At 39.0% G+C, this 66,146-nt stretch overlaps 1 protein-coding gene across 2 annotated transcripts; it reads left to right on the top strand.

Moving 5' to 3' along the window:
• The first annotated feature begins 28,896 nt into the window (after positions 1 to 28,896).
• EGFL6 (EGF like domain multiple 6) lies at positions 28,897 to 60,685 on the top strand. 2 transcript variants are annotated; one of them, XM_038139059.1, is made up of 12 exons: positions 28,897 to 29,056; positions 32,886 to 32,995; positions 35,150 to 35,242; positions 38,013 to 38,132; positions 38,954 to 39,073; positions 39,760 to 39,894; positions 41,622 to 41,744; positions 48,420 to 48,746; positions 54,964 to 55,044; positions 56,193 to 56,279; positions 57,646 to 57,911; positions 59,126 to 60,685. In XM_038139059.1, exons 1-12 carry the CDS (start codon positions 28,989 to 28,991, stop codon positions 59,219 to 59,221), a joined length of 1,626 nt encoding a protein of 541 aa, XP_037994987.1. In that variant the 5' UTR covers positions 28,897 to 28,988; the 3' UTR covers positions 59,222 to 60,685. The 2 variants fall into 2 exon arrangements, with proteins under 2 accessions (XP_037994987.1, XP_037994996.1); XM_038139068.1 differs by lacking the exon at positions 54,964 to 55,044 and having other exon boundaries at positions 59,126 to 60,682.
• Positions 60,686 to 66,146: the final 5,461 nt, after the last annotated feature.

Below are 66,146 nucleotides of genomic sequence, written 5' to 3' on the forward strand. Positions count from 1 at the left end.
GGAAAGGGGCAAAAGAGAAAGTTACAACTAATGCAAGACAGAGAAATTGCCCTGGCTCTCAGCACTGAGCAGCATTGGCACCAGGCACAGAAATGTGCATGCTGTTATGTCCTATGGCATCTCCTGTGTTTGTGGGGAAAGGGGAATAGCTCTGCAAATAATCAGAAAGGTTCAGTACAGCTTAGGCAAGTTAAGTTATGGCAGAGGCTTTCAATGTGTGGTCTGTGAACTCAGGAAATAGCTCTGCAAACGTATCTGAGGAGAGTGAACTTAATAATGTTAGGAGGCTGCAGCTGATCCTCAGGTCTGAACTTCCACTGGGCAGTCTGCAAAGCAGCACTCCGTGGCTGGGGAGAGGTTCTTACAGGGCACCTGTGTCGTAATACGACACGAAAAGACGACACGGACACTGCTGCTCTCCAGGTGAACAAAAAAGAGGGACCTTTATTTTCTGACTCCAATATTTATAGTTTTCCAGAAGTGACAGTGGATTGGAGGGTGACAGTGCCACCTCTCCAATGACACTGGACAGACCAAGAGTTCATCAATTCTCTCCTCCTCCATGAAAGAATGCAAAACATAAGTTATTTACAGAACTGTGTGTGAGAAAGTTTGTCAGAAGAATGCAAACATCAGAAGGCTTAGCAAAGTCTTAGAAAATCAGGGTGACACACCTGGACACTTCAGCAACTGCCCAAGAGTAACACGTGAAATACCGTCAGTAGGGCCTGCATGAATATGGTTAGCAAAGAAAAGCAGCTCTGTGTTTGCTGTGTGGGGTCAAGAACACAGACAGCAGCTGGTGCTTTACATACAACTTCTCTCTCGTCCATTCATACCTCAACTTGCTCTCAGCTTACATCTGCCCCTTGCAGCTTCCTCTGCCTCTAGAGTTGCACCATTGCAATAAAAATGGTACAGTTGTAAAACTGCTGATTTTGCAAACTGTGCAAGATGCCTCTGACCAGGCAGTTCTGTGTCAATGGATAAATGGACTCACAGCACACATGCAGACTTCAAAAAAAGCTTCAAAAGGTTTCTAGGTAAGGGGGAAAAAGCAAACTAGGAAAACCTGAATATACGATACTTCTATTCATACATCAATTTCAATTTGCCATATCAGATTATGTTGCACCTGGATGTCTGATGTTGTCAAGGATGATTTAAATTAAAGGACAGCTTATCTGTTAGCACAAACACTCACATTCCCTCAGACTCTTCAGTGCAAAGATCATATCTTTGACTCTCATGAAGTGCCTGAAAAAGAGCCCTAAAAAGCAATTATCTTTGGAAACAGTGATGTGATGTATGAAGTGAAATAACATTGAATATATAAGGGAAAATTCTATATATTTGAGGACAAGATAATAAAAGCAAATAAAAACCAGGATAATTCCATTTTTCTCCACAATTTCAACCCATACACTGAAGCTATATTTCATCTAAGCTGATGTCATGTTCAAACCATAGGCAAAAATTTTCAGTGTCAGAAATGAAACTGCAATTTTTAGACATTAGATTAAAAAACTGATACTGTAGCAAAAACTGATACTGTAGCTGATTAATCTATGATGAAAGTTTTTGCTTGCTGTAAAAAAAAAATCTCTGCTTTAATCTGGTGATTCTAAATATTAAAAACTCTGCTTTAGTGTGCTTAAGTCATGTTAAGTCTGTGGAGACTTCTCCTAGTCTGTGGAGACTAGGAGAAAAATCACACTAAATATTAATTACTCTTTACAACTGTCATGTTTCAGAGCTCTGAAAGCTTAATCCTCGCATTAAAAAACCTAATCTATCCCAAAATTCTCATCCTCGAGGCCAAAAACCAGAAATAATATAAGAACTCATGGAACATGATATGAACATATTTTTTTAGATATTTAAAATGTAAAAACTTTATCAGATGACCATAGCAGAAGCCATCAAAAGCAGAGCAGAACAAGCTGTGTGTAGTAGTAATTGAACAAACACTTCCCTATCTGAAAGCAGTTGTGATTCATAGAAAATCTGTAACAGCTTTGGAACAGGCTAATTGTACTGCTAGTCCAGATCCCATTCCTACTGTATCCTCATGCTGTTATTTTAAAGTATTTAAAACAATGAATTCTCAGCAGCCCCTTCAGAACCTGCTGGACCTTTACAAGGAAACACAAGGAATGTTGATGGAGCTTCTCAAAGAAAGAATTCCACCACAAGTGTCCCAGACTCCTCTTGGTGCTCAAAAATGCTACTGACATCCCAAAAGGCAGCTTCTTACACCAACAAGGAAAAGACAGACATGAAGGAGGATAGTAGTGTATCAGGAGGAATGCTTTTTGACTTTTCATGTTTAATGGGAAACTGAATTGTATAAATATGTTATGCAACGCATCAAAAATTGAATCGCAGAATATTACATTATGGGAAAGATTTTAAGTTAAGGATATTTTCCTTAAGATCATGGCCACAATATCACATTCCAAAAGGTATTCAGGTAGTCTGTAGGGTGAAAGTACGTAAAGTGAGAGGAATGCATTTTGCTACCCTAGTAATGAATTAAATATGTCTCATGGGTACTTGAACAGACTCATGCAACTTTTGGTGAAATCAGGAGCAGAAAGGAAACAGAGACCACCCAACCACTCCTGCAAACTTCCTCGTTTTCTTGATTTTTGGTCTCTTTTTTCTTTTTTAATATGAGTGAAATTTGCATCTTTAGGAGAGGCCATGGAAAGAACATGAAAGCATCAAGTGTTCTGATGATCCACACTAATCAGGGACTCTGTCTTGTGGCCACCTCAAAGATGAGGGCTGAGGACAGCAGCCAAGTCACATGAGAGGTCACCATGCACTCACATGATATCCCTAAAATCTTCTCTAAAGGTGAATTCTTCTTTTCCCACAATTCTGATAGGAGTGCAGCACTAGGCTTGACTTGTAAAAATTGAGGCTGAACTCAAGAGGATTTAGGATTTACCACCCGTGATTCTTGGTGTAACTTTTCCTGAGGCATTCATGAATTCTGGAATCTCAAGCAATAGTAGCCTTCTAGCCAGGAGAATAATTTTCTGGGAGAAATATCTAAGGTGTTTTTCACTTCCTACAGTTTCCTACCAAGCAAATGACTGCTTCCACTAAAAGCTTGTCATAACACAAGAGCCCCGCTCAGCTGCTCCATTGAGGGATTGAAATTTACACAGGGAAGAAGCAAAGGGCAAATCATATGTGCTGCTCCTGCCTCTGCACAGGAATCCTGGGGGGCACAGACTGACCACAGGACCCCTGGCAGGGGGAATGTGGTGGGTTCAGGAGTGGAGGAAGAAAATTGAGCTTCTCACAAAACTGTCTGCTCTTAGCAAAAGGAGAATAGGGAAGATCAGGCAATGAGGAAGATCAGAGACAGGGGACAGATCCAGTGTCTGACACTCAGAGCATCACCCTTTACTTGGAGACAGTGGGATGCTGCCAGGGAGCTCATGCAGTGGGAGGCTGAAGGTATGCACAGAGTGAGGATATGCACAGAGTGAAGATATACACAGAGTGAAGATTTGCACAGAGTGAAGATTTGCACAGAGTGAGGATTTGCCCAAAGTGAAGATATGGACAGAGTGAAGGTATGCACAGAGTGAGGATTTGCACAGAGTGAAGGTATGCACAAAACAGGTTCTTAGTAAGCCAAGAAGTGTGAATGCATTTTGCTTTATGTCAGCATGAGGCTGTAGCTGAGGTTGTGTTGCCATGGAAGCACAAAAAACAGAGCAAAGCAGCTCTCCTATGAGATTGGCTGTTCTTTAATTTGAGGTGCTGGCCAGCAGACATTGCTCTCTGGTTGCTTCCACAGCAGTGCAGCTGCTAGCACTGCATTTCAGGAATACCCAGAACTCCATAAGGACCTCCTGGGTCCTTCTCAGTCCAGTTTACACTACTCTGAAGTGTGGGAGATTTTGTGGTTTTGGATCTTATTATTTAGCTAACATCTGGAAATTAATTTATTGACTTACTGTGCCTATTTAAAGCAATTGTGGCAATTGAATGCACTTTGAGAACTCTTGAGAGTTCTCACTTTTGAAAAGCCGCATACAAAGCTCCTCACTGGAAGAAAGTCACATTTTGGCAGAGTTATCAAGTGGTTAGTGGCTTTGTTTCATCATAGAAAATGGGGCCAGAGACCTGAGATATAAAGGAAGTCTTTTAATAGCAAAGCAAAAAGAAACCTGGGAATTGCTTTGACCCACTAGTGTGAGGACTGCAATTTTTTTACCGTATAATCAAACACAGCAAGTTCTATGCTTCTATTCCTTACTATGCTTTCTTTAGTCACTGTATTTTCAGTTACTTCAAGGCCCATTAGTTTATTTTCCTCTCAGATTAATTTGTTTCAGCTCTATGTCTTTCTTAGCTAGACACAGGGTATTTTTAAACATCACTTTTGGGAACTCCTAATCTTTACATTGCTGTGGATGAACCCCTTTAAAGATGGACAAACAAACTGCTACCACTCGATGAATCCTCTAAACACGTTTCCACTTGTGCTATTTCTTTCACTTTCATACATATCTATGGCCATTACTGCTCCTGACAAGGGAAATGCATCCACTACCACACCAAAAGGGTACAGAATGCATATCTGTAGATTATTACTTTCTTTTCTTATATAAAAAAGGCAATTACTGGAGTTACTGGCTATAGTGGAGTTAACTGTATATTCCTTTATTCATAATTTTAATATGCATGATAAATAACTCGGCTATCATGAGGTGTGTATCTGATTGACAAATAGCCATCTTTGAATGCAATAATGCACAAATTTCCCAGATAAGGCAGAGCTAGAGATAAGCATTTCACTTTTGAGTACAGAGTGACCAGAATGAAGAGACTAAACAGCTCAGCTTCATTAGCTTGCCTTTCATAGACCTTTTAAATCATTATTATGCTTTTATCAGTATCAAATTTCAGCAAATCGCCATTTCATTTAAACTGAAAAGAGCTGTACAAATAAAAGAAAGAAAAATGACTTTTCTGAAAGCTGAATTGCACATCCTTGCAGATGACAAGTGCTAACACTCAGGATCTTCTTCTCTCCTTCCCATTCTTTTTGATTCTTGTACAATTTTCCTCTTAAAATTGCCTCTGACATAAGCTTAACTCACTGTAATAGTCGTTGTGGTTTATGCTTTGACAAGATGCAAGATTAAGATAAATAACTTTTTTAGATCTTGTTTTCTAATTTCCAGATTACTGGTCTTAAGATAAATTCTGAAGTCTGTGAAGAGCAACCAAAAATTAAGAAAAAGGTAAACTAAACAAGTGATAGAATAAGAGTATTCTTTCACATAGCACTAACAAAAATGGATACAGCAGAAATTAAACTGACATAAGATAAGAGACTTTTTTCAGGACCCTAAGGGAGTCTAATTAACTTATTTCCAGAAATAGGATAGAAGCATCATACTGATTTTACTGTCAGATATTTGGCTAGAAAACAAGAGCTTCAAAAGACATTAATGGGCAAAAAGGTAACATCTGACAATATAGCAGACAGGCTCATATGAACTTTGGGCTCCTTAATTTAAGAATTCCTGAGGACATACTGAGAGCAGACAAATTATGGCCTGCAAAAAGGAATCTGAAGGAAGTGCCAAAGATTAATCATACAAAAAATAGATTATCAGCAATTTCCTTTCCATGTAGTAAGAGCTACAAGCAGTCTGAAAAATGAGCAAAAAGGCTGAGAAAATAGGTTGCAGGGTTTGCTCTGACCTGCTGTGGCTGCTGTAGGATTCAAGCTGTCAGCATATCAGCATTGCATGTAGGTACATGAAATCATTCCTGCATAGAGGCACACAGACTCCTCATTTCCATTTATTACTTTTTCTGCCAAGGCCATGAAAAAGTACCTGATGAATGTGCAATATTCCAGATGATGTTACAACTGACAGAGCAGGCCACATGCAAGACTTCATTTATTATTGCTAACAGACTGATGCTCTTTTCAGGGGTGAATTTGGGTTGGTGTTAATTTCTATGATAATCTATTTTTGATTAGCAATGGTGTTGCCAGTGGTGTCTCTTACAGCAAAAAAAATGGTCCATCATCTTCAGGAATTTACCATAGGTAAGCCAGAAAACTTAAACCATGTTCTTTCTCTTTCCCACAAAAATATATCAGAAGGGGAGAAGGTTGTTAATGGAACAATGTGCAGTTCTTCTGAGACAAAAAGCTTTCTAAAGAAATTATATTTATAAATAAAATCTACTGTACTGTGCTAAGTAGATCTGGTAAAGTACAGACCCTTTCCAAACATGTATCTAAATTCTCTAAGGAGAGTAGGCTTCGGGGTAGAAATTCCAAACCCAAGATATAGAACTATGATAGAGATTCTGTGGATTTCAACAATACTCTACAAAGAAGCATGGAACAAGGACCACTGAATATTTTTGGTTTCAACAGATGTAACTCTAGTTTTAACGCATATAATTTCTAAATAGTCCTGTTGTTTCAGCTATAGCTGCTGTGATTCCAACTCTCTGTTTTTAGCCCTTTGAGCAATGGAATATAGAAATTATGTAAAAGAGGATCCCTTGAGACCTACAAAGTCACCATGACTGCAAAAGCAAAATTCATGACTGCAAAAACAAAGACACCATTTTGCAAAGCAAAATTCAGAATGATACTCAAGGAGAGAACTTAATGCAAATGACCATTGTAAATGTCAGAACACTTCAGTAAGTTATCTCTACAAATTGATGTAATGACTCTAAGAGAAGAATAGGAATGAGCACCCTCAGATAAAATCACTTTGAATGTAGTTTCTGTTTCAGAAAAATGAGATTAAAAAATACAAATAAGTATCACTACTGTCTTCTTTAAAGAATGAAGAAAAAGGGATAAATACCCAATGACTCTTACTTCATTTATTCCACAGCATTGCTTCTGGGCCAAGATGGTATGCAAGATAATTGCAAGGAAACTGGCTGACTACTGAGAAAAAATAAATCCTCTAACATCATCTGAGTGTTATGAATGTGTAATTCCTCTCAGTCTGATTCTTCAGCGCACCTACAGCATTTTTGGCACTCTGGAACTACAGACCAGCTGAGGAAACAGCCTTGAGCAGTGCCAGTCATAACATTCTTATAAACTGTGAAAAATTTTCAATCCTATCCAGGTCTAGTACTGAGTGAAGCCATACAAATCCACTGTGTGACTTTCCTTCTCTTTCTCATCCTGTACACAGGACACAGGTTCCCAGTGACATATCCAGAGTCACAGCACATCTTTCAGCAGAGTAAGAACCAAAGGCAACTTCTTCTCAACTTCCTTAAACAATGGCCAGTTCTTTTTTTCCAAGGCAACAAAACTGCAGTTTCAAAAGCACTTAGCCTTGAGCATCCCTGGACACACTGCTCTGCACCTGGAGCTGGAAGGTCTTTGCTGTTCCAAAATGCATTCTTTCCGGGCTTTAAATTTCAAGATGTTGTGAACAGTGATAAAAGATAAGAATGCATCTGTGATAACTGACAACTGCTAACCTTACACCTGCAAGAGATACATGAACACGCATACATGAACACAGAGTTGAAATATATGCCATATATTCCCACATGTGAAATATTTCCCAGTCCATTCTCACCCCACTCCAGGATCCAGACATGGTTAGGCAACAGTGTAAAGGAAAGATGAGACATTCACAGATTGCTGTGGGGAAATTAAATTATATTACATTTTCCTAGCTAAACTATCAATTATCTTTCTAGTTAAATGCACAATTCTGGGACCATTTTTAGATTTAGTTTGTCCACTTTATGCCAGGAATTCTTCTCTGGATTCCAGTGATAATGTCATAGCATCTCACGGGGTTATTGGTATCCTTGCCTCTGAGCACGGCTCTGAATGAGCAGACTGCCAAGGTATCTGACAAGAATAACTAAGCAGGAGATGGTTTGAGTGTCACAGAGGTCACAGTTTGGTAGTTCCTAAACTGCCACATCTGTGTCTTCCAGTCCCATGACCTGTAAGCTGCTTTCTGCAGTGCTGAAAGCCAAAGAGGAGCAGTGTGGAGGTGGCTGGGAGAAGACATTCACTGAAGAAGACATTCACATTCTTCATGTGTGCAGTTCTCTACTCAAAGCATGCACAGCAAAGCTACAGTTTCATAAATTTGAATCAAAATCAACAAAATTTACAAAGGAGTCATTCCTCTGGCTTTAAGGATCTTTGTGTTAGGAACAATCCTTAAAAAAGTATAAAATTCATCTTTCCAGATCTGATGAAGTCAGCTGGTCCAATAAACAAGAAACTCCAAGTATTCAGTTTTATATGTTTGCGCAGTATTCAGTCCCCATCTTGATGGGCACCACCATAATAAGAAATATTCTAATAAACTCTCACTCAGCCCAGTTACTTCACAATATGTCTTCTTTTTTACAGTTACACAGTAAGAGGATACATGTTGTAAAGTGCAGTTATCTCCAACAGTTTTTTGGGTGCCTATAGCTGTAAAAGAGAAAAGCTGTTTGGTTTTACCAGGTCATTTGAGTGACCTGTCTGAAATCAGACTGCTGAGCTCAGACTGGAAACAGGCACCAAAATGCATAATTCTTGATAAGACCATAAACACTAGCTCAGCTAGCTAGTGGGAAAGGCAAATGGGAAAGGGAAGGGTGAAGGTATTTAACTTCAGAAGAGATGTGCAGATGTTTACATACATTTCACACCTGTAAGGAAGCCTCAAAGCTAAGACTTATTTTTCAGACTACTAATTCTAAAATATTACTAGATGTTTTATAAGCTGGACAAAAATATGTTATCAACATTTTCTTTGCTAAAAATGCTAAGCTGGGTCAAAGACACATCTCAGACATTGGTATGGTTCACAAATGAAGCACACTCCCAAATTCGATATGGAAACATGCTCTCCATGCTGTACAGTCACTTTTTATGATTATAGCCAGACTAATTTTTCTACAATGCAGAGCATCATATTTCCTTTGTTAAAAATGCTCAGCACTACTGACATCTTCTCGAAGCATTTGATATGAACATGTTTCTTTAGATGTAATTCTGCACACTCAGTAAAAGTTTGTCTTTTAAATGTTGTAGAGTGAACTATTTTTCTCTGGTAAATTCAGCTGACAATTTCCCACTGCCCAAGCTGTTTTCAGGCAAGGACAACTAGCCAAAAAAAAGTATCCAGTGTCAGGTAGATAAAATATACATGTACAGATGTTGCTGCCATGCAACTGTGTAAAAGTATTTTCACATAATTTCAAAATTTTTGGTTTCCCAAGCTCAGGAAAACTCAAGGTTTGTTGATTGTTTCAAGCACCTTTTCCTGACAGTACTCAGTTCAAATGTCCTTTCTTTTCTTTGTCTTGCTCCTGGACAAAATGCTTTTTGCACAGTCTTTTGGGCTTTTTGTGCTCCTTCTTTTACTTTTTTGATTTTCCTGCTCCCCTTTCACAAGCAAGCAAGCTTCCACTTGCAAGCTAACCTGGACTCACTCACTTTCCATTAGTGTGTTATGTACTCATATCTGTGTTTGCTCTTAAGAATCATGTTTTTTCATGGATTCAATGGTATTTTTTTCAGATATTTTATGAATGTTCCTGCATTTACATAAAGAGACAGGATATGTTCACATCCAATCTTTAACAAAATATTACTGCTGAAATAATGAGCTGAAGGCATACAATTGCAGGTCATCCTAAGGTTCTGAGCTCTTCTTGGTTCCTAAAAAGTCTATTTGTTGTTAAAATTTCATGATACTTCGCCTGTCGAACAGCCAGCAGTAAAGAATAATTTGCTCTGCACAGACAGGAGAGCTTCTTATCTGGAAAACACCTCACAAATATCCTCAGAGATTGTGTTGCATGATCATATATTCTTGCTCATGAAGTTACAGTGCCAAAGTACTTTTTGGCAGCATATAAATTACATGTGAAAGCTTTGGTAGAAATATTAACATTCCTTAGCTCATCAGTGAGAAGTGAGGAAATGTTAAAATCAAGACTTGTTCTTGCAGCCACCAAAGAGCATTGCACTGACAAGACAATAATTTCTGTATTTATGTTACCATGTAACACTGCAGTTCACATAACTGGTTTACACTTCCACAGCCCAGCTCAGATCCAGCAGGTCCCTCTGAGTTTTCCATCACTACCTCCTTTCACTGCAAAGGCTGCTGCACCTATTTGGTGGTTCCCTAATCAATGTTCAAGCAAATTTATCTTATGTATGTCCACCTATCCTAAGGTATCTCCTTTAGGTCCACAACAGTGTGAAAGAAAATGGCCTCCACAGCAGTTCATGTGTGTGACATGAAAACGAAATTACATATCAGGTACATGAAAAATATAGATTTTTTTTCATATTTTACTATAATCAAATCAAAACACACCTACAGCCATTTACTCATGACTGAAAATAGTGACATTAGTAAAGGCATTTCTTTCAGTGAAATAAGAAAATACCACTTCTGACGTGGTCCCTATGGACTATTTTTAGTATAGTCACTTCATTTGCCACTTGTTTTAATATTACATAAGTTAAAAGCTGTATTTTGAGCTACTGAAAATCCTAAATAACTCTATCACAAATTAGGTGAAAGTGTCTGGTGCCTGGAAAACTGCTGTTCTTTGGGGAGACAGTAGTTCTTCCTCAGTATAAGTTTGTTGTATTCTACCACTTAAGGTATATTTGGAAATATGTTAGAAGCCTGCCTTCTTCTGTGGATTTTGGACAGAAATTTCCCAAAGGGCCAGATGAGGCTACTTCATTTACTAATGAACTGGTTTGTGATGATTTGATTCTACCAGAAAGTTAGGAGATGCTTTGAACATTTTCTGTAGGACAGTGAAGGAGAGTGGCAGCTGAGAGTCGTCTGCCCAAGCTGGGGTGTCTGAAAGTCTGTGCACAAGGAAGTGATCCTTCCTTCACTTTCCAGCAAGGCCCTAGTCACCTTCAGAGAACCACATGTCCCGGCCTAAGATTGGTCAGATAGAGTTAGGTAAGGTAAATCTCACTTTCCCCAGCAATTATATGTTTCCATATAACTTCATAACAACCAAACCACCACCCATCATGCAAACTAGGGGCTTATTTAACAGAACATGTGTGGGAGCTCAATAACTAAAGCCAGATGATTATCTGAGTGATTATCTGATCATTCAGCTGTAACCTCAGTCAAAAAACTTCCAAATACTCGGGAAATAAGTCCTCATGAAGCCCCTTTCAGAAGGCTCCTTCTTGCTGCAGTACAAGCAAATTCAAAGTTCAGACTGTGCATCTCTACTTTCAGCCTTTATTGCACAGTGGACTTCTGCAGTGATTTCCTTCAGCTGTGCCACTGCTGACTGAATAATCTTGTCTTTAAGTGCATTACTTAAGTGCTTGACTCTGCATAACTAATTTGCTTAATTTAACCTCAAAGCCAAAATGATGTGACTGAAAAGCTCAATATGTGTTCTTAATTTACAGTTCAACAAAGAAAGTAATTCCTATAGTGCTCCAGGGTTTTGCATAAGTGGAACTTTTCAACAACAGAATTTCATCAGGCTTTTATCACCAAAACCAAGGGTAGGACCTACATTGCCCATGGTGACTAACAAGCTTCAGTTCTCTTTCTTTGGCAGTAGGTTTTTTTATTATACCTCACAGGCTTATTACACTTACCTTTTACCTTTTCTCTTTACCAACAGTACTAAGGTTCAAGACATAGTCTGACAAAGTATTGCAGGATTTGAGATCAAGAAAGTGCTTCAGTGCTGCAAATAGTCATTTCTACTTACTGTCAAGAAAAGGCTTGATGAATTTAGAGCTATGATTTCAGCAGAGGCCAGCCTGTAGCAATCACCTTGACTGTGATTCACTTACTCCAGCTTCTTTTCTAGCCACAGCTAAATGCTGTTAGTCAACAGAAATCTAGCAGAGTCAAACCCACAACCCAAAGCATGTGGAGCTACCACCAGATAAAACCAAGTATCAGGTAGCAACTTTCACTCACCCCTTTTCAGGAAAACTTCTACATGTTAAAGACTGGTCTCCTCATACAATGGCTTTGCAATGGTAATGAGCTCCCTGCCTACAAGTTCTTTCAATCAGGGTAACTGGTGTGCATGATATCTCTAAACCAAATATTTTTAAGGAAAGAAGAATGGTCTGTTAGGTTCCTTTTAACAGCCTTTTGAGTATGCAAGTCCTGCTAACATTTCTGGGATACCAAAACAAGGCCTGGCAATATATATACAGGAGGCAAATATTCAAGAACCTTCAAGAGCTAAAAGAAATACAGTTTTGTGTTTCAGAATAATACAGCAGAATCTAACCACTATGGAGATGAAAAAGCAATAGAAACAGAAAAGACAAAGAAGTGTCTCAAATCCCTTTTTACTAAGTTGGAGAACAGATGACTTCACAGATGAGAAAAAGAGTGAGAAGCATTTTTTGGTTTGTTTTTTTCCAATAAGTGTATTCTCACAGCAGACACAGTATAGTTTATGTTTTTATCTCAGGAGGTTGGCCATACAGCCAGGTCTGAAAAAACCATGCTGTAAGGCCAAGTTTCTCCTTGAGATGCACATACTTAATTCCCATTGAGAAGACAAGCTGTAATACATCCCAGAGTAGAATCTGATCCTTTTCTGTTCTCTGGTTTCCTGGTTGCTATTAATGGGTGGACTACAACCAGAACACCATTTGCTACTTGTCAAAGTTCCCTACTTACATGCCAAACTTATGTGGAATTAATACATTTCAATGATAATACTTCATTTCTCATTAAAAGTTTGCTAAAATTTAACTTCTAATTTGGTGAAAAAAGTGCACAAAAGATACAAATACACAGGCATCCTTAATGAACACCATAACACAATATCTCAAGAAATGAGCTTTGCACAAAAGCTGTAATGTATTTGAACTGGTTTCCATTAATTTTTATATCCCCAGCTCAGTAATGCTATGAACACACTTCTTCCTGTTCTGGTGCTTGAGAGAGGGTAAATGCTACCTTGAGACCTGTATTTTACTACAGAGACACAGAAACAGAGACATTTGAGATATTAAGCGTGGGCTCAAGTGCTCAGGATTACCATGGAACACAGTTATCCATAGCTGAGGGAAGCAGCATCCCCCTCTGCTGCAGTCACGAGACCCATTCAGAGCTCTGGCAGACCCTGACTGTGACAGGCTTAGTGTGGCCCAACAGAGCAGGGAGAGGCCAGGATTAGCACAGCCATACATGCAGTTTTCTGTATATCACTGCACACACTTTCACATCTGGTGCAGCATCCTCTTCAGAAAGCTCAGTGTGTGCAAAGCAATTCTGTCCACAAGTAACGGGACTTGGGTCGGGTTCAGCCTGAATGTGTCACTAAGCTGATAACACACAGGCACTGTGGCATTCAGCCCAGCAGAGCACAGGACTCTGGGCCCTTGTTTAGTTCATAGTCTGCAGGACATCACCACTGTGCTCTGGACACACTGTCCCCACGTGTCCTGAAGGAAAGGTAGGGTATGTGTTTGCTTTCACTGGGGAACAAGAAGACTGACAACCTTCTAGGCTTTAGAAGAATCATACTCAAACACATCATTTTATTGGCACATCTTTAAAAGCAAAATAGATCTACTCTGCTGTCATTGTTCAGAAAGGAAAATTAATCTAAATCTCTGTTATAATCTCAGTTTTTGACATTTTTGGTGTGATTCACCAATTGCTAGCTATAATATTTTCTTACTATAGAAATAATATAGATGCTAAAGAAATGAAATCTAAAAAGAAAAGCTGATTTCAATTTTAAAAAGGCATGGATAACCTTTTCTTAGCACCATGAGAGGAATAAAATCATGTAAATGTCAGTGTGTACAGAATTTAAACTTAATGGAACAGCATTTAAGCAACCATGCCATTATCAACTCTTGGACCTAAGTATGGACTTTTGTTACCACATAACAGGTAATTTTCTCATGTAGTGTATCTGCCACCATACAAGAAACAAATGCTACAACCAGGTTCTAAACCCATAAAGTTTCAAAGTTTCAGTCCAAGATCTTGAGAAAAATGGTGTACCTCCTTTTACTAGACCAGATATGGGCCTGAACATCCCTTGCTCTGAATTCAGACCAGATTCAATGTCCATTTTCATAAGCTGCCTGACCACAATTTCAAATTTTGATTTCTGTTTATAATATGATAGCATTGGCTCAGTTCTGCTGTGAGAGGCAATTCCAATATGAAGAAAAAGTTATTTTTAAGATCTGTCTACAAATCTGGAAGCTAGCCTGCTGAGCTGTAAAATCTTTTTCCATCCTTTGTTCCCTTTTTCCAGCCCTTCAGGTCTTTCTAGAAATAATCCACTCAAAGAGAAGCAATAATGTAGGAGCACACTTACAAACACAAATTCAAAATGTGGAGCATATACTCAACATACATAATCCAAATTTAATAGAAAGACTATCTCAATTTGACAATTGTAATGTTATCACTTTGATGTTATAAAAGGCCCCCAAGTTTACAATGGCAACATTTACTATACAAACTCATTTTGCAAGGAAGAGCTTTGTTGTTGTAATAATCCTCTTGACAGATTTAATGGTAAATTTTAAAGCTGAAGAAACAACACTGTTTATTCCTTTTACTGTTAATTTGAACAAAAGATTTTAAAAAGGAAAAAAATATATTTAGATTTACTCTCAATTTCAAGAGTATTTTGTTACAGCTGGCACCTTTAGGAAAACCTTAAATATGCATTTTTGAGAGTGGTGTAGAAAAAAATCAGATAATAATAATAATTCCCCCTTTAGCAATAAAAGAAAAATGTTTTTTTCCATCTTTTCCCAGTCTGTTACATCTAACCTACCCCTCAGTGCCTCTCCAAAGTCAAGTTAATAACAAAGTTGTATCAATTTGAAGTCTATAAATCCACAAAATGAAGCTAATATATTGACAAAAATACATGCACATCCACCTTTTTGCTCACTAAGGGGGCCACAGGAAAAAAAAAAACAACAGAGAAATAAATAAATGCATTTAAAACTGTAGTTGTGGTTAATTAAGACTTTCTATTTTTCTATACCATGAGATTTTTTTGTCCAATTTTGATACTATGGAAACAAAGAAAGTGTAAAAGCACACAGTTTTCCTTGTGCTTCTGGCAGTCTTCTTTGCATCATTTACTAATGGAGCTGAGGGAGGCCCATTTCAAAATACAAACCAAAACTTTGCATATAAATATATTGGAGCAGAAAACTCATTAATCTGCCTCTCACACCTGACTCTCTGTATCAATACCTCACAGGAAAAAAGCATTGAGATTCTTGTAAAACAACAGCACAATAGAGCAGCTCTGAGGTGAAAAATGAGCAGATGGAGATGGAAAATGCTCAATCCAAGGCTGCAGACAGAAAAATGCACATCAAATTACAGTCCAAAAGTTCTCCAAAAGTTATAAACCTCCTATAAGCCTGAAGGGGTTCTGATCAGGATTTGGGACATTCTTAAGTCCTACAGCATCAATGCAAGCAGGTTGAAAAGAGAATATGACCTGCCTCCAGTGTTTACCTCATTTAGTGAACTAAAGCCCAATAACAAAATCCTGCCTCCTTTTTGTATCCTATAAGAAGAGCATTTGATTTCTGTATCCTATAAGAAGAGCATTTGACTGGCAAAATTTGGACAGGAAAAATTTTTCTAGGTTTGAGCATATTGGATTTCTTGTGCTCTAGAAATGAACCATGCCAAGGTCCTGTCTTTTTGCTTAAGAAAAGTGACATGGCATCTCAAATGCAAGCTCATCCGTGTTTATGTGCATTGAGTTATCTCTTTACATTCATAGGTATATGTAAATATATGTAAATATATGTAAACGAGTGGCTGGTGTGCATGGGGGCTTGTCTTGGAACAGGTGACAGAACAGAAGAGAGATATCACACTGAAGCAACCTGATTGTTTCCTGTGAAAAGGGAAGCAACCTTGGTGGCTCGTCCAAGCACAGCCTTTGCCACAACCCCCTGATCAACAAACCACTGGCCAGCAAGGCAGGTAGGAGGTTGGACAGAGTGGTGTCTCAAGGAGTTGTGATGGGTAGTGCACAGTCCCACTGGCAGGTAGCAACCAGTGGCAGCCCTCCCATCAATCAATCAATCAATCAATCAATCCCATTAACAGAAACACACAACTTATATCCAAGGTCTGAGAAAGGATGGCATGAGACAAGGTAGGTTTCTTCCAGAATAAAATATGGGGATTATTATTAGTACTAGTAATAAAAATTTTCTCTGAAGATATGCAAAAGCAATATTCAGTTGTTCCCGGGGTTCCCATTTTAATTTTTCTTTCTTTCTCTGAAACAAATCTACTGTAATTGAAAGGAATCATTTATGATTTACACATCTTATCAGCAGGGTGTTGTGGGAGGACAGATTAGAGAGTTTTATTGCTGTGTTTCTTATGAAAGAATGAGACAAGAGAAATAATAACCCAGAGCTTTCACAGCAATAGAGAAGGAGATAATCTTCAGCGTGACCTATCTGGGGATTCGGAAACACATAGTAGAGGAGAGTGTCCTTCTGAGCTGTGGAGTGCCAAACATAATGCAATTTCTTTATTACAAGTTATTTACATGCATTGGGATTTATGCCAGTTTTGTTTAAGGCATTTACTCACTCACTGTTCTATGTGCTGTGCCATCTTTTGAGGGAAATAAATTCAAAAATATACAATTTCTTCATCTTTCAGCAAGGAATGTCATTTAACAGTGGGATGCAGAGAGACTGTTTGGTGTCATCATGACTGTAAATGTTGGGTTAAGTTGCCTACTGAAGGCAATGGATCGCTTCTTGTTTATCTTCTTTATATGTCTGTGACCACAGCCTGTAAGTCAAAATCAATACCTTTTCCAGAAACAAACTGGAAGGTAGTACAGACTCTATCTGCTGGTTTGTGCTGCCACACCCAACCCTGAGTATCTAAACACCATTATCAGGCAGTACCAACCCAAGAGAGGAATCCAGTCTCTGCATAAACTGTGTATCATCACTCCCAGCTTGGGGATGTTTTTGTCATCAATTACTTCATCTTGGTGCCATGGTGATGCCACCTTTTCACATGTCAAATTCCAGACTAGCACAAGCAGCAAACTTGAGGAATAGTCATGGTGAGATTTCTGCTGCTGGCCTGTCTGAAAAAACCTTCAGATGCTATAATTGCTACAGTAAATGCCAACTTCAGGGTGTCTTCATACCTCTGACAACTTGTTCCCATCTTGGTTGCCCACACCATGTTTATACTCAGAACAGTTGATGACTGCTGACAGTTGATGGCACACTCCCTAAATATCAAACTTCCAAACTGAGCATGTTCTACAGGTCATCAGTGATTTAATTTTGTATTTTGTTGAACATGAGCCTTGTTAGAAGAGACAAGGAAAATTTCATATCCTCAGTCCCTGCAGAAATCCTTCTCAGCCAGAAGTACAGGTCAATTCAATCCTCAAAGGGAAAATAACAAAAATAAAAATATGTGCGATTATATGAAAAATTATTTCTTCTGATGAGACACTTCTTCAGTAAATTAGTTGTTTAAAAAAATCCATCATAACATTCCTGTATGGATCTGAGTCATTAAATCAATGCTCAGCCTCTTGGTTTCCATCACAGACCAGGGCTTAAAGGCTGAAGTTTCTGAGGAATGCCCCAACACACAGGAACTGACCTACTCACTTCTAAATCAAGAGCTCCATTCTAGGCAAATAAAACACATGGAGTTATGAAAGAGAAAAAAGAATGCATTGTGTGCATGACAAAAGAGCACAGATTTTGCTGAGAGATGTCTGGGATTTCTCCACTTTGTATTTCCTGCCATTTTTCCCTCACATGGGGCTGTTTTATCAATTAGCAGCACATGTGTGAAATAAAGGTTCAATTAAATGGAGAGAACCAGCACAATTATGCTCATTAAAACATAGAAAGATACTGGCATTTATTCAGTGTTATAATCTGCCTCCAGAAAGCAATGAACACTCTGTGACACAAAGCCATGCAATTGTTTCTAAAGAAGAGATTTTTTCCAGAGACCACTATTGTTCAAGGCGGGAGATGTAACTTTGCTCTCTTTAACAGATTGCTGTGGAGAGACAAGGCACTGCCCATTGGTTTCTACTTCCAAAAGATGCAAACAAAAGTTGCCTCTCTGTACATTATTAACTGCTCAGACTTATACCATAAACAGCATTATTTTCAACAGGAAAGTGCATATCCTACATAAAGGTCAATGAGAAAGACAGCCCTCTTTAAACACTGAAACAAAATGTTTTTAACACTCTAAAGCTCTTGCTTGTTCCTTCCTTTTTCTCAGCAAGATACACTGGGCAGTCAGAATTTCTGGGTCACAACTTATCTTTTTATTTTTAATCCTCCTTTTCACAGCATTCTGCAGCTTGCATAGCCCACAGTGTCTACACAGCTTCCACGGCCACCAGGGCTCAGCATTAACCCACTCATGCACTGGATGCCTCCCATAGGCCAGGCTCTCCTTTTTAACACACTGCATATTGTATGATTCATAGCTAAGCTTAATAAAGATGTATCTTTTACTGTAATGGTATTGGAAAGGGAAGACAGCTTTCTGACAGACTCAGAATCATAAAGAAGGATTCATTAGCTACAAGTGTAATTTCAAATCATGGCATATCAATTTCTGCTATTTCTAGTGAGAAGACACCATTTTTTCCATTGTGCTGATTGAAATTAATGATAAACATTCAAATCCAAATTATTGAGCAAGGCAGATGATTGATTCAACTTTCTGGAAAGGAGCAGTTCACCTGTTTCATCTCATATCAGAACACTTCTGTCAAGATATGATTAATGGACAAAGAATACTTTTGGGATTTTTTTCCCAGAAAATGGTGATTATTTAACTTGGGTAGTGGTTAAGGTGCAGAAATGTTGGGAACCACAGTCATAAAGGACAGAATTACTTGGAAATGTATAGATATACTTCAAATTTGCCCTTCACATACTCACAGAACCATAGAGCAAAAGCAGAATTGTTACTGTAAGAAGTAAAGGGAGGTGAAGACTAAATAAACTTTTCCAGTCCTCAGTTTCATCTTGAAAGCTTCTGGAATCCGTGTACTTCTTTTGCAACAACTTCTCACCATCTACCTGCAGGAGGTGACATTTAGAAAACACTTGTTACAATGAGACTGATCCTACACTACACGTGCCCACATGGATCTAAAATGTTTGTAGGCATCTGTTTGCTAAGAAATATCCCAGTGTCCAGACTCTCAGGGTGGTCATTTACACTGCACAAACACAGTCACAGAGCAGTGACAAAGAGTCTGTAATTCCATCCAGCCCAAACTGGACTTTTGTTTAGCAAGGCAGGATTAGCCATCGTTCATTCTTATTAAACATCTGAAGTTACTACCCATGGTCAAAATGATGATACATAAAACACATGGTGCCCGGTAAAAGCACACCAAGGCAATGGTTGCAACTGCTGGTATGAGTCTGGTTTTGTTACCAGCACTGTGGAGCTCTGCAGATTGCATCATGCAGATGGTGTCTACACCTGGCATCCATTCAACCTGCACATATACTTATCCACCTCCACCTGTCTGCTTAGCCAAACCAGCAATGGGAAAAAAAAAAAAAAAAGCCAGGCAGCATATACAGCATATAAATCCATCTGCACTGAATACAGATATTAAATGCTGTGCCACGGAGAAGTACTTTAGATTTCAAAATGGAAACACTCCCATTTAGAGAAGCAGGGAATTCAGTCCACAGTTGAAAAAGGAAAACTGAACACTCTTACATGTTCAAGCACAGCAGATACCAGCAGGATACAAGATTTCTAAACAAAACCAGCAGGTGTGCAGCTGTCTACTCAATCCTACCATCAATCAGTGCTGTCTCGCATTGTTATCCTACAATTACTATTTTCTTCAAATCTATGTTATGGGGTCCTTGCTTCCTCAAACACAGTGGCACCAAGATCTCAGAGTTTATTGACAGGGGATATAAGTGAAGATACTCAGTTGAAAAAATCAAATTCTTTTCCAGAATAAGAATTCTGACATGGGCCAATGATAAATATGTTTTTAAAAATCAATATACTCCAGGGATAATGATTTCATTATTTTTATCTTCAAAAGAAAGATAATCCTCAAGCTGAAGGGTAAAAGCTTTCTCAGTCTTGGCATTATGACACATAGCCGGGCAGTATTTGAACGGGACAGAGACATGGCCTCTCCTTAATGAATTTTATGCAGCTATACATAGGAGAATGTGTGTGATTTTGTTACATTCTGCTTTCCTATAAACTTTAGAGTTATGCATCTTCCTGAGCTGTGTCGTTTGCCCAATTATGTTCTTATAATGAACCACACACAACTCTTGTCTTTTCTGGATATGGGGAAAGCACCAGTTATTCCCAGTGCCTAAATCCTGCACAGCTGTAATTCCAGGGTTTTCCTAGAACTGTAACCAGGATGGAAAGACTTGTAACCAAGGTTTTGAGGTTGCTAAGAATTAATTATCAATGGAAATGTGTGTGAGAAAAAGACACCGCACTAGAAGAAAACAGCAGAACAAGGGTTAAAAAAATAATGCAATGAACAAGGTAGTTCCCAGTCAATCACCCTGAGGAATGTGTCACCCCAGACACCACACATTGTGATAAGACCTCAGCAGAAATTACTCATGAATGTAAGACATTTGGAGAACATAGGAATGGATGGCAACTAGGCTGCAGAACATCATACACACCATTCCCTCCTCTTATCACAACAGGAGAATAAACACTGTTCCTAAATGGACATGAAATATTTCTTTGAAAAGTAATTCATCACTGCCAACTCCAATGAAGAACCCCAGAGCTGTGACAAGGGCTCAGTAGCCAGTTTCTCTGGTCCTTTGTGTCCCACATGGTGTCAGACCACTCAGGCAGACTTGGAGCTTGTGGTAAGTGGAAGTAAGAGTGAGTGTGAGTAAAATCAATTTACTCAGAGCTTTTGCAAGCAACTTTCACCTCTCTCTTAATTTTAGACCTGATCTGTTTTGCTATATCACTTACCAACAAACCTCTCTGTATAACATCTATACGAACACCATACAGCCGCTTCCATAAGGGTGACCTGTCTTATGAGGTCTTAAAAGAGTTCAAAAGACTTTAAACCAGATAATAAAATAATCTAGAAATTAATATTCATCAATATAACATTATAACTTCTTTCCCCATTAAGGATTTTTTTCTTATAACGTATATTCTACATTTCTTGGGCAACGGGGAAAAGCAGAGCTTTTCCATCTTCCTGAACTCAGCCCACGGGTAACTGTAGATGAGATGAATGAACACCAAGCAGGCTGAAACATGGATTGCTTTTGAGCTTACGTTATCTGTCTGGACTAGTTGAGGACCATACTGTGCATTCATGGGAACAAACTCTTTGTTAGGGGTGTCAACAAAGGAGGTTCTGAAATATTTTATATATTTTGAAACAACAGCTATTATTTTAAGAGCAGTCATTTTCCAGTTACTGTGGTAAGCACACCACCCCATGTGATTGAAGACTGAAGAGTGTAAGAATGGGATATTTCAGGAGGTCAGGCTTCCAGGCAAGAAACTGAGCATCCTGACAGAGCTGCCAAAAGCATTCTGGAGAGCTTATGGTGAGAAAATAACAAAGCTCTTCAAGGAAAAAAACTGGGAGGTCTTCTTTCTCTGAATGTTGCCATGCAAAAGTTAAACATGGAAACTTCCTAATGAGCACTGTTATTGTTTTCTGTTTGACACAGAGGATAACAGAAAGCAGATGTTTCTGCATAGCAGGAAAGGAAAGGAAAGGAAAGGAAAGGAAAGGAAAGGAAAGGAAAGGAAAGGAAAGGAAAGGAAAGGAAAGGAAAGGAAAGGAAAGGAAAGGAAAGGAAAGGAAAGGAAAGGAAAGGAAAGGAAAAGGAAAGGAAAGGGAAAAGGAAAAGGAAAGGAAAGGAAAGGAAAGGAAAGGAAAGGAAAGGAAAGGAAAGGAAAGGAAAAGAAAGGAAAGGAAAGGAAAGGAAAGGAAAGGAAAAAGGAATGGGAATGAGGGAGAAAGGCAGCTGGACATAAACACTATGGCTTCAGTGTACTAATTTATTTACAATATGTACACAGATGGGAAGGGGGAAGAAAAGTAGCCAAATTATTTTCCAGGAGGGACTTAGGGCATACACTTAACTTTACACTGCATATTAGCAGCAGATAGATGTTAAACAGATGTTTATTTTAAAAAATATTTGTAATAATATATCTCCACATATAAGCTTAGAAAATATATGGTCATGTGCAAAATTTAAAGGAGAGGAATACACATTGAAGGAAAAGGTTCCAAGACAGAGTGGTTAAAACCAAAGAGAGAGATGTGTACTCAGAAAAGGCAATCACTGAATCATAGAATGGTTTGGGTTGAAAGGACCTTAAAGATCCTCTAGCTCAAACTCCTCTACCCTAGGCAGGAACACTTACCACTAGATCAGGTTGCTCAGAGCTCCATCCAACCTGGCCTTGAACAGTTCCAGGAATGGGGCATCCATAACTTCTCTGGGCAACCATTTCCAGTGCCTCCCAGCAAAGAACTTCCTCCTAATACCCAAGTTAAATCTCACCTCTCTTACTTTTAACTTGTTCCCCCTTGTCCTTTCACTATCTGTCCATGTAGAGCATCACTCTCCCTCTTTTTTTAGGATCCCCCTTTGAGTATTGGAAAACCCCAATGAGGTTCCTTGGGAGCCTCCTCTCAAACACAGAAATGAGATTTAAGTGCCACCTGGAAGACAGAGGGACATGGAACAAAAGTGCTGGGTGGTGAAAGATGTGTGCATCACCCAAGGAAAGTAACAGTGCTGAACTCCAAAAGCCCACAAAGATTTCTAGCCCTTGAAACAAAATAGCAGATAAGATCTGATCCCCCTTTCAAGAGGACAGTTCTGATTATGCAAGAAACACAGCTCAAAAACCTACCTGGATCTCAGACTGGGACCAAAATCAATGCTAACAGTTTTAAAAGTGCCAACACAAAAAAAATGAAATGTGTGCACTTGTAAATATGAAACTGCATCCACCATGTATTTATGAGAACAGTCAATAATGAAAAATAAAACTAAGTTTTGTAAAATATTGCATATTTCATATTGCATCTATATTACAATATGAATATAATGTTGCATATATTTTCATTTATATTCCATATATATCCAATATTTTATATTCATATTGCAATATGAGTATTAAATATATTCATATTGCAATATGAATATAATATATTGAATATATTTTATAAAATATTTGCATATTGTAATTTTTTCATTTGAGTTAAGTCTACATTACTTTTATTTTTTTTGTCATATATTCTCTGGATTCTCTTAAGATTTGTATAAGGGCAAGAGTATTTATAACTTTTATAAGACAAAGAGGTAAAGGACACTGACCAAATTAATTCAGTGAAGTTGATGAAATTCAGGCAGTTCAGCTAAAGAGTAGGAACATGCCCTCCAAAATTTTCATTTGGCATTTCAGTATCATATTTGACTGAATCCAGACTCCTCAATGATTCCTGTATGGCTGTTGGGTAGTGGAGAGAGCAGATGATCACTACAATAAAAGCTACATGTAGATTATTTTGGCCAACAAGAGAAGCAACCAAAGAACAAAATAATTTCTCATATGGTAAAAGGCACTGTTTTGTGACAAAAGTGAAAACATATTAAAATGTTCATCTAGAGGATATCTAGATGTGAAAAACACTTTCTACACGTGTATGAGGCAAGGTGGTTCTTTTAGGAGCAGAGATAGGAGGGAAGTATTTTCAGAAAAATTATACAACCACGTTTTTAAGCACTGAAGATTAAGGCCTATGGAAAAGAACTTATGAAAAGTTTCAAATAAAAATAAGTGCAGACAGTCGGATAAAACACTTGAGTCCCTTTGGAAAGATTTTTCTCCAAAAAGCCAGTATTTATTTGTTATAATACTGGTACTGTCCACAATGCAGACACAGGTGGTGTTTCTACATCCACATCCTAGTTCAAATCAGAATTGCACTTTGGAAGTAAATCTTGTGATTGACTGTTCCACATGCTTAGGTTCATGGACCATGTGAAATGGACTTGTGGATTTTAGCTGAAACCTTAAGATGCACTTCAAAAGCAGACCTGACACAACTGAACCAGTAATAAATATCCATGACAGAAAACCAAATGACAGCAAAGAAAACCTTGAGTAGCCATTTCCATGCATATATTCATCTATGATGCCCTCAAACTTTTCATTAGTTCCATGATGTCTTCCTTTCATTTAATGACCTTTGTCTTAGCTGCCAAAATAAACTTCATCAGCTTTTGCTGAGTTCTTCGTACTCTCCTGAACCAGTCATCAAACAGGCACATATATTCTTTAGCTCAGTTGCTTCTGCCAAGTAAATTTATATCCTCTCTTGGAACTCCAGGCTGTAGAGTATAAAACCAACATGTGAAACCTCTTACTTATATGTTTAGAAAAGTGATCTCCAGCCCCATGGTATAATTTTTACAGGCTCTTGTTCATGCTGTATTAGGCCACCCAGCATATTGAGTGTGTGATTTTAAATTATTTAAACCTAATACAATACAAAGCATTTTCTAAACACTGAGGTTTTATACTTGCAATGACTTTTGAGCAGAAATAAGTATTCCCTCATAGAAACCATAACTGGGTTAGATATATAGTGACCCCTTCTTAGGGACATCTGGGATCCAAGCTGATCCTGTCAATGGATTCCTACTCTCTGCTACACAACGGACAGCAAGCATTGCCCCATGAACCACAGGGCTGAGTTTAACCGCGGTAGAAATCTGAAAAATGTTATCAAATATCAAAGGAATTTCAACACATCACTTCTGAGAGTATTTTATAGTGTCAGCTAAAAAGTAGGTTGAGGTTACAACTAAATTTTCCTAGTAGCAAAGGTTTGTTAATCCTGGCGCTCTGACTTTAACAATCTAGACTGCCAATTTTTCCTCACATGCAGTCTCAGTGAAGCAATATTACTAGGTCTCGTAAATCTCTGGATATTTGATAGTTTTCCTAAATCCTCAGATAGTAGTTAAATAATTGCAAGAATTTCAACTTTGAACATGATTTTTTTCTCAAGATGTCCTGAAGCAATACTCAGCAAACCAAAACAAAAAATAAGCTCAATAGATTTCATAATCATGATTCTATTCAGGAATTGCAATTCAGAAATCCCATTCATGACTTCTTACTGTTTCAAAATAGTCTGTTAAAGCTGATAAAATGATTCATGAGATAAAAATGAATGGTTTGCTTTTATTTCTCTATTTATTCTACTCCATGAAAAACCTATAAAATAACTTGGTCTGAAACTACTTGGCAGTATGAATGGAACTTCACTAAAAAAAAGGGATATAGCTATGATCACTATTATAGCAATACTGCAGTCCTTAGTGCTCTGAGTTACTTTTTACTCTATCTCTGCTCAATGTAAATGTTTTAGCTGAAGTATTTCTATTTCAATTCATCAGTCCTTTGTGGTTCCTAAATAGAGATTGGATAATTCATATTTACAGCATAAGAAAAGTTAGAGTCTTACATCAGCACCTACTCCAAATACCGAGACACAGAGAGAACCTGAACCCTTGATAGCAGAAGTGTAATCTGAGAATTCAGGACCAAATACCTTTGTGATGTGAAACCACAAAGATCCTCCTATTGATTCCATAAAGTCACACCAAGTGTGTGCTTCCCCGCTTAGGCTAAGGTTTCTGCTTTGCTACTGAGCATGCCAGCACTGAGATGCTGGAGGGGAACAAACGAGGATAGAACCTGGGATCCAAGTAAAACAGAAATCTACTGCCATTTTCCATACAGTAATCTCTAAAGGCAGCAGCAAATTAGCAAAAGCTGAAAAGTAGCAACTACAGACCCATAATAAGTGCATGATAGATCCAGACTCTACCTGGTTTAATCCCTAATTTTTTTGATTCTTTTGCCACCTGCCAACTGTTACATTTTGATAATTCAAATAAAAAGGACAAACTGTGAAAGGTTAAAGCTCCAAAGCACTGAATTACAGGATAGTCAATTAGCATTTAATATTTATTAATATAACAAAATAAAGGTAGAGATTACATGAACTTCACATTTTTTTAAACATAGTGTGGCTGAACAAACTATAAAATCATTGTGATTTTTTCTGCCAGAAAAAACTCAAAAGCTACTAAGAGGCCCCATGTTATTGGGCTACCATATGGAAAGTATTATATATAAAGAGGATCGCCAGTGACTGAATTATTTTTGTTATAGCCTAATGTAGTCAAGCAATGAAAGATTTGTGTGTTAGTATGTAGGGAAATCATATGAGAGGGAAAAAATGTCTAAATCTTTTTGGCAGGAGACCTGAAACTAAAGAAAGTCACATCAAAAGCCAGGAAGCTATACTTATAAAATTTGTCCCTGAAAACCACACAGTGGTCTCCTATTACATTCATTCATAAAGCTGCTGGAAATGGCAATCCCTGCTGCACACGTGGATTGTGTAGGTATCAATTAAGATAGGCCAGGTGGGGAAAAAGGGCCCGTTTATTGGGCATTATGTGTTAGATACTTGGTGTTGGGCCCTTCACAGGGGACTTCCAGAAGTTTTCAGAGTTCAAGGCTTAATTTGAAAATGTAACCCCTTCCTTTCCATGGGAAGGGACACTGAAAGTGTGGAAAAGAAGGGCAAATCTAGTTCTCTTCCATAGCCTCGTAGACCATCTTCCATCCTCGTAGACCATTCCACCCTTCCATCCCTTTGAGTATTACAGCTACAGCCTCAGAGGTAAAAAGCATATTAAATCATGGTACAGCCAGAGTTGTGTCAGGGCCTGTCCTTCATGTACTTTCAGGAAGCTCTGGAGACTGAATCTCCTCCTCTGCATGGAAGCTCCAGGGTCCATGACTCTATGGAGCTGTTCTACAGTCACTTCCAGAGAGAAAGTGCCAAGTGAGACAAGTAGGAAAAACCTAAGCACAATATTCCAGGTATGCCCTGACAAGTGATAAATAGAGAGGGCCAATTACTTCATCTTTGCTTACTGGTGGTGCTCTTGTTGGTACAACCTGCTATGTCAGGCAAAGGAGGAAATGAGGGGGTATGAGCAGGACTCCCCCGCACACACAAACTCAGAGCTTTTATGTCCATTCACCCCAGATGGGAAATGGCATCTTCAGTGGGCAAAGCAGTCTTATCATGGGGCCTCACTTTGGTCCAGAGATGAAAAGCAACACGTAGAGTACAATACAAAGCTAAGACCCAAAAACCAGGGACAGCATTTCATGAAACAATAACAAGAACTGTGTTCAGTCTAGAAATAGGATTTATAATTATCATCCCACTAATTTCTCATGTTGCATTCTAGATATCAAGAAAATATATGAACAACAGCAGCCATGAGGTGTGCCTTGGGATGAGGATTGTATGAACTACAAAAAGGATTTCCTAAAAGCTGAGGGACATTCTTGTAAGACATGTTATATATGACCCCAGAAGCCATAGGCTTATATCACCGTGGCATGAAAGAGATCCTGTGAGAGCTCAGAGCAAGGTTGGGAGGACAGTCCAGAAAGTGCCCATTAGCTTTCACTTGGGAGACAGCCATGACTACAGCCCCAATAAACATTTCCCTAATAAATCACAGGGAATGGAGGAGACCCAGGGCCAGTCCCATTCCAGCAGGCAATGTGAAATACTACTCAGGGACCACCAGGGCAGACAGACCTATCCACAAGTAAATATGTAAAAAAAAAAAATTTTTGTTTTCAAGGGAATAATTTCAGCTCATAACAGACTACCTGTATCACAGTTCAGAAATTATTTGTCTTCTGACCAAAAAACCTCATCTTGAACACCAATCAACATTTTAGTGGGAAGCTCAGACTCAACTGATGCACTCATATCTATTTGTTGGAATAAATGTGCATAATAAAAACCATGAGTCTTTGAATTAAGTTTTAAGTAATTAGTATGCTTTCTTCATGGTGCTGATTTAACTAAAATCAAAAGACTACTCCTCCCATGCAGGAAGACAAGTCTAATGAATGGAGCTGGGGAGTCTCAAGGTACTGCTGCATTTCAGAATGACAGCAGCACAGCTGCAAACCAACAATGGCTTTTGTGTCCAGCATCCAGGACAAAAAAAAGTCTTTACCATCCTGTGCAACACATAAACAGTATTGCACAAGTTTGTTTCTTTAAATAGATTGAATTTTAATCACAGACATGAGTCCTGGAGCTAAATTTGCCATCTTTTGGTACCTCTGACTTCATACTGTTCCTCTCTGCAAGACGACTTAAACGTACTTTTAATGGAGGAACATTTGTACTTTCAGAAGTCTGAAGAAATCAGCAGTAGATATCAAGAACTTGACAGAATTTTTTACTAAAAAAGATTTTTCTTAATATCCAAGTACTTAGCAGCTTGGACAAAGTTTGTTCAGGGATGGTACTGCAGGGCAAAGCTTGGAAAGCTTTCGGTGCAAATGCATTTTCAGGTGATGGAAACCCATCGCAGCTCTGCCACGGGCGCCTGCTGAGGCAGAGCCCGCGGACACGCCGGCTGTGGCCCTGGTACATCACCAGCGGCCGGTCCCAGGCCGGGCCGGGGCTCGTACCGGGGCTCGTACCGGGGCTCGTACGGCCCGCCGGAGGGACACGGCTTTCCCCGGGGGAGCATCCCCGCGGCTCGGTGGCCGGCTCCGGGGCAGCCTGCCCTGCTCCGGCCGGGACCACCCGCCCCTCTCGGCCGCGGTCTCTGCCCGCCCCGGCTCCAGGCGGGTCCGCCCCGCCCCGCCCGGTTATACGGCCCCGTCCCGCCGCCCGCCCGCGCTCCGGCGCTGCCGCCGCGCCGCCGAGGGACGGCCGGACCGCCTGAGGGACAGACAGACAGCGCCGGGGTCGCGGCCGGGCCGCCTGCCGCCCGTGCCCGGGCGATGGTGCCGGCGCCCGGGAGCGCCCTGCTCGCCGCGCTGCTCGCCGCCGGGCTGGCCGCCGCGGGCAGGTGAGCGGGGACCGGGGGCAGCGGGCGGGGGCGGCCCGGGCACGGCAGCCCCGCTGCCGGCGGGTCCGGGGCTGGGTGCCGCTGCTCCCCGGGGCCCCGCGGGTGTCGGGCGCTCCCGGGGCCGCGGGGCTGAACGGCGCCCGCCCGGTTCGTGCGAGCCGCTCCCCTCTGCTACTCGCAGCGGAGCTGGGGACGCGTGCTCTGGGAAAAGCGGCACCTTAAACTGCGGTCCCAATGGGGGAATAGCTGCACCACCTGTGGAAATGCGTGAGTACCCCCAGTTCTTGGTCTGCCGGCATGAACAGCCCTCCACCGGCAGCCCACGGATGTTGGGTTCTATGGAGGCAGGTATGTTTTGGAAGCAGAATGAGATTTCGAGAGAGGATCAATAAAACCACTTACTCCAGACCAAGCCATTCCAGTGTTCCCTCTCCCAGTTCTCCAGAAGCAGAAGCGCCTCAGCAAGGGAATAGCTCGTAAAGGGAGAATTCGCAGCAACTGCATGTGAAGCCTTCAAGATGTTTTGTGGTTTATTTCTTTAGTATTAGATCTGTGAATGGAAACATTTGTCATCAACAAGTGGCAGTGTGCTGTTCCAGCACATGCAAGGCTGTTGAGTGGTCAGCTCCTCGGGAACTGGAAGTTCATGAACTCCAGACCTGCTCTTATGTCTTAGAGGAAGCACATTTGTTATTCTATACCACCTCACACCATTGTCGAGGGCGAGGGAAAAGGACTGTCTTCCAGGAAGAAGGGGTTCCTTCCAGTCAACAAAATGTGGTGAGGGGGGCCTGCCCGGTCTATTATTGGGGTATTTTTGTGTGAAATGTTTCTTTTCTTCTACCTTCTGTCATTAGTATTGTTGCTGTTACCACTAATTTCCTTATCTCATTGCTGTTTCCAGTAAATTGTTCTTACCTCAGCCTGCCATCTTTGCCTATTGTGCCTCCAAATCTCATCTCCATCCTGCTGCAAGGGGAAGGGTGAGGGGAGACTGGGGGAGTAAGAGAGGGTGGCGTGTGGTTGTGGAGAGAGTTGGTGGGGGAACTGATTTGGGGAATACCATTCCTAAACCATAACAGCAATACAGGTTACAGCAACAGTGTGACTTAGTCCCACTTAGTTTAAAATGGTCCTAGGGGCTCACAGCAATCTTCTGGCAGCTAATGCAGCCAGCTCTTTATTTCAGTCTCCTCAACTCAGGCGGTCCTGGGTGGTTGTGGTTACTATTTATCCTCACTGTTCTTTGCTAAATGTCTCATAGTGCTGTCAGCAATACCACAGCCACATAAATCAATTACTTCTCTCCTCCCTGGGCACCTTGGACTGCTAAGCAGCCACTTGCTGCCTTTAGCACCAGTGCTGCCTCTCAGAGGACAGAGTTCTTCAGGCAGCACTCTTCCACTGTGCTGTGCTCTGACCGGCACAGTGTGCATTCTCTTGCCTTTCTTTTTTGGTCACATTTTTTGGTTGCAGATTCTTCAATGCCAGGAATTTTTTGCACACTGAGCAGACTGTTATAAGTCCAGCCATGTCATTCAGGTACTTTAGGCAGTTCCTCTGAAATCCTACCGGAATATCAGACAAGGAGGGATCAGAATTTCCCTGTGCCTCCAATCTACATTACTTCTTCCCCTATATCCAGGAAGGTCCATGTGGCATTCTCCCAGAAAGGGTCTGCCTGCCTGAAAGAATCGCCTCTTTCTAATTTTTTTTGTTTAAATGCTGAACTGCTGATAGAAATGGCTGATGGGTGTTGATTCTTCATGGGTGAGAGGGACTAACTTGGCAAACTGGTTTTCCTCCCAGATTTTGGGATCTAGTTGATCTTTTCTTCTGCCAAAGGGAAGTTTTATCTTGATGCTTCTTGTGGAAGTCACAACAACTCTTTTGACCTTGTCCAGGGCAATGTCTATAGAGTTCAACTATGTTAATTTAATTTGCAGCTTTATGGAACATTTCCCAGATTTAAGGAAAGTTTGTTCTGAAATCTTGAGAGATATTGTATGATTTACAATAAATTTTTTTTTATAAATTATTAAATAAACCATTACTGAATCCATTTTCCCTGTGAAAATGAGCACATTTTGGAAAGGAACGAGATCCTTCTTCCTCCAGGCTTTAGGCATTTTAACCTTCCAGGGGAGTCATAGCACTATCCAGATGCATTCAAAGGGATTTTCTGGGATGCAAGCAGAAGGTACATTTACAATCCAGGTGAATTCAAGGCCACATTCTAGTCTGAAAACAGAACATATGTTCTTTAGCTTGTATACTTGCAAGTGATGTAAGGCAGCAGCATGTGGACAACAAAATGGAAAAAGTTTATTTTATTGTCTATAGGATGCAGAGGCAGAGTGCTGATTTGTCACAGACACAGAGGAGTAGGACCTGTTCAACAACTTTTTCACCTGTCTGAAGATGTTCATGCACAAGTACATGTACTCCTGTAAACTGCATCACTGTTGATGGCAAAGCTTGGGTGGCTTCAGAACAATTTATTCCAGCACTGAAGCCTTTTTACTTGCCAGGTGACATGAAGCCCATCTCTTTGTTTAGAGTATCTCAGATACATGAACTCATGAATTGCCTCTGAACTCCCTTCTAGTTCCAATGGTTCAGCTACTAAAGAAAACTCTGGAGTAACCTCTCATGTCTTTGAAGTGTATGCATATATTTGTTCTACTAGTTTGCCTCAGTGATGTTTGCAGGTACTGCTTTGATGGGAGTGCAACCATTACAGATGAGCGCAGGAGGATACATGCAAAGCACTCCTGTAATGTGATAAAATATTACCTTTTTTGTGCCTCAAACTAAAACATGCAAAAGTTCATGCCTGATGACTTTTCCACCATTTTTATCCAACTGTAAGGTTTCTGTTGCAGTGTATTGTCCCCCCTCAGGACCTGAAATCAGTTACTGCAAAGCTCTCCCAGAAATTTTCTGGGTCAAAACCAACACTTTGGACTCTCTGAAGAAAATTCATTTTAAATTATGATTTGGATAAAGCAATGGGGACAGAGGATTTTGGATAAAGTAAAGAATGTCATAAAGGGGACAGGCATGTCGTGGACAACTTAAGTAACAGCAAGCAGAGGGAGAAGAGAACTAAAGCCACAGCACTCATAGAAGCACAGAGGAGGTCTAGAAGATTTACACAGTCGTGAATTTCCATCAGATTTATAATTTTGGCAATTTATATGGCAAGTTTTCCAACTCTTGCAGCTGTTGGTCTGCACAATGACTTTGAACCCCCTGGGCTTATTGGCAGGTGAAATTAACATTAATTTGTATGGTCAGGGAGTCTCATGCAACCAGAATACTTGCGACTGTCAGCACTTATGCAATCAATTTTGCATGTATGCAGTGGCTATGAGCTGCAAGTCACTAGCATTTATGGGGCTGACTGATGTTCTCAACAGGCTTTTCTGTGGAATCAGTCTTTCATCAACCAAGGCAATAGTGCTGTCAGTTATGGCGTCATGTATTCGATCCAGTTGTTCATGTGACACAAACTGAGGCAGCCCTATTGACTTCACTGGTATTGAGATGACTCATTCTAGCAAGGGAGCTGGCTGTAGTTTTTGCCTTTCCATGTTTCTCATTAGTTTACCTTGCACAGTTAATTTATTGCAGGTGAAACATTCCCATCATCTCAGTTTCTCTGATCAAATGGAAGCCTGCATTCCTGTCTAGGAGCACTGCTCTAGGTTTGGGGACATGAAAATGGCTGACGGGATAAAACATAAGAGAATTGTACAAAGGGGCATGCAGAGGAATGGACTAGACATTTTCCTGCTGGAGCTAGTGTTTGTCCTTCCTTACACAGCTCAAGAGCTCGTGGGCAGCTGGGGGCTGTGAGCCAGCCCGGGGTGTGTCACTACGGCTCCAGGCTGGATTGCTGTCCTGGCTGGAGAAAGAACAAGGGCCGCTGCGAAGGTAACATTAACTTTCTGCTTGTTTCCTCTCTGCTGCTGCATACTTGGTACTAAGAAGGAGGTTTTTTACATGTCTGCCACAAGTTACAGAAGGAAAACTCCTGAGGAGTGAAATCTCCAAATCTGTGAGAGGGTAAATAAAACATGTTTGAGAGACATCTCCTCAAAAAAAGCAGAGCTTTGGGTAAATGACACCAAACCATAACTTGCACGTTCAGAAATTCTTAGATCCAGAAGGCACCATCTGTTCTAACCTCCTGCAGAGCCCTGGCCAGTGGCTATACTGTTACAGCTGTTGAGTACGTGCCATAAATGCAGTGTTTTCTAATGCTGTATAAGGACTCCTAAAATGATTTCACATCAGTTGGTATCCTTTATCTTCAGATTACACAGCCTCTGAGAACCAGAGGATTTTAACTTTCTAAAAATATTTAAAAAACCCGTGACTTGAGCTTGGGTAGCCAGCCAGCATTCTGCTCTGTGGGCCGTTTGCTCAATGAAGAGACAATGACTCTTAGGACACTTCTGATTTGTGAAAGGTCTACATTTCCCAAGGAGAATGCAGTGTGGAATCTCTCTCTCTCCAATTGTACTTGGGCGAAATACAACAAATCATTAAATCTATGTTTTAGATCTTTTTCAGATGTTGCACTTGTTGTCCCAGAGAGTTTGGCCCTTTATATCTAGTGAATTTCCATAGAGGCTTAAGATTATTCATTGCTGAAAATCCATATGCTAAAAGGGAAAGATGCTAAAATATCTCTGCTCTCTATATATAGTATGCCATTAAAAAAAAAAAGAAAAAGGGATTATTGTAGTATTTCTTGCATTGCCTAATTGCACTTAGTTTTGATGCAAATTCATACCTGCAGAGATAACTGGCAAATGTAACTTTTGATCAGCCAGTGGAGTAGGTTGTCTTGTTTTAAAGCAATAGGTTTTTATAAAATTTGAAGACTGTTCTTTGGCAAATCACTTTAAGCCACCTATAATGTAATTCTGCATTGTAAATCCAGATGTGGTGTTTTTCTCTGCTGCAGTGCTAACACTGTAAGCTGGTCTTTTACAGTCTCAGTTAAAGAAGAGAAATGTGTCCCTCCCACAGGAGAACATCCCAAGCAGGGATGCTTTGGATCCCAGAGGAATAAGCTGGTCTTGCAATGTGCCACACTGCATTCAGGGCTGGAAGAAGTGTAGAAAAATGCCTCAGTCTGCAGAGTTAGTACCTTCAGTATTAACTATCTGAATGTATCTGTTAATGTAGGGAAGATACTTGAATTCAGAAAAATTAATTTTAATATTAATTTTACTATATGGTAAGTAAACTTTCCTATAGTTTGCAAATCAGCTTTACTACATAAGGAATCGAGATTCACATCCTGGTGCACACTCTTTCACTGTTTCCTCAGAGGTAGTCCTGATATAAATGCATGTTTGGTTTGCTCTTCCTAAATAACCCCCATGCTGACAATTAAAGGGGTTTCAGGAGCCTTAAGGCTTATAAAAGTCAGCATTTAATTTCTAATTGATGATCCAGAGGACTTAGAGTTGCTTTTTAATGCATCCAGGTTAAATGTAGCCCCCTCAAACTATTGTAAACATGATGCAAATATACTCACTGGGATGTGTGCTGAGGACAGTTGCCTGATGACAGATGTGCTCTGGATGTTCCACCATGGGATAGACACCTTCCTCAGCTGTAACTGAGAAGATCCAAGACTGTAAACTGCCAGAGGATTATGTGTCTTCTTTGGCTCTAGGAGAGTGCTGTTGCCTCTTTCCTGCTCCAGATGCCAAGCATAGCAATTCAAGCTGCTGGCCAGCTGCTTCTCACATAGGCTTCCTAAAAAAAGGAAAAAGGCAAGGGCAAAAATAAATGTGGCTTGTAACCATTGCAGAAAAAAAAAAAATAGGGACAGATCTTTTGTCTTTACAAACCTGGAAAAAAACAAATTCTTGTAATTAATGTTAGTGCCACTATTATCACGCCCAAATAAAGTGTTAATCAGTAGTTGCTGTGCTCATACTAGAGGAAGAGTTGTGCAAGATGTTGAACTTGTGCAAAACCTTTAAGGCAACTAAGCAGGGCAAAAGTTCTCAAATAAAATATTTATAACTTTTTTTTCTCTCTCCTTTCTCTGCCTGACTCCATCAGCTACCTGTGGACATGGTTGCAAGTATGGCGAGTGCATGGGACCAAACAAATGCAAATGTTTCCCTGGATTTACAGGGAAAACCTGTAATCAAGGTTTGTGCATATGCTCCAGAAAGGAGACTGTTGGTTTTCTGTTTCCTTATCGTGTACTATGGGTTTTGTCATCTTCCAGAGCAGTAAACCAGGATGTTTACTTGTTTATGTAGAAGAACTTAAGAATTTAAGACTTTTGCATCTCCAGCATCCCAGACAAGCTCTAAGCCTCCTTCAGCAGACAAAAGTTTGAACCTATATTGTTTATTTCCTATGGGCTGATGACAAGGGGACACTCATGTTTATAGTCAGAGGATTAAGGCATGGAGAGATTATAGAGGAAGATATCAGAAAAGATGGAAGCCAATTACAGAAACCATTTATTTTCTTTACTAGCAGCCCATGTTTCTTTTTAAGTCAGTCTTCTAGTCAGAAAGACTTGCAATTATATGGTAGACATGTAATTCATCAATCTGCCTGGGCTGTTTGTATATGCTGATGGCATTTCTGAGAACCACCATTGGGACTCCTTAGACTTGCATTTTCAGAAACTTTAAATGCACCATTTTCCCCCATAAATTTGGAATTTGACATGGAAATATTTCAGTTAACACATTGGTAAGAACTCAGCTTATTTTTTTTCCTGTTCCAAAATATGAGACCCCTGTCTTGGATCAGATGAAAGGAGCAGATCACTGTGCATGGAGAGGCAAATGAGTGAACTGTAGGTGCTATGATGGAAACATGACATAAAGGTCACAAAATTACTAGGTCTGTCCTTGCTACCTTCCTAAGTTCCTGCAGACTTTGCTTGAAAACATTGCATGGACACGCTAAACACACATTTTTTTATAGCAAAACCAGCCCATTTGTTACACAGTAGCTTTCAAACAACATGCCCTAAAGATGTGCTATTAAGTATTTTGGTAAGATCCATATTTTGCTGTTTCTCACAGGGAAAGAAGTTAACTCCTCAGCGCCACTAGAGAGGAAAGGGAAACAGCAGCTGTGCTTATATGTAACAGATATAGAAGTACCACTTACAACTTCAGCCTCTAAATGCAGAAGTTTAACCTCAAAAATTATTTGGCAGCTGAAATGTTGCTAAAAGGCAACAGAGAAGCCCTCAGCTTTTAGGTGCTTTCTGTGCAGCAACTCCATGTGCATTGACATGCTCTCCACCTGATCAGTTCTGTGCACTTCAGCAGGTTCTGAGACGGAGGCTTGGAGGAAGCACTGCACAGACTCCCTGTCAGCTCCTGGGCTTTTCTGCCTTCTGAAGCAGGAGCAGGATTTTTTCAGTGGAGTGGTGGCTGGTACAGGCCAGAAGTGTCCAAGAGCTGTTTGTTTCAGCAGTATAGCTGGTCATGGTCCATCAGCCAGGAGTGTTATTATCCACTTCTAATTTACTGGCAGATGTAGCCTTGGTCTGTCCTTACAGCAGAATGTCCCGCTGAGCCAGCTCAACATGAGCTAACTAAAATAACAGAGATAAGGGGACTGTATTAGTCTGCCACCAAGTCTGAGCTAAATTAGCCTTATCTCCATAGGTTCTTTTTCAGAGCTGGTAAGCTGGTATGCTATCTGTGCATTGTGAGAGATAGGAATAGATAAGCACTTTTGAAAATGTATGGTGTAAGTGGAATAACTTTTGTTCTCCAGTTTGCTCTGTAGTTGCTTTGTTAAGAGGGTCTTGGTTATTCAGTGGAGTCACAGCAGCACAAAAATCCAGTATGATTTGCAAGCAGACAGGTTGTCCTTTTCCAAACAGACCCTGTGAGAATAATAGAATTCAAACCTCTCTCTTCCCTGGACTGAGCTGTCACAAGCACTTGTGCACCTCCACAAAGTTTATGCTTTGAATGGCCTGGAGGTTTTGCTCCTGTGGTCTGCAGAGTGTGACACAAGAACAGATGCTTCTCCCATTGGAAATGGAGTTGCACAAGCTCAGGGCTTGCCTGGAGAGCTGCATCTTTACTGAAATTATGTTATCAGTCATGTGTCCTGTCAAACACATATTGAATAGGCTATTTATTTTAATAGGCTATTTAATATCTATTTATTAATCACTACAAGAGGTAGACGTGTCTGCTCATGGAAGTAAAAAACACAGATGTTGTCCCCTTGTCATAGGCAAAATATCATTGTCAGCACTGCTCACCCTATACCACACTAATAAATGTTTTAGAATTCTCATTTTCTCTCTGTGAAGGATAGATGTTGGGAATTTGAAAATTATTTTGCTTCTGAAAAGTCTTTAAATCCTGGATTTTGAGAAGGATTTAGCATGTTTGATTCTCAGGATTTTGAGATTTTTGAGATCCTTTTAAAGTCACATAATTATTATCATAAATTGTATTTCATTTCTGCTACTGATAACCTTGGTGCCAGTGTGTAGCTCAGAAAAATTAAAGTAAAAATCTTTGTTTCACTTTATCTCAAGCTGTTTTGCTATTCTTAATCTCATGTTTTTGCCTTTCTAATACAGAGGTCAACTGGAGTGCTAGAACCAGAAATAATCCATTAAAAAAACTCCCAAAAAAAGATTAGCTACAATTCTCTCCACCCCTCCACTTCTTCCTAACAAGCTGCCAGATGTGGCCAGACTTTGTATTAATTTTTCAAGTGTAGAGGTCTGTGTATGTTGGTTTTACTAGCAGTCTTCCAGCCAGATGGTCTGCTAAACTCTCATCTTGCAAGGGGCTGGCTTATTTTCCACCCAGACAATTTCACTCTGGGGAACTCCACACATTAGGCAATATTATCCATCTATATGCATGAATATATGATTAAAAGCCCAGCACTCACTCAGTTCCAATGACTTCTGCAGATCTGAATGAATGTGGACTGAAGCCACGACCCTGTGAGCACAGATGTATGAACACACATGGCAGCTACAAGTGCTATTGTCTCAACGGGTACATGCTCATGCCAGATGGCACATGTGCAAGTAAGTAATAGAGCTGATGGTACAGGCACACCAAGATCATTTAATCACATCTAATCCCAGAAAATTTTCTTCTTGTGATGAATGGATTTAGTTTATTTAGGATAGGGTCTCTGCCCCTGCTCTCTGGTACTGTCACAGCTGAAAGAGGCTTCCTATTTGGTGGTTCCTGGGTGAAGTAAACTAGGTCATACTTATATTTTGGTCTTCAGAGGTGTTTTGGTCCTGATAGAAGTAAAAGTCTTTGATAGTGTTGCTTCAGATGAAGAACAGCCTCAGTAGGCTCTCAGTGTATAATCCTGCCAGTTCATCTGTTGAATAAGGATGACAATGTATTCAAGCAAAGCACCAATACAGATAACATTTTACTGTGCTGAATTTCATGCCACTCTTTCTTGCTTTACCTTTCTGTGCTCCATAACTGATTTATTTCATCTGTGTTAATATGCTTTCAAGAGTTGGTGAAAACTGTTCTTGCAAACATTTGCTGTATGATCTAAGGCTTATCTAAACTTATGAAAATATGTATTTCTATGTATCTTCTTTGTCTTTAAGCCAGCATGAAATGGAAAGCATTCTGCTTTTTTAGCCAACCTGATTTTTCAGACCTGGGGAAGATTCTAGTTTTTTGGTGACAGAGTTTTGTTGGTAGAAAATATCTCATGGACTCCTGAATTTTATATGCTAATTTATAAACAGCTTTCTTTATAATGAATGGATTTTTGCTGTTCTGATTAATATCTGTGTTTATCCATATCTAACTTAAATTGTGTGATTCCTGCCTAGAATTTTGCTCTTCTTGTTATTTTAAATACTGTTTTCAGGTTCTAGGACATGTGCCATGGTGAATTGCCAGTATGGATGTGAAGAAGTCAAAGGCCAGGTGCAGTGTCTCTGTCCATCAGGTGGCCTTCAGCTGGGACCAAATGGAAGGACATGCATTGGTATGGTTAGAGAGCTCACTCAGCTTCTTTTCTGCATGATCCCCGAAGCCATAAGATTCTGGGGAAAGGTTAGGAAGTAGTTAACCCTCCTCACTGGCTTAAATAATGCTTCTTGTTACTCTCAGTGTGATGTAAAGTTTTAATATATTTTTTAAAAATAATTTTTCTTGAACTATTGGCCATGTAATTTTTTGGATAACTCTCATCCCCAGTAAATAATTCAATGTTTTGACATGATTTAGAGTCATCAACAGATTTGGTTTGTCCCTCTTGGTATGAGGTCATTGATTACTGTGCTTTACATGCAGGAAGCTGCCCTGCTGACATAATGTATTATAGGACTTGGGCATTTTGTTTGGATGGGGCTTTCTTTTATTGTGGTGACTCACAATACAAACTTCTCCATTTTTCTCTAGAAGCCTCAACATTTCCTGTGAGTTTCCTGTGATGAAGAAAGCATTGCTTATAATACTTGGTACTGTGTTCTTCCATAAAGTTAGTTCACATTTTACTGCTTCACTGATAGGAACACATGCAAAAGCCATCACCAAATGCGAAATTATAAGATTTATTTATTAAGTTTATTTGTTACAGCCAAGAACAAATCATTCTCATGCAAACCCCAGTGAGTTTTTTTCCATTTTACCTTCTTATGGATCTGACCAGCATCCCTTCTCCTGCTGTAGACATTGATGAATGCTCCACTGGCAAAGCTGTCTGCTCGTACAACCGCAGATGCGTCAACACATTTGGAAGCTTCTACTGCAAGTGTCAGCTGGGTTATGAACTGAAATACACCAGCGGCCGCTACAGCTGCGCAGGTAAGAGCCTGTCCATGCATGTCCCTTCTTCATTCTTCTTGCTCCCACAGAGCACATCTTCCCTGTGGTTGCCCCACACAAGTTGTCCTGTCCTGGGGATGCTGCCTCAGAAATGGGTAGAAGATGTCACACTAAGAATATTCTTGATGGGACTTTGAATTTTTCTTTGTTTTTTGTTTTTTTTTTCTGTAGCCTTACGTAAAACCAAATCACTGGCACTTACAATTTAATTGCCTCATGGTGCCAAGTCAAGATGTGCAAGAGATTGTAAGTTGGCAACTGTAAGTTGGCTACTTCTGGTGAAGGTTTAGTTAAAGAACCATTTTTTGTTGTCTTGGTTTCAAACTGTGATGAATAAGCAGTGTCATTATATTTTTTTTCTTTTTTCATGTCATTATTGAGGAATGTGAAGTGCCTTCATGACTGTAAAAACAGTTATTTGGATGGTTTGAACAGAACTGGAGGGGGAAAAAAAAAGAATCAAAATAGTAGGTTTCAATTACTTTTCAGGTTTATGTTGCATGACCAAGTTTCTCCCTAACAAAAATAAATACAGGCAAAAAGTTATCTTGACATGCTCAGGTGTTAAAACAAATGTCAAAACACTCTTAACTCCTGTTTCAATCCATTGACTGAATGCTGGAAGATCAGCAAAATATAAGTTACTGCAGCAGGTTCTGCAGGACTGTTGTTCAAGCTGTTGGCTACACAAAGGCCTGGAAGTGTTGGAACTACTACAGGTGCATAAAAAAAAAGAATTATTGGGATTTGTTTATATTTAATTGATATGGGAAGTGAGGAGTGGGAGGAAGATCATAAGGCAGGTTTGGAGACTTAGGCTTGCATTTCATGTCTGCAAACCCTGAGAGACTTCAAGTGGAAAAAAATATTTCTTTTCCCATACAATATGTGTGCACGGGAGAAAAATTGGAATGGTCTCAGTAGTGAGGATTTTATTTGCAAACCTAAATCTCACTTTCAGACACACCAGACTTTTGAGTCAGTCTTCCTGCTACTTGTTTGTTTGCTGACTTACATTATAAGAGGACCTGTCAGCTGCTAAAAATTATGCAATCTGGATAAAATGTGAGTTGTACAAACATTTGTGCACCAACAAGACTCCTTTATGTGGCATAAATCAAAAACATCTTTGTAACAGAGTAAAATCAAATACTCTTGTGTCTGTACATTTTGCTGTGAGTTGAATGTAGTATTTTCTACTGAATTTCCCTTATTGCAACTTTTTTTCATGCAGCATCATAAATATGCTGGAATGCGAGAGGTAGCTTAAAGATCTTGACATCTTTGCAAGCTCAGAGTTACTTTCCACTGCATTCTTTCTACGGTGAATGAAAGAATGAGAATGTTTTGGTGAGCTCTCTTTTAATTGCTGCCACCCATTCTCTTGGTGCTTTGTGCATTTTGTTAATAAAAGAGTGTGCAGCCTGTAGTTTGAATCCTGTCCTCAGCCAGAAAATCACTGCATTCACCCTGTGTTTACTGGCATGGATGTTTTCCATGGATGCATACGCCAGCATCTGCGTGTTTGGAGCTGACACCCAGCATTCTCTCCTAGGGTGAATCCTTCTGCCTCTGATGGTCACTGCTCTGGCTTGGTCTAACATTAGTGCTTTCAGTACCTGGAAAGAGATGCGTGGCACAAAAAGGCTGTCAGAAGCCTTGGGTTTCAACAGAGTTTTCACTGAAGCATTTATATCTTCCCTCAGATGTAAATGAATGTGTGACAAATACACACAGCTGCAACCTCCATGCAGAGTGCCTCAACACCCAAGGATCCTTCCAGTGCAAATGTAAACAGGGATACCGGGGAAGTGGATTTGATTGTGCTGGTGAGTACCACTGGATGGCAGGAATTGTGCTGTGTTGTTTTTCTCCAACAAGTGATCATTACAAGGCATGTTCTGAGAAAAGTCATGCTGAACAGTGCTGCACTACCAACAAAGCAAGACCTCTCCACAAAATAATATATTAACTGCATGACTCATAGCATAATCAATACAAGTATCAGTTGTTCAAATTAATTTTGCCTGTAAGTCTTCAAGTCTCATCTCTAGGAACTGCAAGTAGAACAGAGAAATTAATTTATCTTGAGGAAACAGAGAAAATAGTTTAAAAAATCTACTGAGATTTCTCAATGAATTCCCAAGGTTAGCTCCTTGGAGGGATGTGCTGCCCCTCCTAGAATGCTAACTTAGCAAAAAATGAGAAAAGGGAGAAAAGCTATGACTTCTCTGTTAAATTGTTTTCACTTTCTTTGTCTATTGAATATGGAAGACATCCTATAAAGATGTAATTTCCCACTTTAACTGAATAACACCCTTCAAGAAGAAAGAAAGAAAGTCTGTCCTTGTCTTTATATTTAAAATGAATCTTTTAATTTATACCTTTATTAATTCTGGCAGATGTTTCTCCTGCATCATTAAAGATGTTTTCCTCAAGAGAACACTTCTCCTCTGCTCAAACATTTTAAAAGTTTTTGTCTGTAGCAGTGAAGTCTACATAGTATATAAATCTTTTCAGGTAATGCTTGATCAGATATGTCTTATGATTATACTTCATGGTCACAGATGTTCTGAGTCCCTCTATTGTTCATGTTCCTACTCCCATTATGGTAGCATTTGAAACTTACAATACACATTGATAAATTAATATTTTCACAGAATATTTTGAGTTGCAAGGGACCCACTAGTCAAACTCTGGACCCTGCACAGGAGAGCACCATTTTGTTAAGTTTCAACTTTCAGTACGGAAATACTGACTTTTGACATGCAAAAATACACAAAAATCTGACTGTTACTGAATGGTTTGATATGGACATAGATTGCCACAGCAGAGCTGTTTAGAACATTCTTCTACTCAAATTCAATATTATGAGCCAGGTTCCTTGCTAGACCACATCTCTTGTGATATGTCACTGCAGCTCACTGGAATGGAAGGATGCATTTGACTGGATATCAAAGCAAACTGACATGACACATCTTGGTATGGTTTTGTTAAATCAAAATGTAGCACAGCTGAAATGTTAAACAAATACATCTCTGAGAAAAATAGTCTGGGGATTTTTTGGTGGTTTTTTTTTTAATTTATTTTCCTTTTTAATGAGAATGTAAAAATTTCCATGGAAATTTTCTTTTTGACTAACTCCATGCATAAAATAGTCTTTCATCAAGTAAAAACAACAAGAATGATTGCTTACATATAAATAACAGAAATATTTTCAGTTGTGGAGAGAAATTTTTTGATGTCTAGCCCTGTAAAAAAAAACAGTTCTGAAGGCAGATGATTCCTATCATCTCATAGGTGTTTCTCTTACAGAATTTGCCCTCTGCCTACTTCCTCCTGTCATATTTCCAATTACTGAAATCCATTTGTTGTTTAGCAGAGGAAGGATCCATGCCATTCACAGAACTTAACAGAACACACTACATGGAAAGGAGATTTATTACAAGAGACGATAGAAGAATAACATATAGTAATGAGAGCAATCAAAGCCACAGGCAGGTAAAAAGTTGAGAGTCCAGCTAGAAAGTTGTAAACAACAATAGAGGAAGATTAAAATGCAATCAGCGGTAGGTGAACCCTGAAATGTAGAGATGCTAAATAGAGACCCGTTTCTCTGGTGGTAATTCTCCCACATATACCTTTTCTTTTAAAGGGAAGTGGAGGAGATTCTTTTAGCTGTGAATGTTTCGATAGTTGACTTTTACTGCAATCCTCAAGAACATCTGACCAGTGTAACTCATGGGGACAGGACGTGTCTTGCTGCTGGGGAAAATAGTTTTTTAAACAGTGACACAAGCAATTGGATGTACCAGCCAACAGTGAAACACTAAGTGTTCTCCATGTCATGTGGCAATTGTGGAAAAGCTTTGCCTTTACTGCAGCCAAAAGAAAATTTGCTATGGGGTTTATTGGGATGAGGACACCATCTTGGCATTTAGGAGATGAAGGCTGTGGCTTCACACTTCTTTTGGTGACAGTGGCTACAGTTCCTGTGGCCCATTCCTGTTCCCATCAGTGCTGCAGCTGAACACAAACCTTCTTAAATAAGTCTCCAGTACTCCACATAATTATTCCCACAGAGACAGAATCCTGTTTTCACAGGGAAGCATTAGTTCTTAGAGAGAACAGCAATTCTCTCTAGTATGAAAAAAAGCACTGGCTACCATGGAAGCAGTATTTTCTTTTTTCAAAAAATGAAAACTTTTAATATATAATGTAATTTTTGGATTATGAAAGGAAAGCAATTACGCACATTGCTTATAATGAAATTCCTGTGGCTGCATCTCATACTATCAAATAAGCTAATAAGTGGCATAATATATAATTCACCTTTGCAAAGAAGGTGATGGAAATTCTTTCATTCAATTTCTATGTCAATACACTGACAGGGAGAAACGTGCTGAAATGTCAGGCAGCAAACACTGCTGCTGGTATGGATATGACCTGTGATTATTAGGGCACCCTTTTGCCATTTAACACTTCTATATCTATGAAGCATTGGAGACACTTTCTGAACTGTCTGTAGCACACATGTTTGAGAATCCATAGAGAGGGATAGATTTGAACAATCCCTAAAAGGGTCCTAGTAATTCCACATCTGGCCCCTATCTTGCTGCAATCTGTTGCTGTTCTCAGGTTCATGTGTTTCCTGATTTCCTATTGTGCATTGAAAACCCACATTTCCCCTGCCACATGCTTTTATGTGAATTTCAGCTTTTATTTAAGAATAGAGTTTCACAAGGTTCCATAAGCAATTAAGATTCCTGGGGAAAAAAAAGAACCTATTTTTGATTCACTTTTTTTGGTCCTACAAAATAACAGGGAAAAGGATTACTACCTTTAAGTCTACAGGTATCACTCTAAGGAACTCAACAATTAAATTCTTGTTTTTGCCCCACTAGAGGCAAAGGTTACTCTTCTTCATTATGCTTTGCTGGGTATCTAAGTGCCAATAAAAATTCATGTTGGCTCTCTCTCTGCCTCTTGTATCAGTCATTCATTTTCTGTTGATAGGGTAACCTGTGGACCCTATATATAATTTTGCTTTCTTATTAACTTGCCAATCCTGAGAAAGGTTGGTTTGACATAATAAAAGTTTGACATAATAAATATTTCAAAGCTTCAGAAACTATTGTTGTCATATCACTAGTGATATTCTTAAAATTTAATTCAATATGGAGTCAAATGCTGCTGTCACTTTTCAGTGAGCAACACTTAGGCTTTTGTCACCACACATTTCCTGCCTGATGCCTTGCTGGCTGGTGTAGTCATGCATTAAGCACAGTCCAGCGTAACAAACTCGCCCTGATTTCTCAAAGTATCCTTCCCTAATAAAACAGTAAAAATTTTAGAAATTAAATAAGGTAGCATCACATATTGGCAGATGATGTTCCATGGTGCTTAGAAGAAAATAATAGCCCAAAATCTGTCTTTTAACCCATCTATGAAAGCTTGCAAACTCTCTTAAGAATGGTTGACCACTTTTAAAATGATTTCTGGAAGTATGTCATGCTGATCTAATCTTTACTCACATCTACAGACTTCACCTACAAGTGGTAGATTTTTTGTCTCCCTCAAGACTTCGTCAACTCTTATATAGAAAAGCTATAAAGGAAGCTACGAAAGGATCTGTAAGCCAGTCTCCCAGGCTTGTCTTTCACCAGGTTTTTAAATGCTCTGTGAGGTGTGAGGGTGGAAGCAGTGGAGTGCCTGCTGGAGTGCAGAGCAAGCTGTCTCCTACTGCACCCCCTGGATGGTCAGGGCCAGCACCAGCTGCAGTCACAGGGTGTGTGGAAGGACAGACCCTTGTGTGTCCCTCTCCTCTATCATCCCCTGAGTACTTCCCTTTACACAATGCAGCACAGAGTCAATGGGTTGGCATATACTCTTTATGTATTTTTTTCGACTCAACTTTCACAACTTGGTCATTAGAAATCTGACACAAATCCATTTCTGCAGGTTTATAATTTTGTATAATTTCTATGAGTTTTTCTGATGACCGAAAAGTTTTACTTTTAGCCCTCGGCCACTGTTTGCCTTTGTTTTTCTACTTCCTGCCTTAATTCTCTCTAATTCAAAGAAAGAAAATACCTTTGAAAATGGAGATATTTTCATATTAGGGCAATAAACAGAAACTGCATGCTTCCTGATCAAAGGTAGGTGAGGAAGAGCTGAGCTGAGGTGGAATGCTCAAAAATACATTTCTTTGCACTTTTCCCAAAATTCTCTGCAGTCACATGGATAGATAAGTGCACAAATATTTGTGATCAACATGTCTGCATTTATCTACATATTTTGAGGCAAAGGGTCCTGAAAAATCACTGCCTCAGGTGTAGCACCCCAGAGCACCAGAGAAGGTGAGCTGCTCATTCAGGCAAATCCACAGACCATGGATTCAAAAGAACAGGCTGAGTTTAAGGTGGTGTATCCTTAAATTGCATTAGTCCTCCTGCAGTTTATGGCTAGACTTAAAAAGCCTTAAATCTACACCTCTGGCTATTCTAAAGATGAATGCAAGTTGGAAGGACACTAGTGCTGTGCCCTAAAATATGCTTAGTGTCTAGAGTCTCTGTCTCCACAATCATGGAGATTTTCATAGTGCAGCAGCAAATTGGAGTCTGCAAGCACATGGGAATTTATACCTTTTCCTCTCCCTATTTTTGTCACTCTTGTCAGTTGATTTTCCACTCTGCTAAATTTTGCACATACAAAGAAATTGGTTTTCTGACACTGCAGAGGTTATTATGTTGAACTGTAAGAATTTTCCATTTCATGAGGAAAACTTCAAAGCAAAAACTAAAAGCAGATGTTCAGGTTGGCTGAACAGTCAATCTGTAGCCTTGAAAATCCCCACAGCCTCTCTGTTAAAAGCGGGAAGTTTCTTGTTACTGATAGTCAAGAGGAAATTTGTTTGGAATTAAGCTTTCCTGTTAATTTTTATTGCTGAATTCTGAGTTTAGACCTAGGGAACCTTACATCCTTCATGACATCATCCTCCAGTGGATACTTAGTGGAGTATTAGTGAAGAACTTGTCTGCAAGTATTTGACAAGCAAGCCTAGAAGTTTTATCCCAAAGAAGGAAGAACAAATCCTCAAGTTTGTCTTTCATTTTATTGGCATCTGTTTACTCCAACAGCAATCTCAAAAACACCTAAATGCTACAGTGAGCACACCAAGAGTCTGATTCTGTTCCTGACATAGTAAATAGCATGTAGCTGCACTTGCCATAAATAAAATGTGACAAATTAGGATTGTGTTTTCCAGAAGTGAATATAAATTCAGGGAACTTTCCTCTTCTCCTACTAGACTGCAGTTCTATTTTATTTACAGGTGTTTTTCCTTCTGCTGTGTCTCCATGAAAAGGGGCACAGAGAAAATAGTACTACCCAAGATACCAAGTCCAGTCCATCTGTCTCAAAGTACTACTATAAAATTTTCTTAACTACAAAGTGAGGAGCAAAATAGGAACATATTCTTGCCCTGGCAATATAATCATTAGACAGCAGACGCAGAGGGAAATGAAAATAGCTGTCTTCCACCATCATTTTTAATCCTAAAAGACTGTAGGCACTGCAGCATCAATACTAATTAAGAATCAAGGATGGGAAGCAGTATATTTGGCTATTCTGATCTACTGATGAAAATAGTTTCTCTTTATGAAAGAGCTTTTTTATAGCACACTGGAAGTGCTCAGCTTTCATTGTTCCCTAGGTAGTTCACATAAAAGACTCAAACTGTCAGTTGTTTGATAGTGTTGATAGTAGTATCCAAAAGGATAATTCCAGAATAATTAAAATAACACCACTTTATCCAAAATGATAAGATAAAGTACTTCACGTCCAAGAGGAATCATAAAACGGTAAATTCTCAGGAAATGTTGCATTTATGGTAAACAATCTGGCATTCTTGGATGCTTCTCTGAATTTTGGTGTTTATCCCTTACAATTAAATAAGAGCTAAAAGAAATATGATGGAGGAGCTTGATGTATGTCTTCTCAAACTATCCTCCATTTCAGTAGCTTTCTGCCTGCCATGGAAGGGAAATTAGACCAGAGAAGTTCACAAAGGCAGCCAAGAGAAATGCTCCTTATTATTAGGCTGCAGTTGTTGTGGAGGGGATCCCATCTCCATGGACAATTTTAGTTCAAAAATTGAAGAAGGATTTTTGGGTGTTTTTTTGCCTGAGCTCACTGTAAAAATAATTTAAGTAGGGGGCTCTATGGCCTGTGTTACTCCCATTGTTCACAGGAGTCCAAAGAGATCATTACTGAGGGTTGCTTTGGTCTTTTCACTGTAACTCAGACAGAGCTGTCAGTAGCACAGAGCTGAACATGTGCATGTGTGTTCGGTTCTGTGCAGAACTGAACTTACATCTTGTAGTAGAGAATTTAATTATTTGGCTCTCTGGACCTCGTAAAGCACACCACAGTCCCATTTAAAAACATTGTCATTGCTGGATGATTCCTTAGATGAATATTTGTTATTTTCTTCTTGGTTCTAGTTATCCCTGAAAAGTCAGTGAAGGAAATTGCAAGAAGCCCTGGAACAGCTAAGGACACAATTAAGAAACTTCTTGCACAAAAAAGCAGTGTGAAAAAGCATAAAACAATCAAGAATGCAATCCCAGAAGCAGCTGTGACCCCACCTTCTAAGACCCACTTGCAGTTGCTGGACTATGAAGGCGTTATTGATCTTGGTGGGACCTACAGTGAGGAAGAGAAAGAAACTGCAGCTGCTGCAGAAGAGGAAGCTGAAGAGTCAGATGAAGAGGAGAAGGAAGATTTTGAAAATCAAATTGATGAGCGAAGCCTTAGAGGGGATGTCTTTTGTAAGTTTTGGTTTTTTGTCTTTTGTTTACACATATTTACACAGTGTAAATATGTGTAAACACTAAAAAATCATCACAAAACATTACAGACACTTCATCAGAATTTACTTGTAAAAAATTAATCACAGAATCATAAGATGGTTAGGTTCTAGTTAATGCTTTTGAAAATATGTTTGAAGGCCTTGAAAAACACAGCAAGAAAGTGTACAGCATGTTGGAACTAGATGATCTTTTAAGGTCCCTTCCAACCCAAGCAATTCTATTAATATAACTGGTTTTTAGTACAGTTGTCTCAGTCAAACATTCTTCAAGGTAGTGGCAAAAATACTTACAATGAAGAACACACACAATATTTCATTCATTACATTTTCCCTTTCCAAAGTACAGAAAAATAATAAATACTATGCCATAGCAATTAAAATTATAATAATAAAATGAGAAAATTAAATTAAAATTTAGTTTATTGCTATTTAACCTGGAAGGAGAGATAAGTATATATTTTTAAAGGAAGGATAATTTTAAAGTCCTCTGGAAAAAATGGTCTGTAATATAGTAATTCTGTAAGACAGCCAAGAAAAAATGTAATTATTCTCTTAATACAGTGGAGAATACAAGCTTCCTTGCCAAAGGCATTCTCCTAAAATTGCCTTCTTTTTTTGTTTTCAGTGGTAAGTGGCCTGTTTCAGTTTCAGTTAAGGATATAGACTAATATTTCTTCCTCAAATTATGCTAGAGAGCTGATAAACAGAACAAAATCAGGACTTTGCTCACCAATCTCCTCCCTTCCTGCAAATATTAACAGTGAGCGCTAATAGCAAAGTTTGCTGACAGTAACAAAATGGGGAGAATGACCCTTTAATTGAAGGGCAGCACTGCCATTAAAGGGATCTGGCCAGGCTGGGGAGGTAGATGGACAGGAACAATATAAAGTTCAACAAAAGCAGATGGAAAGGGAGAGAAAAGCCTCATGCAACATTATGGATTTGGGATGACTGCTTAGGAAGATGCTTTGCAGTAAAAGGCATGTTTTGAACTTCCCTTTACAAGACAAATGAGGACACGCTGGATGGATGGATGGATGGATGGATGGATGGATGGATGGATGGATGGATGGATGGATGGTGATTGGATGGATAGGTGGATGGATGGATGGATGGATGGATGGATGGTTGGATGGATGGATGGATGGATGGATGGATGGATGATGGATGGATGGATGGATGGATGGATGGATGGATGGATGGATGGGTGGATGGATGGATGGATGGTTGGATGGATGGATGGATGGATGGATGGATGATGGATGGATGGATGGATGGATGGATGGATGGATGGATGGATGATTGGATGGATGGGTGGATGGATGGATGGATGGATGGATGGATGGATGGATGATTGGATGGATGGGTGGATGGATGGATGGATGGATGGATGGATGGATGGATGGATGGATGGATGGATGATTGGATGGATGGATGGATGGATGGATGGATGGATGGATGGATGGAACTCAGACATCTCAACAGGTGTCTTTTTTGGCCTGCATGGGCAGGTCAGGAAGGATTGCCAGGCATACAGCCCCTAGGGTAGGGTCACCCTGGGTTTTGGTTTTGGTTAGAGGGACAAAGGGCTCTGCTCTCTCTGCCTGGTGATGCAAGGAGAACTTGGTCTCCTGTAGCGGGCTACGTGACCTGATGCAATTGTGAAGGGGGGATTATGCAACCTGCCAGTTGAGTACTCTGCACTACACTACTTGGAATGCACTAATTTTCCAGATTTCTATTTGAGTGAGGGCACACAGGGAAAATCCTCTGTCCGTAGGAAAATCCAAATAATATATTGTTGTTGTGATGATTGGTGACCTTCCCAACCAAACCAGGACATTTGAACACTATATACCTGGGCTAGGCAGAGAGGCAGAGTCTACTTGTTTCTACAAAAATTACCACTACAGCTGACAGCAGTAACAATGACTATTACTGCTTGAAAATATTAAAGCATTGTGGTTCATCTGTAGTTTTGCCTATACTGCCTTTATTCCAGTCACATCTGGCTGGAATTTTCCCTTATAGATCTAAGAGATTAATATATTGAATTTGTTAGGGAGATTTTATTTTGCTAGGGGATTCTGGCAGAAAGTTGGTGGGCTGCTTCGTGCAGAGATAACAGCATGCCCGAGATGTAGTTTCATTAAGTTTGTGAACTCTGTATTATCTGTGGCTTTCTTGTTTAATACCAACTGCGATTCAAGGACTTAAAGTATTGTGCCATTTTCATTTCAGGATACATTGCTTAACTGTGTTTTCCTACCTTTTAAATTTCCATGTGCTGTACTTGATCCTTGTTATCATAAAAATTCAGTCATGATTCAGGTGCTTAATTGCTTGAACATTTGTCTTTAAAAACACTTTCAATTTTAATGATATGAGTGATCCTTCAGAGAACATCATTAGCTCATATTTACAGCTCATAAATTTGTACATTTTTTTCCTTTCTTTGCTCATGTCTATTCAGCAGATTCCTTTACTACAACATTAAATTCCTCCATATAATCCCCTCGAGTATTCACATAGCACCTGCCTTTTGTATTATTAACATTGGTATTGTTTGCCTTCTGGGAAGAGTAGTTAAGTAGGAAAAATAGAGAAGTCTCTTTAAATTGATGTATTATTTTATCATGGTAGTTTTTCTACATAATAAATACATAGGGAGCAGTAGAAAAATATTGTAGGAAAAAAGGGAAATATTATATGGAGATGGAAGTTATTAAAATAGGCCCAACTACCAAAATACTGGACCTCCGTGAGAATTGCTATTTACCATTTTTTTTAAACAACCCACACAATAGTTAAAGACAGCAAAGTGAGGCCCACAACATGTAAGAAATGTTATAATTAGGGTCATCAATGAAAACGTAATTTTTTAAAATATTTTTTGTATCTTATGATACAGTCTGAAATGACTTCAAATTCCTATTTTCCGTGGGATACTTGCCTTGTTCAATGTGAAGGAAGGACCTGTGCTCTTATGAAAGGTGCAGTTGAATAAATAAGAGTACTTATTTATTGATAGACTAATTTTATTATATAAATATTCATCATTATTATTTATTCATTATTATTAAATAGTTTAATAAAAATTAGAGTAAACCATAGTATTAGAAAGCTCTTTATTACATGAGAAGTGCCCTTTCTGCAAATGGGAGAAGATACAGAGAGCTGGGCCAAAGTACTTGGTTATATAAGCAAGGATTGCAGAGATTCTGCACTCAAGCTCCACTGAAATAACTAAGCACAACCTCAATTCTGACAGTTTCTAACAGTTTATTGCTTTTTGGCTACCACTGGTAATTCACAATGATATTGCCAACTGTAACTAAATTCTATATTCTGTACTTCATCGGTTTATGAAGTTCACATTGTGCTTAGAACTCCTGTAGTATCATGTAGTCCATGTAGTCATGTTATTACACAGAGACACTTCCTTCAGTAGCATCAAGAATGATAAAGAGGGATTAGTATTTGGCAATACTAAAAGTGGACTTTCCCTTATAGCTTCACAGCTCTTTACGCTGAACAAGAGAATTCTCTCAGTTCATCATGATGTTTGCTCTCATTCTTTTCAGGTAATTACACCACTCTGAGCTATTAATGCTCAGACCACAGCTCAGTTCATAGCTATACATGTGAGATTTCTGGCAAATGAAATTCTTTCAGAGCAGGATGTGGTAGCAGAGAAATGGGACATTCCTGAGTCCAGCCTAGTGGTATACCATGTATATGGGAAGCGCATTGTAAAATTTACTACATCTTACATTCTGCTTGATTTTTTTTACAGTGCCCACTCTGTTTTTCTGGGGTTTTTTTTAATGGGTTTGATGACATCAGTGGTGAAGAACATGTGGCACCATTATAGGAAGGGGTTTGTACGTAGAGATTACATATCAGCTGTTGTTGCATGTAAGTTGATGGGAGGGCATCCGCAGTACAGAAAGAAGGATGGACTCTGCTGCGCCTAGAGTGGGACATATGTGTGCTTTTGTTGGTGAGAACTTGTTCTTAGGGACCATGAGAGGAGACCTGCCTTTCTACAAGACCACTTGATGGCAGAAGAGGTAAAAAGATTATTTATGACTCCTGCCTATTACTTATGAGGGAGTAAACTTTAGATCCTGTCTGTGCATGAGGATTATCTGATTAAAATATAGGCACTTTTCAAGCAGTAAAGTTTATTTGAAACCTTTCTGTAAGCTGAAGCTTGCAGTTTCTCATAATATGCAGCTGATATCTTTCAGTGAGTGCAAAACCTGATTGTAATGCCTGACTGAAAACAAAAATAGATTTGGAAACAAAACTGGAGTCTTCTTCTATCCATAACAGTTCTTCGCTTGATAGCACATGGCTACACCTGCACGTATCTCTCTCAAGTGAATTCAAGTGTAATTCAATAACTTAACAAATAAATCATTCTGGCAGCTGTTGTCTTCTGTTAAACCACTCCACTCTTTCCAGAACTGATCATATTTTAGTAGCTGTCTTCATTTTGGCAAAGGTTTTCACAGCCTGTGCCTCTTTCACTAAGTACAAGGCCAAGTTTATGGCTTGAGAGTAAACTTAACACCAATCTGGATGTGCCTATTCCTAAATGGGTATATGTAAACCAAAATTAATTTGGAGAAAGATGTATATTAATCCTTGCCTTAAGTATGAGTATTATCCAGGTGATCTAAGCAATGGACTTGGTTAGGGGGAAGCTACAAGGACAACAAGAGACGGCATGCTCCTGGCAATCCATCAGAAAGCTCCTAAGATTGCATGAGTCTTCTCCAATTCAGCACCTCTGGAAGTGCCTCCAGGCCTCTTTGTTAGTGTGTGTTTTCACTGGTGTACACAGAGCAATATTTGACAGTTTTGAAGAAGAAGAAAGGTTAAGTGGATGGCATAGCCTTTGTGGTGCTAGGAGGCTCTGGATTGCAGTTGCTTCTAAGTATATTCTTAAAACTGAGTATGTGTGAGCATTTTGGAGTATTTAAATGTAAAGCCCTAGCTCAGTCAAACCCATGGGAAAAAAAAACCTCCCCTCTGAACAAATGTGCATCCATGTGAAAATAATGACTTTTAAAATATTTGGCATTTATATATATGATGCAATGCTGAGTAGGGAAAAGTAATATTCATAGCTTTTCTTAGCCCAGCTGCCCAAGGGGTGGGGCTGAAAAGTGAACTTCAGGTTTTTTCAGGCTTTCCACTAGTACATTCTGTAAGTAGTAATCCAAAGGCTTCTCCCTCACTCCTCTAAAATGGCACTTTTAAACTCCTTCTGTTTTCATAGGTGGTCATGAATGTATCACAGGTATCATCTGCTTATGTGTTTGCAAAGGATAGAACACCAGTGGAAGCAGGTCTTTCTCTTATCTCATGTGTGATTAGTTATTAGACAGGATATGCATATATTAGACAGGATATGCATAAAGAAGTTGAGACTTATGATGTTTTTTAGTGAGTGCACTTATCTATTAATCACTTAAAATAAAACAAATTTAATCATAGAATTTTAAAAGACTTACAGTAATCTAGAGATTACTTAGCATAAAAAGAATATGGAATCTTCTGTCTTACCAGACAGGAGAGGATTTCCCTTGGTCTCTGAGGCTGAGAAATAATGCTTCTTGAGGAACCACCTCTTTCAGGCCAGTGTCTTAGAGAACACCCCTAACATTCATTGGTGCTGCTTTACTGACTCTTCCAGTCAGCACCAGCTGTCACTGCCCTGAATGCAGATCTCTGGGCCTTTGATGCCCTAACTTTTACAAAGTCTCTGACATTATCCAATTTTTGAGGCTGCTGTTGGCAAACTGCTGCCAAGTCACTGTCTCTGCTCTCTGGTAGAGTTCAGTTCCATTTGATCATTATAGCAAGAAAGCAGATCAGCCCACTGAAGAAAGATCACCATTTTATGACCTTGCAAATCTGTAATTCAATGGAGCTGTAGCTCCAGTGCTTATAGGTTAGAAGGCTCAGTGCTGTGGAAAACAGCAATTTAAGCAAATTTCTAAAATTCAGAGTATCTAATTGCTCTTAGGAATATGGGTTTGGTGGTGGAGTGGAAAATACATATATTGACTTATTTAAATAAATTACGTCAGCTGGTATAAAGGAATAAAGTTCCATTTTCTGTTCCTGTGATGACTCAGTACTTGACAAGTTGTTTTCCCTAGCTCCCAAGGTAAAAGAAGCAGCTGCCTTTGGCCCTCACCTGGCACAGAGGAAAATTCCAGTGTCGAGACCAGAGCAAGAAGGTGGCTTACTTTTATCCTACAGTATTTATTTTCCTGTGTATTGTATCTTTTTGTGACAACATGTGTTAGCCAAGTCAGAACCCGTTTAAAAGCCTTTAACATAAACCAAAGATTTTGTGAACACTTTAGAGACAGTATCTGGCCAAACTATGCTACCAGTTCCAACATGTCCTTTTCCAAGCATACTTTTACTGTTTATAACCCATGCATAGAAAGTTTCTCCACATTAGAACTTGACTTGCAATTGAATTTCTCTTGATTAATTTTATAGTCATGAAAAAATAAAGTAGCTTCTATTGTCTATAAAATGAAAACATGTTGCATAGCACACAATAATCTTAAACAAACAAAATAGACAGATGTGCTGGTTGACTTTTTTTTCCAATTTATAAAGCAGTAGCCTCAGAAACAAAGGATTTAGACAACAAAGCTCTCTAAATGCCCTGTCCTGCATGTCTCTGTCTCATTATAAAATACATTAAAATAACAAGCAGGATGCTTCTTTCTGAGGAAATTCAGCTGGCTGATATATTACTCTTAATCTGATCATGCTTGCATTGCACAGTGTCCCTTTGTGTGTGTGATGCTTTTCATCTGCACAGTCATGGAGGCTGTGGTGTGCTCTGGCTGACACCCTTTCCAAGGTGCTCTGAAGGTCAGCTGATCTGGGCTATTCCCAGCTCCATGTGGTTGGATTATCAGGTGCTGATGTAAGGGATTCTTCTCATGGGAGGCCAGTTTCTCTCAAAGGATAGAACTGGAACTTGAGCTGATTGCAACTACAGCAATGTAACAAGTGGAGAATGGAGAACTCTAAAACTGGCAGATCTCAAACAATTCCTGATGCTGGAGTTCAACTCTAACAGCTGCACCTATACTTGGGGATTTGCAGGCCATCGATAAACAGAAGTCACAGCATATAAACTCATGTGCAAGTGTGAGTAAAAAGACACTGAGCTAAAGAAAGAATTACTACATAATATTTTGAGTTTTTGCTGTTGCATCTTGGTCAACACTATTTGAATTCAGATTATAATTTTAGAATGATCTGTACATTAATAACTGTATGAATAAAGAGCAAAATGTTCTAACAGTACTTAGGATATGTTCCTAAGTGCTCCTATTATCTCTGCCAATTTTTTTTTCAGTTGATTGCAGCTTCAGTCGAGGGGTTTGTGACTGGAAACAAGATGCTGATGATGACTTTGACTGGAATCCTGCTGATCGAGATAGAGGTATTCAGATATCTGCCATCTAGATAGGCTTTGATTTGATGTATTACCCCCCCCCCCCAAAAAAAAAGGGGGGGGAGGGGAAACAGGGGAAACAGAATCCAGGGGGTTTTTTTTCTATCAGTGGGTTATCTTTATAATAGAAGAAAAGAGGCAGAGGATGCTACGAGTGGATATTGTTTCTTTGAAATGTCCAATAGAAAACAGTAATCAGCAATATATTTCAACACAAATAAATCAAAATGTAAGAAAAATTATTTGAACATGACTGTTCAGAATTGCAAACTACAAGGCAATGGAAACCTTATTAACTACTTGTTGTGTCTCTCCAAGGTAGGATATTTAATCACACATCTGTCATTTAGATGGATATGGCAATGTAGTCACCCACCTGGCTTCAATATCACTGGGATAACTGCTCAGAAATCTCAAACTCTGAAAGACAAACTCAGAATAAGCCAAGGGCAAGGGCCCTGTTCAAGAACAACCAATACATGAACAGGTACCAATGGGAGCCTGCTGAAACCCGAGAAGGAGCTCCATGAGAGCAATGTGGGACTGCTGAGTGGGTGCACATAAAAAGGTGGAGCTGGATGAGTTTGTTTGAAAGGATTTCTCTTGCCCTGTTACACAGAAATGTTGCAGAAGTTGCTGCAGTAGTGACCAGTGGATCCTACAGATCCTGCAGGCTGCTTACACCAGTTCCCACATGCACATTCTATTCTCTTAAGAGTCTTTCCATGTTAGTCTTTCTTCACTAATCCTTCCTCTCCTGCTCCACATAATTCCCTAAATCCCTTCTCTGTGCTGTCACTTCCAGGAAAAACCTTACCCTGGCCTTGTCCTATCTCCCTCAACTTACATCTGCTGATTATGACTTCATTTATGGCCCCAGATGTTTTATTCCTTTAAGACTTTGTGTGTGTCTGTCACTTCATTGGTCTCGCAGTACTTGGGAAATAAGCTGTCAGTTCCCTTATGAATTTGTCATTAATGCAGAGGACAGAGGAGAGAATATTGAGCGAGCTCAAGTACTGAAATAATCTGACCACAGAGGCACAGCAGCATGTTTCAGACTTGCATTTGAAAAACAGATGGTTTTGCCTTCAAAAGATAGTGCAAGGAAGAATGACTGTAATTGCCAGTGAGATATGAACTCATCTCCTCTGTAAACTGATCTGACTTCCAACCCTATAAGTTTATTCCTTGCTAAGTACACTCCCTGCTGCTTTTCTCCAATGTGATTTTAAATTATTCAAGTAAACTACTTTCAGCTTCCCCTTATTTTCTTAGCAAACGTATTCAAATTGGTAATAAATAACACAAGTCCATTAAAGATATATATTTTTTAATTATTTTATTTTACAAGGTGATGGCTACTATATGGCAGTTCCGGCTTTTGTGGGGCACAAGAATGATATGGGACGTTTAAAACTTCTCCTCACTGACCTCAAGCCAAAGAGCAGCTACTGCCTGATTTTCAGTTACCGGCTTGCTGGTGAGAAAGTGGGAAAGCTTCGAGTGTTCCTGGCAAACAAAAAAACTGCTCCTGTCTGGGAAGAGAACAAAGGAAAAGATGAAAAATGGAGAACTGGAAAAATAAAGATATTTCAGGGGGCTGAAACAACCAACAGTGTAAGTATAACACAGTTTATTAGCCTATTACCATAACCAACATGCTGGTTTGATTTCCTAATTCTCAAGTGTTCCACCAACTGTTTTATAGGCATCAGCAACCAAAAAGCTTAACTGAAATGGGAAACAGGAGCCCACATTTTAGGGGGTATAAAAGTTATCCCCTGATTGTAATTTCAGAACAGAATCACCCCAATTGGTTAGAATACTGATGCCAGTAATTCTGTCATTTTGTAAAAATACTGCATCACATCATAAATTAACACAAGTAGTCAAAATCTGCCCTTAATATCTCATGCAACAGAAGCCTAAATACATGCCCAGAAAAATGAAAATTTTTCATTTCATAGAGGAGGTTTCTCTCAAACCACACTAAACCAGACCATTCTAGCAAAAGAAGACATCATGCATAATCAAAGGGGGCCCATCACCATAGGAGCAGGGCGTACTAACAGGGAACGCTGTGCACTGATGTATGCCAGAAATTGCCTCAAGCAGGACCTCAGCCAGTTTCTCCTCGAAATTCTGGGGCCTGCTTTCCAATTTGTGTGATGGAACATTTTCAGTGCTGTGTAAAGGCTTCTACTGTATAACTGAATACAGTGAACGTAAAGGAAATGCAAGCCCTTTTCAAGGTCTTTTACACAGCTGGAATGATGCAGAAAAGCCCTTAAATAAATGAGAATCAGAATATAAAATAAAAACCCCAGACGTCTTAAAACAAAAACCCCAGACATCATAAAAACAATCCTCCTCTTTATATATAGTATACATACTATACTCAATACATACAAGAGTATGTATTATATATATGCATATATATGTAGTATATATATAGAATATGCACATAAAACCTGAGGATCCAAATAGATCAGAAATGAGCGGTTGTAATGTCTTGAATAAATTAAGTGCATGAGCATCACATGCTGTGATAAAACTACGTTATTATAGGATTTCACTCAATTTGCATTTTTTAACAATAAAAGTAAATAATCTTATTAAGGTAATCCATCTGTTATTGTAAGTCTGTGCAGAGAATTTTAAATCTAGTTCAAATAATGCACAAAAGCTTTAAAAATGGCAAAGAGTCAAGTAATTAAGTCCTATGTTGTAATAAAATATTCTTAATTTATAGCATTATAACTAATTAAGAGTTGTTAAATGGTTGAATAAACTATATTTTTACCCTTAATACGTATCTTTTCTTATCACAGGTCACTTTTGAATCAGAACGTGGGAAGGGTAAAACTGGAGAAATTGGAGTGGACAATGTTACACTAATTTCTGGTCCATGCCCAGAAGATACCTGATAATGGACATTTAAGTGCACCAGATTTAATCCTATATTTCACATTTTATTAGTAGTGTATTTTTTGTATTCTTTTTTTAATTAAAAAACAAAACCAAAAACAAAACAAACTTGTAAAATTGTGCCTTGAATCTAATGCAACAATGCAAACAGAAAAACTGATGTACAAGATGATTACACTTTTTTGTGAGCTCTTCTAATTTTAATACATGCATTGAGTGTAATACTACTGTATTTAATAATTCAAGGTCAGGGTTTCTGAAGTATTATTTGTCAAGCTTTTTTACAATTCTACATGCTTTTATTTCTTAAAAATCTTCTTGAGGCTAATCATTAGTCTCCTATTTCATTTTGTCTGCTCCATAGTAGCAGTGTTTAAGGCAATGTTACTACTTCTGGTGACATATATAACTTCTTAGTGGGTATGTTGTTCTAAAAATCAGTATGCATCGCCCTGTGTGCAGTAAGGCAATCACACAGAGAGCCGTTTATTTAAATACTTGTGCAAAGATGGGTACTAGGTAAATCCACCAAGTCAGGACACCAAGCAGAAATGATGACCACTATTTATATGTTGTTAATCTTGATATATTCCACTTATCTAATATATATTCAGTGTTTAATACTCCACTATTGCTGAGTTGTGCTGAGCCAGCTTCTTATCTTGGGCAGCCTGGTGGCCTTCAGTGTTTACTATTGTAGAATTGCTGAGCTGTGCTGAGCTGGCTTTGTTAATTTCTTCTTATCTTGGACGTCCTGCAGTAGCACACCCTTCCTCCCAAATTTTGTTACCCCCTCTGGGTCTGTGATCTTTGAAGCATGTCAAGCCCTAAACTTTAATAAAGTAATTCTATTGACAAATAATTTATATTAGGCATGAGGTAAATATTCAATCTATTGAACAAGTAGGAAGAAAGTGAAGATTTTCATTTCCTTTCTGACGGAGCTACGAAAGTTGTAAGTGGATTCATGTCTTTAAGGAATATTTTCATTACCAATAAAGTATGTAAAATACCTTGATTGTCATCAGTGTCTTTGAGTCACACAAATTAACAGATGATGTTACCAACTGGCACGGAAATACAAGAGCAAAAAGAATGACCCATTATTAATGTTTAAGAAGCTTCACATTATGTACTGAACAAAAGGCTCCTGCTGGATTGCAGGCCTCCTTTATCCCATTAGAGGTGAGAAAGAATGATTTTCATTGTCCAGGAGACAGTATGACCTAGTGGCCACAAACTAAGTCTCTTCTTACTCAACTGAAAAAAATAATCTTTGCTGTGAGTTCCTTCATGACCCTTTAAACGTCAGCAAAAAGGGTGGGGATTATCCACCACCCCCAGGAGCAGGAAGGTGAGCAGAACTTTCTCCCACAGAGCAGGAGCTGCCACCCACTGCCATGCTTGCCCAGGCTCACAAGTGTGTGTCAATGTACACTTACACATTTGAGGGACCAGAATCCAGGTTACATCTTTTCTGAAAGGAAGTCAAATGACAATGCTGTGAACGATAAGAACAATATTTTTGTCTGATTATCTCTGTGGAATGTACCTAATGGTCTGGATTCTAAGAGAACAGAGAAGCCCATGGAAAAGCCCTGATTCAGACAATGTTCAGTGAAATACATGTGCATACATTTTCCTCTTGGTTAGTTCTGTGTATCCCTTTCCAGGCTGGCTGCTCACAGTTTATTGTTGGTGACCCTCTTATTTTAGTTTTTATATGAAGAAGGACACATCCAAAATGACTAAATAGAATTTTGTACTCTAACACTGAAGAATTTTGAAGAATTCAGCCTTTATGAACCTAAGCTTTTTAACAGAAACGCTACAACAATTCAAATACCTTGAATTGCACCCATGAAGCAAGTCAGGAATGCTTGAGAGATTTCTTGTTGAAACACAGCATTTCTGCACTATGCACACAGCTGACAAAAGGGTAGGCAAAACTGAAATATGTGGAAAGTTTGCAATGGCTATGTAACCAGGAAATGTGGCTTTTTTGTTAGAACTGGTTTGTGTTACAAAACAGATGCTCTGGGAAATGCACACGGACTTCAGCTTTGACAAGGCAATCTGTTTCCTGCTGTCTTTGGAGTTACTGTGGAAATTGCAGAAAAAAGACTTGGGTAAAGCAAACTCTCTTTATTTTAAAGGCAAAGACTCTGGCAGCTCCAAAATGAGGGCAAAGTTGCTTCAATACCAAATTGAATGCTGTGATTATGTCAGAATGCCTGAATAACCTGGTGACAGTGAGGCAGAAAAGTGAAACAAGTATTTTTCTGGGTTCACTCCTCCTTGTCTGACTGAAGTTGAACTATTCTTAATGAAGATCAAAAAAATGAAAGTTCAATTTTACTGAAGTAAAATTCTGTGTCTAGCTTCAAACAGCAATAAGTTATGCAGCACTTATATAAAATACTAAGAAGCCCAAGAAGCATTACAGTCTTGAGTGCTGCAGTGTTTGAAGTGCAAATGATGTATACATGTAGAGCAAACTGAGTCCAAAATAAAAATGCATCTAGGCATTTCTTGCATGGGCAGTTAGTGGGCATAGAAAGATAAATACTGCCTGTGGAAGGCATGATCTCTAAAGGGTATTCACTCAATACACAAACAACAGAGAGTAAACACAATGAAGATGGAGCTAATATTTATGTATTGTTGGTTGAATTGTAGCCCACCACAAATTATCACTGGGACCAATACTTTAGTGGTAGAATTCCATCCAAAAGTCAAGTCAAAAAGTTTTTGTATTTCATGGAATGAGTAAGAAAAATTATTTGCACAGTACCAACTAACTGCAATAGCTGCCATAAGGCTTTCTGTAGTAGAGGCAGAAGTGGTTCCCTATTTGTTTGCAATGGATTATCTTACACAAGATAGCTTGCATCACAGCATAATTCTAGCATAATAAGATCTGAACAGAAAAACGGAAACCTTTTTTTGTTGTGAATAAATTCAAAGATAGCTTCTGCAGAAGCAACAAAATAAATCCATTCTGTCAAGACAGTCATATAAACCACAGTGCATCAGCAAATTAACCGGTACTGTTCGCAACATTCATCCTGAAGATGGAACTGCTAAGGGCAAAACCTCCATGTTTCTCCTTCAGATGAAAAAAGTAAAAGGACAAATTATGCCTATAGTCATTAATGCCTCAAAATGTTCCTGGCAGTTTTCCATTACTGTGAAATCCATTATCTGCTTGATTATTTTAGACAGCAAGGAAACTGCATTGGGAGTATTTGGGCAAGTTACAGTTCTGCTGTAATCAAGTGGCTTGAACTTTGATAACATCATTTGTAACTCTGAAGTCTGATAACACACTTTAGAGACTACCCTGCCTGCAAGTTAATGAAAAAAAAGAGCTTCTAGCTAATTGCCCAAATCTATACAGCATCCTTCAAAAGCTATTTAACAGATGCAATCACTTAATCTTGAATGTTGTAACAAAAGGTTTGAATCACTTTTCTTCAGCTGCCAAAAGAACAAACAGAGGCATTTCATTTTGACCATGGTGAATACATGGAAGTGCTGAGGCATGTTCCCAAAAGATGGTTATCTTTTAACCTGTAGTTGAAAGGAACTTAAAACATTTTCCAGCTATTAGATGTTATTTTATATATTAAAAAATTACTCCCAAATGCAATTTTTCAGGATCAAAAAGATCAAGATAATTAAGAGAGGTTTTCAATAACTGCTGCTCATATTTACTTCAAAATTGGTATATTGTTAATGACAGATTCACACAACTGCCTGCACTGGAGGTATTGTAACTCATGACAAGATATTGATGAAAAGGTAAATAGCAATGAAGCGTGAGTAATTTACTTGGTCATATGTGCAATTGTTACATCAAAGCTCATCACAGCAAAAGATTTTTAATAGAAAAGAATTTCTCATTTTAACAGTTACTAACCTCTCAAATACCTGACTTTAAAGTTTGATTTCAACAAAATTAGACGTACAGTCTCTTAGACCCTCCCCAGTTCTTCAGGAAGGGTATATTATACAACTGTTGAGAAAACTGATTATTAATTTTTCTATTTGGGAAATACGAAGCTGGGGAATATTTAGCCTTCTGTGATTCAGTGATTTTTTTTTTTAAAGTAGCCTGATACTCTGAAAACCTCTCAATTTCTCAATATTTCTATATTGCCTTATACTAATTTCTATTTCAGATATACTCCTGAGCAGAAACATCTCTTTTAACAGATTTGAGAAATCATTTAAAAAGTGATCCTTTGATGTCCTCAGATAAAAGCTAACTTCAATCACACATTTAGAATGTTTCATTAATTAATCTAAAATGAAAGGGAAATATTTTGAAGTTAAACATTATGTAAAATAATACAATATATGAAAAACAATTAGTGTATTTAATTCAGATGGAAATAAGGTCTGAGTTAAAGGAAACATCATGTCTCTAGACATGCCTTAAAACAGCATACAATTCTTTTTTTTTTATATGCTTCCTTTTACTTCCATGAAAAGATGGTGCTTCTTCATCACATAGGATGGTTTGCAGGAACAGTAAGTGGCTCCTCAGGTGTGTTCTGACAGGGCCCAAGCTCCAGCTCTCCCTCAAATGATTCCCATGAAGAGCTTGGGAGTCAAATGCTCCAAGAATCACTCCCTGGAGGCAGTTCACATGCAGAAGTGCCACTTTTTTGTTGTGTAGAGGAGGTGACCTTTCTTTTTCTGCTGTTTGCTCTTTAGAAAGACAGCAGCAAAGTTAGCAGCTCATTCAGGCACTTGAAATCTTTGTCCAGAGCTGACCGCCCCGCTCCATTGCTTTCTGCTGCTGTACAGGGCTTAACTTTGATGCCCAAAATCTGCTTGCTGAACTGGACACCTCTAGGGAGCACTCAGTAAATCTGACTTAGGTGGATAAAGCAATCAACCAGAGTCTGGCTTTGTTTTCAGGTTGATAGCAGTTTAATGTTAAATCCCTGGGGTTTGATTCACTGCAGGTTATTACAGTTATTGTAATCTCCATGCTTTGACTCATTGCAGTATTATATTTTCTTGCTATATTTGATATCGTAATTCATGGTATTTTTGTGTACTGCACAAGGATTTGTCTTCCCACTTGAAAAATGACTCAATTTAAAATTATACAATACCATAAAAAACCAGAAGTCACAAACATGATAAAATGGTACAAAATAATCATAAAAACTTTTAGAAATACATGCCATAAAGTAATCAGAAACAATATCTTTCAAAATCACCCACAAAAAATACTATTCTCCCCTCAAGCATTAATTTTTATTCTAAACTAAGTAATGTTAACAGCTGATTTCAAAAGTTCTAGAACAGATACTGCAGAAATACTCAAGAAAGCCACATGTTCACTTACAGGGAGTTAATCATTAGCATAACCTTCCTGCCCAGGATGTAAATATAAGGGAGTCCTAATTTTCTTTGTCTTCTTTGAAAATGCCAGGATTTTAAAATAGTCACCCTTTGCAGAGGCAAGGGGGCACTTGCAGACTGGCTCCAGGATGTGCACTATTGAAAATGCGTGTGAAGGTGTGAATGGCAAGATAATAATGTTTGCCTTTATGGTTCAAGAGAGTTAAATTGTAAGGTGGCTGCAAGGAATCTTGTGATACTGAGTGACTGCACGAGCAAATGGGATATGAACATTAACTGCGGGTCACTACAAGCAAGTAATGGAATAAGAAAAAATAATCAATCCTCTTTACATCAATATAGTCAGTGGCTCCAAATTAGCTAATGCTTCTAAGGAATATAATCTGAAAATGACTGCATTTTCTTCTGGAAACTCGCTTGCAGTGAAAAAGATCCAATATATTTTGCTCATATTTCCTGTACTGGCATTGCAATCCACCAAGCAGTGGTGTAACACAGGATCACTTTGTAGTTGATCTACTTGATGGTTCCTTCAGATGTAACCATTTCAAGAGCACTGTGTGTATATAAACAACCCCAGGGCTGCCACAACAAATTAATATTTGGCTCATCAATACCAGACTGATTCACTGCCTATGCATAGCAGAAAAGGAGACACAGAGAGAGCTGCTTATCTCAATTTCCCTCAAATGAAGTATTCTTCAGTGCTTAACTAAGCAAGTTACTCAGATGGCTTCATAACACTCTGACTTTGGCAGAATTTCTTCATAATCCTCCTGGCAATTCAATTTCAGGTCTTCCAGGTGGTATGACCCTCCCACCATGTACTGGAACTCCTGCCCGGACGAAGAGCCAGGAAACACATGGGAAATATCTTTCAACAACACTACCCACTTAACTTTATGTGCATCATCCTCACAATCCTAAATTCAGCACATGCCAGTGTTACAGAAAATGCACAGGGATCTCAAGCCATGGAAATAAACAGTATGGGCTGCCGTACCAGGAGAGCTGAGCAACATTACTGCCAAACTCATCCACTGCTCAGCGCTGGAGGCTTTATCTCATTGCACAGAAGCTGCCCCAGTTCAACACCAGCCTAAGGAAATCCAGGGCCTCATCCACTTCCCTCTCAGAACTGGATCAGAGCCTGAAAACACGAAAGTGACTCTTGAAATAAACAGCTACCCAAGAAGTCACTCTTTGTGTTTATCAACAAACTTCAAATGCTGTGATTGGAAGTGCTCTCATGAAATGAAATCTGAGTGCCAAAGTATGGCCCAATTCTTGGATTTTCAGAGTGTATGAATATGACATTTATATAGGATTCCATTCCATGTGTCATTAAGGATGGAGGGAGATGACTCTTCAAAACACTTTGGTCTCTATTTTATTTAATTTAATTTCTTTATAATGCTTTGCTTCATGGTTCATATTATGGTTCCTTTTTTTTACCCTCATTCGCTAGTAGAAGGTAGGGAGCCTTTTCAAGAACAGAATCGCATTTCTAAATTTTGGCTTTTTTCTGGGAACTCTAAAATC

This window comes from Motacilla alba, chromosome 1 (genome assembly GCF_015832195.1).
Source record: "Motacilla alba alba isolate MOTALB_02 chromosome 1, Motacilla_alba_V1.0_pri, whole genome shotgun sequence".
Taxonomy (NCBI): Eukaryota; Metazoa; Chordata; class Aves; order Passeriformes; family Motacillidae; genus Motacilla; species Motacilla alba.

What these genes read in the sequence shown, in the direction of transcription:
- EGFL6 (XM_038139059.1), top strand. Translation starts at nt 28,989, where the DNA reads ATGGTGCCGGCGCCCGGGAGCGCCCTGCTCGCCGCGCTGCTCGCCGCC. An exon ending in GTCGAGACCAGAGCAAGAAG is followed by an intron (nt 55,045 to 56,192) that starts GTGGCTTACTTT and finishes TTTTTTTTTCAG; the next exon opens with TTGATTGCAGCTTCAGTCGA. An exon ending in GGGCTGAAACAACCAACAGT is followed by an intron (nt 57,912 to 59,125) that starts GTAAGTATAACA and finishes TTCTTATCACAG; the next exon opens with GTCACTTTTGAATCAGAACG.